This window comes from Triticum aestivum, chromosome 3D (genome assembly GCF_018294505.1).
Source record: "Triticum aestivum cultivar Chinese Spring chromosome 3D, IWGSC CS RefSeq v2.1, whole genome shotgun sequence".
Lineage (NCBI taxonomy): Eukaryota > Viridiplantae > Streptophyta > Magnoliopsida > Poales > Poaceae > Triticum > Triticum aestivum.
In genome coordinates, this window is record NC_057802.1 from 8,834,897 (window position 1) to 8,906,705 (window position 71,809).

At 47.0% G+C, this 71,809-nt stretch overlaps 6 protein-coding genes across 6 annotated transcripts in view; 5 read left to right on the forward strand and 1 right to left on the reverse strand.

Moving 5' to 3' along the window:
• The first annotated feature begins 2,701 nt into the window (after positions 1 to 2,701).
• LOC123073694 (probable glutathione S-transferase GSTU6) lies at positions 2,702 to 3,680 on the forward strand. The gene has a single exon (XM_044496749.1). It carries the CDS (start codon positions 2,725 to 2,727, stop codon positions 3,433 to 3,435), a length of 711 nt encoding a protein of 236 aa, XP_044352684.1. The 5' UTR covers positions 2,702 to 2,724; the 3' UTR covers positions 3,436 to 3,680.
• A 3,161-nt stretch (positions 3,681 to 6,841) lies between these two features.
• LOC123073695 (probable glutathione S-transferase GSTU6) lies at positions 6,842 to 7,963 on the reverse strand. The gene has a single exon (XM_044496750.1). The coding sequence runs from the start codon at positions 7,905 to 7,907 to the stop codon at positions 7,188 to 7,190; it is 720 nt and encodes a 239-aa protein (XP_044352685.1). The 5' UTR covers positions 7,908 to 7,963; the 3' UTR covers positions 6,842 to 7,187.
• A 23,619-nt stretch (positions 7,964 to 31,582) lies between these two features.
• LOC123073697 (xyloglucan galactosyltransferase KATAMARI1 homolog) lies at positions 31,583 to 33,193 on the forward strand. Its single transcript, XM_044496751.1, has one exon. It carries the CDS (start codon positions 31,583 to 31,585, stop codon positions 33,191 to 33,193), a length of 1,611 nt encoding a protein of 536 aa, XP_044352686.1.
• Positions 33,194 to 36,146: 2,953 nt separating this feature from the next.
• Positions 36,147 to 42,423, forward strand: LOC123076023 (xyloglucan galactosyltransferase KATAMARI1 homolog). The gene is made up of 3 exons (XM_044498487.1): positions 36,147 to 37,737; positions 41,610 to 41,924; positions 42,017 to 42,423. Exons 1-3 carry the CDS (start codon positions 36,147 to 36,149, stop codon positions 42,421 to 42,423), a joined length of 2,313 nt encoding a protein of 770 aa, XP_044354422.1.
• A 13,275-nt stretch (positions 42,424 to 55,698) lies between these two features.
• LOC123073698 (xyloglucan galactosyltransferase KATAMARI1 homolog) lies at positions 55,699 to 57,892 on the forward strand. The gene has a single exon (XM_044496752.1). The coding sequence runs from the start codon at positions 55,711 to 55,713 to the stop codon at positions 57,355 to 57,357; it is 1,647 nt and encodes a 548-aa protein (XP_044352687.1). The 5' UTR covers positions 55,699 to 55,710; the 3' UTR covers positions 57,358 to 57,892.
• A 12,988-nt stretch (positions 57,893 to 70,880) lies between these two features.
• LOC123073699 (xyloglucan galactosyltransferase KATAMARI1 homolog) overlaps positions 70,881 to 71,809 on the forward strand; it is a 1,930-nt gene continuing 1,001 nt past the window's right edge. The window contains exon 1 of the mRNA XM_044496753.1: positions 70,881 to 71,809. This exon is cut by the window's right edge and continues 1,001 nt beyond it. Within this exon, the coding sequence (XP_044352688.1) occupies positions 70,921 to 71,809 (889 nt within the window). The 5' untranslated portion in view covers positions 70,881 to 70,920.

Sequence of the window (71,809 nt, forward strand, 5' to 3'; positions counted from 1 at the left end):
GGAAACTGAGTCGAAAAAGACTCTGTAATATTCGCAAAACCGATGGGAAGGAAACAAAAAAATGGTCCAGTCCATATGCGGGCGGGGTGCCCCTTTTTTGGCTTTCCTTTTTCTTTTCAATATAAAAATCATTCACAAATCTCTTTTATTTTGATTTCTTTAATGTTCTGCATTTTAAAAAATATTCAAAATTTTGAAAATGGTCCAAGATTGATTTTTTTTTCTGAATTTCATATTATTCTTATGAATTATTTCTTGAATTACAAGAATGGTTCATATATGTAAAATACTATTTGTGAAGTTAAACCGCATTTATTTTTCAAATTTGGAAAAATGTTCTTACATTATAAAAATAGTACAATTTCTAAAAAACTTCAAATTTTTCAAAAAATGTTCATGAAAAAAATCAAAGTGGAAAAATAAAAACCACGAAAAAGAAAGTCCAGAATAAAGTAAATGACACCGAAATATAAGAAACACATGAAAAAGGGAAAACTTACTCGAAAATCGCTCTATAATATTCGCAAAACCGATGGCAAGGAAACAAAAAAAATGGCCAGCTGATGTAGCAGCGCGACTCTAGCCAGGTGTGTGTTTGCATGGTATTCGAAGCTATGTCTCGCTTACTGTAAGCCTTAGCCGGCTTGCCTCTGGTGCAGTTCTTTTCTCTCTATATGGAATTTTATAATTTTTTAATGTTTTCATCGGTTTTTCTCTGGTTTTCTTCAGGTTTTTTACTTTATTTTTTTTGTTTTCCTTTTTTCTTTCTTTGCTTTTCACTCACTTTCTTCATGTTTTATTTTTATTTTCTTCTGTTATTTTAACATTGTCTATATTTTTCATACACATTGTATATATTTCTTGTATACATCCGAAATATTTTTATGCATGTTTACATTTTTTAAATATATGTAAATATCTTTTTTATGCATGAAAAAAGTTATGGATCCTTCACCACTGGCAACAAAAGTCGATCAAGACAATGACTAGAGCTGCGGGCTCATATCATTCAGTCTCCGAACCACAAGAGTCGAGGAGTCCTACTAACTCGCGCGTAGGGCGTGGCAGTGCTGGGAGGGGGGGACGTGCAACCCAACGCACGCATTGGGCCAGCCCATATGCGGGCGGGGTGCCCCTTTTTTTGTTTTTGTTTTTCTTTTAAACATAACAAAGCATTCAAAAATTTATTGTATTATGATTTCATTATGTTCTGGATTTTAAAAAATTCCCAAGTTTTTGAAAATTGTCCAATATTGCAAAAATATTTTGAATTCCAAAAAATGTTTACAAATTTTGTCTTGAATTACAAGAATGGTTCGTAGATATTAAATACTATTCGTGAATTTTAACCATATTTATTTTTAAAATTTTGAAAAATGTTCTTACATTTTTAAGAAAGTACACATTCTAAATAACTTTAAAATTTTCAAAAAATGTTCATGAGAAAAATCAAAGAGGAAAAATAAAAACCAGGAAAAAGAAGGCCTAGAATTAAGTAAATGACCCGTTAAGAGAAGAAACATATGAAAAAGGGAAAACTGACTCAAAAAAGGCTCTGTAATATTCTGAAAACCGATGGGAAGGAAACAAAAAAAATGGCCAGCTCATGTAGCAGCGCGACTCTAGCCAGGTGTGTGTTTGCATGGTATTCACCACGTTATGAGGGGAATAGGAGCCACAACAAACAAAATGGCCAGTTCGTGTAGGAGCGCAAACTCTAGCCAGGTGTGTGTTTGCATTGTATTTGCCGGATTATGGGGGAATAGGACCCACCACATCTAACATTTTTTGCAGCCCTGCTTCTCTAAACATATCTTCGACTCGCTTTTAGCGAGACAATGGTCCCCCTCGCCTTAGGGAACGCGCTAAGGGCAGCCGGTCCATTAATGTTAGTTCACTAGGTTTGCTCTTTTTTTGTTTTGTTTATAGTTTCAGGCATTCTAAATACATTTACTTCAAAAATCAAGTTACTTAATTTACTCTGAAAAGTAAAAAAATATATGATCACAGTGTAAAAAGTTGTTACTTCCTCCGACCTTTACTTCCTCCGACCTTGTGCTAGATACCACCGTTTGAGCGTTAATTAATATGGAACAAACGGAGTAGCTTAATTTTTGTAACAAAATTATAGCATTAATTTTTTATGTCATTTAAAATTTGTTCACATGTTTCCAAAAATGAACATATCATTTAAAAACTATATTTATAAAATGTCAAAATATTTGTGCTGTTAAACAAAATTTTCACATCATTCAAAAAATGCTCACAAGTTTCAAAAATATGTTCGTGATTTTTTTAATTATTCATATAGTTTAAAAAATGTTTTTACCCTTCAGAAAATATTTCAATGTGTATTTAAGAAATGTTGAATATTTTTTTAAAGTATTCAAAAAGAACTATTTTGAATAATGTTAACGATATATATATAGTTCATTCAAGTGTACATGGACTGATCTATTATAGTTCAGTCTATTACTGAAATCAGATTGTTTGGTCAAACATTGAACGTGCCATGTGTGCGGTGATGCTCTCTAGAGTCTAGACAGCTGGCCCGATGCATCCGTCAGCTAGCGTGGAAGATCACACTGTTTAATCTTCCCCGGGAAGAAGATTCATCCAGAAGCAAACGATGTCAACTACAAGCACCAACGATTTATATATATCCAACTCAAGCACCGCGCCGCACACCACGAAGCACACAGCCAGATACATAGCCTGAGATCCATGGCCGGAGACGGCGGCGAGGTGACGCTGCTGGGCCACTGGGGGAGCCCGTTCGTGACGCGGGTGCGGCTGGCGCTGCGCCTCAAGCGCGTGCGGTACGAGTACGTGGAGGAGGACCTGCGCAGCAAGAGCGACCTCCTCCTGCGCTGCAACCCCGTGCACCGCGCCGTGCCCGTCCTCATCCACGACGGCCGCCCCGTCTGCGAGTCGCAGGTCATCCTCCAGTACATCGACGAGGCCTTCGGGCCTCCCGCCCTGCTCCCCGCCGACCCGCACGAGCGTGCCGTGGCAAGGTTTTGGGCCGCATACTTCGACGGCGAGCTGGGCGCGCCGTGGGACCGGGCGCTCAGGGCCGGGACCGAGGAGGAGCGGGCCGCGTGGATGCAGACGGTCGTGGCCGCGGCGGACGGGCTGGAGCGCGGGCTGGGCGAATGCACCGACGGCGGGCGGAAAGGATGCTTCTTCGGCGGCGAGCGGGTCGGGTACGTCGACGTCGTGGTGGGCGGCGTGGTCTCGTACGTGCACGCTGCCGCGATGGTCTCCGGCGAGAGGGTGTTCCAGGATGAAGGCAGGACGCCGCTGCTGGCGGCGTGGCTGCGGCGCTTCGGCGAGCTCGACGCCGCCAGGGAGCTGCTCCAGGACGTCGACCGGGTCGTGGAGTACGTCAGGTTCATACACGCCAAGAACGCTGCCAAGGCTCCTGCGAATTAACTACGGCTCGATGTATTAGCAGTTTAGCACACGCGCGTCGTCCGCTACCATATATGCCGCTATGGGACTGTCGTGATGTGCCGACTGAAGTGAAAAGAAAGAGCTGAATGTCATGCAGCTCAATGTGTATCAGGGAGTGATGGGTGGCTAGTTCCTTTTGTGAAAATTCATTCCCTTATTAAATACTCCCTCTGTTCATTTTTGTAAGACGTTTTCAGCTGAAATTAAACTATTTTTAGATGTTATCTCAAAATGTCTAAAACGTCTTGTGTACAACGTCTTACAAAAGTAAACGGAGGGAGCCTCAACTACATGGATAGAAGCCGGAGAACATGTACCTCTACGGTCGATGCGGAGATGGGCAATGCCGCCCACCGGTGTAGCCGCCTAAATGCTTTGTCCCTACCCTCGCGTCGCCCGAGCCTGGCGACACGGGGAACCCTAGCCGCCGCCCACTTGTCTACCTTTTGCTCTCGTTCATGCGTCTCCGCCGTCAGAGGGGTCACCGACAAAGTAGTCGTGACACCGGGGAAGGTGGCGGTGGGGCTCGACGCGCTTGCGTTTGTGGTCGTGGCAGCATGGCGTGTGGCAACGCAGTTCTGGTGGCGGTGCACGCTACGTGACGACGGGCGTGGTGGTGGCGAGCCTGATCTGCAGCATCCGGCGTGGCGGTAACTAAGGCTATGCGGATTGGGCCTGATCCGACGCTCGACGATGGTGCCCCGAAGTGCGATTTATGGACGGCAGCTTGAGGCAAAAGTCATGGATGCACATCGGCGGCGGTGGATTTTCTAGCTGGGTTCGCAGTCTGCGTGAGATGTTGGTGGGCACGATCCCATCTGCAGGTACGTGGGTGGCCGAGTCGGCTTGCTGCATCCTGATATGGTGGTTCTTCGCTCGGGCATGCAGGTGACGGTGTGGTCTTGTGTTGCTAAGAGATTGCTGAAATGGGGTCGGGGATCTTAGATCTTCAGATCCGGCGGCAGCGACAAGTTTGTTTCGCTGCCTGATTCTGCCCTCACATACGAGGGCGACGGAGCATGAGGAAGGTGCCGAATTGTCGGAGCATCTCGAATTGGGATTTGATAGTGTTGATGACCTTACTCCTTTGATGTCTATTGCAAAGTGCGACGACGACCTTCGTTATTCGAAGCTGTTGGTGGAGACCGACTCTTACCGCGACTTGACTGCTTGCTTGTGCAAGCATTGTCACCACTTGCATGACACCTCGCGTCCAGACTGTGCTATGCATATAGTTGATGGGATTGCGAAAAGCGGTGGCGATATAACGGGATGACTTTGATTTGGTGGTGCTTCTCAAGCACCAATGTAGAGCTCCGCGGTGAAAACCCAAGGCTTAACCATTATTGGTTATCTGGCAATGGCGATGTGCCGATGTGTCTTACTACCTTGTTAAAGGCATTGCTTGGATTTGCTCGAACTTGTTCTTTAGGGTGAGCCCATGATTTGGTCTTTCGTTGTTGGATCTGCCGGCAACGACAACACTTGATCGTTGTTTCCTTCTTAGAGGTGTGACTGTTGAAGAATCCTTCTCGTTGTATTGGTGATGTCAAAAGATAGTTGGCGCTGGTTGGTGTCATAGTTTTTTTATCATTTTGGATTTTTTTCTTTTTTATTTACTCCATGACAGCATAACTTTGGCCTTGTTCGACTTCGTTAGCTCCCGGTGTGATTTTTGTGTGCACGTTGCTCAATGTGCATCCTAACTATGAAAAGCTTTATTAGTATGCACACAAACCTATTAGTTCGTTACATTTGTATCTCCTTGACGCTCCATTTTAAACTAATAGAATCCATCCTTTATCCAAAAAAAAAAAAATGCCCGAACAAACGGTGGCAGAAGAACACTCTCATAAAATAGTACTCCAGAAAAGGATCGATGAGGAAGGAAGCTGCCTGGTGGCATGGGGCTCCCGATAGGCCAACGACTAGAGTACCGAGGGAGTTGTTGACTCGCTGAGCTACGTGCGTAGCTAGCTACTACCGCGTTGTGGGTGGGTGGCTGCCGCAGCATGCAAGCAAGAAGAAGACATCGGCGGTGACGCTCGCTCGGGTCAAGACGCCGCAACCGCAAGTTCGCACGACGTTCGCCGCTCCGGCCTCCGGCCAAACAGCCAAGTGTTCAATAGTTGATTAACGTTCGCAAACACCACCATCGCTGGCAGCCACGGTTAGCTAGCCTGCTAGCTCTCGACCTTAGCTAGCCACCTACTACTAGGATGCCATTGCCAGTGACAGGTGGGAACGGCGGTGGAGGCAGGGGAGGAGCCGCAGGCGGGGGAGAGAACGGTGGTGGAGGTGGGGGAAGGTACTACGCTGAAGCCATGGCCAGGCTCGAAGGTAGGGGACGAGGCGCAGGCGCAGGCGGGGGAGGGTACTTAGCTGAAGCTATGGCCAAGCTCAAAGGTCCACAGAGGTCAACCTTCATAAGGAACGGAGATACTAGCAGGCCAGAAGTGGGGTGGTTTGATCGGGCCTTGGGAGTTGGGACTGTTGCGAGGCGGACGAGGTCAGGGAGAGACGGCAGGGCCAGTCAAGGGACTGCGTGCGGCGGACGCAGTGGCGTATACGTACGTACCGCCGGCGGAGTCCACCACGCCGTCGAGGTCAGGCGACCAGCCCAGCTCCAGCTCCAGCTCCACCTCCACGCCGCCGAATTCAAACGCAAGGTTTGCTATAGCTCACCATCTGCTGCATCCTAATTACTTTGGGGAATCCGCCGCTTCCTTCTTCATTTTGTTCCTCCTCCTCAGCAACGAGTGGCTGATTATAGTGTGGGCGTAAATTAAATTACAGTTGCATATTTCTTGTTTTGGCTCTTGGTGGTATCCCGCACATAGCTTTCTCTACTAACTGTGTTACTACCTATCTAATCATGGTGCGCGGACATGGTGAACAGTTTCGGCGACAACCCTCATGCCTTCAATGGTCCACCCCCATGGCTTCAACCGGTCCGGCGTGACCCTCCTCCGCAGTAGGCACCTGCAAGGTCTGCACATGCTCTGATTTCTCTATTTGCTTTGAGAATGCTCTATCGGTGCTTTGGGAGTTTCGAAAAAGTCTAACCTTCTATCCCGTCATGCTGCCTGAAATGGGTGAACAGTGGTGCCGGACCCCTGAATCAGGCCTTCAATTTCGTGCGTGGTCAGCGATAAGCAACAAGGCATGAAATGTGAAATGGCGCGGAGAGACAAAATAAATTCGATCAAGTTTTAACTACCCGGCCTCGTGGGATATCAATCTAGTTGGTCTTAGCGGTGTGTGTGGAGTGCGTCTATTCCGTATAATAAGAATATTGTTGTTGTTGTTGTTGTTGTTGTTCACTCTCGTCAACATGTTAACAGGCTTGCAACCCATCTTCACCTGTTGCAGATAACCATACTTGTTTTTCTTTTGAACCGTGCAGTAGGACTACACGTGAATTTATTAAAAAAAGATAATAGTCTACAATGTCATATGACGACCCCTATCTTAGCTTCCGCCATAATATTTTATGAAGAAACCCAACAACACCAGCAAATCGCGCCCAACCCTTCTAGTACTAGATTAACTTCGACAAAGCTTAAGCTCGGCTGGACAAAATCACCTCCAACGAGCTTGATCAAACTATTCATGTAGGTCGAGCTCGACTCCTTTAGGGCTTGAGCTGATCCTAAAGTGAGCTGAAGTTAAATAGTTTTGTTGAGCTCGAACTTTTTTGGGACGGAGGGAATCCACGTAACCATGCCGGTTTAATTCGCAGGAGCCTTGACAGCGGCGTTCTTGGCGTGTATCATCCTGACGTAGTCCACGACCCTGTCGACGTCCGGCAGGAGCGCCTTGGCGGCGTCGAGCTCGCCGAAGCGCTGCAGCCAGGCGGCCAGCAGGGGCGTCCTGCCGGCGTCGCCGAAGAGCCTGTCCCCGGAGATCTCCACGGTGGCGTGCACCAGCGGCACCACGCCGCCGAGCACGACGTCGACGAACCCGACCCGTTCGCCGCCGAAGAAGCAGCCCTTCCTGCCCCCGTCGGTGCACTCGCTAAGCCCCTGCTCCAGCGCGTCCGTGGCCGCCATCACCTGCCTCATCCACCCGACCCTCTCCTCCTCGGTGCCGGCCCTGTACGCCTTCTCCCACGGCGCCCCCAGCACGTCGTCGGCGTAGGCCGCCCAGAACCGGGCGATGGCGCGCTCGTGCGGGTCGGCGGGGAGGAGGGCGGGAGGTCCGAAGGCCTCGTCGATGTACTGGAGGATTATCTGGGACTCGCAGACGGGGCGGCCGTTGTGGATGAGGATGGGCACGGCGCGGTGGACGGGGTTGCAGCGCAGGAGGAGGTCGCTCTTGCTGCGCAGGTCCTCCTCCACGTAAGAGTAGCTCACGCCCTTGAGTTGCAGTGCCAGCCGGACCCGGGTCACGTACGCGCTCCCCCAGTGGCCCAGCAGCGTCACCTCCTCGTCTCCTCCGCCTCCGGCCATCGATCTCCGATGACTCTGCGTCGCGCACACTCTCAGCTGCTAGTAATGTTGGGCCCTTGAGGTGCACGGCGCGGTGGGGTATATATCAGCTGGTATGTATGTGTGACGGGAGTCAGAGTTTGCTTAGGGATGAATCTTCTTCCTCCATGGGAAATGGCTCCGTTTTCTGGAGAAAAATAGTTAAAGAATGTTATCTCCACGCCATCTGATCGAGCTGTCGACCTACACGGCATTATATATCAGCACGCAGGTACACGACGAGTTCAACGTTTGACTATACATGGTTTCTTTATTTTCAGTACGAATTATATATGTTTTTTTGCGGGTAGATTATATATGTGTTTGCCTTGGATACCAAGCCTAGCCACGAGTCTCCCAGCAACGTCGGCCGATTTTTTGTCCCCGAAAGACCGTGTTCTTGTCAACGTTGGCTGATTACTTTAATGGCTGCGTGCATGCATCACAACCTTGACATTGCAGCTCAAATTAAAACTATGGAAGAACCCTTGTTGATATTTACAGATCTATGATTTGATGCCTTTGTTATTTTCATGCGGCTGCATTCAGAAAAGTATAAGATCGTGTCATGGAAGAAGAAAGAGTTTGAAGACATCGAAGGTTTGCTTGTTTCTTTTAGACTTTATTTTATAATCGCTATAGTCAGCTCATGTATCTCTACCATGTATAATACGCTACAATAAATATATCATGATATTAATTGTAAAAAAAGCATAGATACAAGTCAAACTGACCACTTATTATTAAGGGAAAAAACATGGAGATTTTTTGACGTTTTCATGGACTCATAACATAGCATCAAGAGAATACAACTTGCAATGAGTGCATATATGGGGACCTGGAGTTTTGGTTCATATGCTCTCTGATGAACAGTAAAAATAAAAAATAAAAAATATTCAAAACATCTCGATTCTTTTTTATAAATATTGATGCTTCGAAAAGATTATTGTTGGAAGCTTTTTGGAGCATTGATTTACCAAGACCTCCACGAGTGTCATTTCATCACAAAATTTTATACGCTGTTGAAACATTCGTTAGTGTTTATTACAAAAAAGAAATCAGAATTTTTATTTGTTTTACTTTTTTTTCTTCATCAAGAGCATGCGATCAGCTTGGGGTCAGAAGATTATCATTTCTATATAGCTAAAACGGCCATAAAAGGCAGACGCACCACCCTCATTACCTTTGAAAACTTGTTAGGTATGCCGCCAAGCCTGTGACCATATGTATTGGCAATACTTCTTGACGTATAAAAATTTAACGCTATTTGGATGACGCGTAGAAAACACTACCCTAAAAGAAAAGGTGTTTAATTGTCTCGTCATAAGATCAAAGAGAACATGCCAATTGCGGCGACAGGGGTTGTAATTTGTCAGCCAACACCTCAGCAAACGTTTCAAATGAAAATCTCACTCCATCCATTCGCAAATATAAGATGTTATGTAATATTGGTGGCATAATGGATTATCACCAAGGCACGTGTCTTCCTAGAAGTAATTGTTAGTAGTACAATTACTCACCGCAAACCACCCTTGGTTGCGAAATTTTCTTTAACCCTCATCAACCTCTTCTAGAAAGGCGTGTCATTGGTTTTGGTTGTGACTTGGGATAAAGTTTTAGAATGCATGTATTTATTTCAGAACAACTCTTGATACACACCTTAGCATGCATTTATTTTTCACTTCTAGGTTCTGTACCCTGTGCCAACCTTGACCCTTTCCTTTGGTTTGTCAAGGGTCTCGCCAAGAGACCCTTTGTCTTCAATTTTTTTTTAAATATTGTCACAAACATATGCCGACTTTACTCATGTCACAAACTAATGAAGATTGTTAAGTAGGTGGACTAATCACGCATATGGTGGATGGTGGACTGTCTATACTACATTATTTGGTTGGCACTAAGGAAAATGACATGAAAAATGTAATGAACATGAATGATCTGTTGTATGGATTAAAACTCAATATCTATGATTAAAAAATAGTCTAGTTTGGTCAAGCTAAAGAGATGCTAGTTACATGAAAACTAAGGTGTGTACAATTTTGCTATGTTACTGATGGCATGTTGGTTAATTGGTGGGGTGAAAGCAAGAGAAAGGGAAAATGAGGCTTGCCTTTTCTTAGCTAACATATTATCTCTTAAAAAGAAAGAAAGAAAGATAAGACACGTGTCTCCATTGTATGTCTTATCTTATTCGCATGATTTCTAATTCTAGTTTTATTTCCCCATAGATTTTGGATTTCTTAACATTAAATGATAGAGAGAACACTAAGTTATAATCCATTGTATAACCTGTTTTATTTCTTTCTCTAAATGATGTGGAACATATAAGAATTTTTTCCTGATAAATCACTATACAATTGTAGGTGAATACGATTTCTTCACCGAATTTAACCTTCTGAGGACCACCATGCTCATGCCCAGTTACATGACTGCTCTGGTGAGTGTTAGCACTATGACCCCATTGTTTTTCACCCCATTGTCTTTCAGTTTGATACTTAACACTGAAACACAAGAAACCATTAATTGTATTGAATTACCACTAACATCAATTTCGAGGTATCACCGAATAACCATAACCATGATATGACATAAAGCAAGACATGTACTTTGTGAATAATGACTTGTCATCCTCTATAACACTAAGCTCCTTAATTTTAAAGAGCTCACATTCAATTGAGGTCTCCAATTGAAATTGAGTCACCTGATTTTGACCAGGTCAACAATTTTTCAAGGCTCTCTCATTCAATTTTTTTATATTATACACTATGCTTTCTAAATTGTAAGGCCTTAATTGGGTCTTCAAATTAGGATTCGGTCACCCGATTTTGATTGGGTCAATAATTTCTCAATGATCTCTCCTATTCCATTTTTTTAATTCTATATGTTCTCTAGTTTTGAAGCTTTTCATTCAACTAAGATATTCAATTTTGGATTTGGTTTACGATTTTGACCGGGTCAATAATTTTTGAAATCAATCAACTGCAATCGGCCTATAAAAACATATTAACCCCGCGCACGTTCCCACCACCTAGAAAAAAAGCAACCATGTGATATTGTAGCAGTACATGCAGCCACCGAGGCAATTTTTTTTCTATATAAATATATGTTGGGTAGCGATAACACATACCACGCTATGAAAGTCCCATCAAATCACCACATTATAAATAAAAATAAACACACTCCATCATCTCCCTCACCCGCCAAACTAAATATTCCATTCTAAAATATCGACATCCACAATATTGAACAAAAAGGTATGGAAATTCATTTCATGATGAATCTATCATGTCAGTTAGTTATTATGGATTTTGATATATTTCTCTACAAATTCGATCAAACTTAAATAGTTTGAGTCTTCAAAAAAGTTATATACCTTATTTTTTTTAAAAGTGCTTTTTAAAGAAATCCAAGAACACCAACAGCACAGTAAAGCACGCCCAACCCTTCTCGTTTATGGTGAAGCCTGAGAGAGATCCTTGATCAGGTTTCTTCTTGTTTTCACAGTTTTTGTCGCTCCAGATTACTCCATTCAATTATGTCGCTAGCATTATGCAACACAAATATTGGCCATTCGCATAGGGAGTCCCCGGATTAGGCCGGCCTATATGTAGTGAACATGTTGTGTGCGAAGATCATAGAAAAGAAAACCAATTAAAAAAAGAGAGAAAAGGAAAAAAAAAACTTCTAGAAGGTTCATAAAACTGGATTATTTTGTAGATCTAATTGGGCCCATTTGCTCCACGGTAATGCCTCGTAAGCCATTTCCTTATATACTAGTAGTACTATATAGTAATAGAAAGATCGACAAGCCCAAAATATCCCGTGGTGTTTTGAGTACATAAAACAGACACGTACGTAATCCCGTGCCTCGTACCCTGATCGGCCTCCATGGCGGCGCACTTGAGGCCTTGGGCGGATCTCCACGCCGATCTCTTCCTCCCCATCGTGGACCGCCTGCGATCGTTGAAGGACTGCGTCGCCGTCCGCGGCGTCTGCACCGCGTGGCGGTCGGCGCTGCCTCCCGGCCCTCGGTCCCCGTACCTCCTCGTCCTCCACGCCTTCCAACCCTTCGACGGCGGCCTCCCTCGCTTCAACACCCATGCCTACGCCCTATCCCTCCCGATGCAGCGCACGTTCCGCCTCCCCACGCTCGCATGCCACAGCAACGACATCACCTGCTCCGGCAACGGCTACCTCACCATTGCCGATGGTCGTCGTGTTGGGCTGTTAAATCCTGTCACGGGCGAGGACATCGAGCTCCTTCCTCTCCCCAACATGCGGTACCCACACAGAATCGTGCTCAGGCCGAACCCAAGGCCTCATGACTACACCGCCGTGGCCATCTGCGGCCATGGCAACGTCACCAAGGTCGCCTACATGTCGAGCGGGGACACGGAATGGACGATCACCGACATCACAGCGGATGGATCGAAGCTTGTCGATCTGGTCTACAAACACAACGATGTATACTGCCTCGATGAACATGGTGCCGTGCTAGTCCTCCACATCCCCGTCCCCCAAGGCGGCCCGATGAAGGAACACAACGTCTATTCCTTGCTTGCTGAGCGTGTCGCGGGTACCCCCTTCGCCCCGCCTTACGACACCGTGGCCAAGGAAATATCTTTCAAGCGCCTGTTCTTCTGTGAGGGCATCCTATACCAGGTGTGGCAGAACACCAGGCAAACCATCCGGCTGCGGTTTCGGGAAGACGGCGTATTCATCATGTCCTCGGATGAGATACTGGTCCTGAGGTACTACCCAGAGCGATGGCCATGCTGGGATGAGGTGAAGGATCTGGGAGGCTACTCGGTGTTCATCGGCAGGAACAACACCGCGGTGGTGCAAGCTGAGGCTACCCCGGGAGTAAGACCCAACTGTGTCTATTGGATTGATTGCGGGCTGTGTACGTCGTGGGTGTTTGACCTAATTAAGCAACAAAACGTCTACGCATTGCGTTCGTCCTCCTTGTGGTGGAGGATTTGCAAGGTGTTGGTACTTCAATGACAGTGGCTAAGATCACTAAATTACTAGTATTGACAACAACGGAAGAGAAACACCAAATAACTAGATATGAGTTTGGGAGACTATAAAATCAATTATTCTCATGTTCTGCATTTCTATAGTTTTTCTTTCTTTGAAGAATTGAATTTCTAAAGTATTATTTCTTGGTCTTTTAAAGAAACTGAAATTGAGCGCACACATAGGACATAGCCCTTTTCAGCTTTTATGTATTTTACATTTCTTATTATATTTTGTTTATTGTAGTGTAATTAAGTTGTGTTCGGGATTTATGTTTCTTAACAAGCCCCATCTAGGTCGAATCATGAGTGTTGAAAATTCTAGGTATGTTTCTTAACAAGCCCCATCAAGGCATTGCGTTCGTCCTCCTTGTGCGTAGGATTTGCAAGGTGATGGTACTTTAGCGGTGACTAAGATTACTCACTAGTATCGACAACAACGGAAGAGAAACACCAGATAACTAGATACGGGTCTGGCTCAAGACTTCTCATGTTTTTTGCATTTCTAATCTTTCTGAGGGATTGCGTTTCTAAAGTGTTATATCTTCGTCGTCTGAAGAAAATGTAATTCAGTGCACACGCACCCCTTCTCAGATTTATATGTATTTTACATTGATTAATTATATTTAGTTTATTGTAATGTTCTAGTTAAGTTGTTCAGAATTTATGGTTTTTAACCATCAGTGTCCAATCATGAGTGCTAGGATATCTTGGTTATTATACAGTGGGAGGCCCAATTCAGAATCTTATGTACCAGAAAATTCAAAGACAACGGAGCGACTGCTCTGCATGAGTACAGGGTTGCAGCGCAGGTCCTCCTCCCCCATGTACTTGTACTCCACGTCCTTGAGGTGCAGCACCAGCCAAACCCGGTCACGTACGCGATCGTCCAGTGGCCCAACAGCACCACCTCATTGTCTCGTCCTCCTCCGCCTCTGGCTAACGATCTCCGACGATTCTGCAGGGACATGGATTCAGGTTGTGTATATGTCGAGTTATCGATTGACGCTTGTACCATCATTTGCTCAGGAACGAAGCTTATCGCTGGCGATCAGTTTTTTCAGAAGAACTATAGCTAAACAATGTGATCTCTACTCCATCTGATTGACGCGTGGAGACAGCTGTCTACCTAGGCAGCATTATATTAGCGCACACACATACAATCCTCCACTCAAATGACGGGTTTTGACGTTTAACGATATAGTTTTTCTCTCTGAATATGCAGTCCTCAGTATATAATTCCTTGTTGCATCTTGCATGTGCACGCGACTACTCCCTCCGTTTCTAAATATTTGTCTTTCTAATGATTTTAACAAATGACTACATACGGAGCAAAATGAGTGAATCTACACTCTAAAATATGTCTATGTACATCCGTATGTGGTAGTCTATTTGAAATCTAAAAAAAAAACAAATATTTAGAAACGGAGGGAGTAGAAGTTTGGAGCAGCATAGCAGCGCAGGTCAGACCAGCAACGCACGGCAACCAATCTTGCATCCGTTATTCCATTCCAGTGTTGACAGTACAGCCGGGGATGCTCATGTGCGCCCAGCAAAGACGAACCTACCATTTTCTTTACAACTTGCTTTTTTTAAGGATACAATTCTTCATGTTTATAACCTCTTGTTATGAATATTCCGACCTGTATTTTTGCTAGTTACCGTGGTAAAAAAAACTGATGTTTGCATATTTCTTAACCTGTTGAGATCAATATTACCAACTGGACAAATGGGTAAAAAGGGATTTCTGAAGGTTGCTTTCCCGTGTCCCAGCTATTCTTCTGGTTCCTGTTATCTTGTAAATAATTTACCAAATGTGGCCCCGATAGTAAGACCCATGGTTTGCTTACACGCTCTTGAATATCTACAACTAAAATATGTGTGGTTTTGAGATGTTAACGTTGGGCAGGTGCTGAGGAGCTGATGCTAAAGGACGCAGAGGCGCTGCGAGCTGAAGAGCCCATAAATAACCATCACCGTGAGAGTGCAAGTGATGATGCGGATGCTGGAGACCGGGGTGGCATGTCGATGTTTGTGGATGACGCTGATTGTGGATATAACGTAGTCAGCAGGTTAATTAAATACCTCGGAGAAGTCAACGTGGCAAATAGTGCGCTATCAAATTGTGCATCGCCAAATAGTGTGTTATCAAATTTAACGTCTCCCTTCTCCAGATGATATACAAGTTATAGCATTTTGCAAAAGAAAAGTCAAATATATCTCATAAATTAAGGATTTCAGCATTTAAAATTTCCAAAGAAGGCTCATCTCTTATATTGAATCAATTTCTCACAAAGTATGGATACACCGAGACCCTCATCCTCGGATTTGAAGTAAACCATCTAACTTGTATAAGCATCCATGTGCTGTTTCAAAATCAGAGACACGCTAAAAATAGCAAAATTTTACACCAATTTGAAGTTGCAGACAACAAGAATCACATCGAAAACGAGCACGGGGAGACCGACAGGAAGGATAAGGAGGAGGAAGTCAGGGTGATGGGTGTCGGTAGCAGCGTGGATAGCGATTAGGAGCAGCAGGGCGGCGGCAAGTTCAGCATCAACAGCTTCCTCTGGCACTGTGACGAGGAGCAGCACGGCGGCCTTCCTACACTAGGAGAAAGCACGTAATACATAAACTAGTAAAGTGCTTAGTCACGGTTGAAGTACCAACACATTGGCCTTCCTACCCTAGAAGAAAGAACGCAAAGCTTAGTGGTTTTGGTGCTCATGTCAGACACCCACGGACGTAGCCGGCAATCAACCCAGTAGACACAATTGGGTCTTACACCTGGGGTGTCCTCAGCTTTCACGATCATCGCGTTGTTTTTGCAGATGAACAACGAATAGCCTCCGAGATCCTTCACCGTCTCCCAGCATGGCCGTCGCTCAGGGTAGTATCCGAGGACGAGCATCTCATTCGAGGACATCGTGAACACACCGCCTGCCGGCAACTGCAACTTGATGGTGGTTCCGGTGTTCTGCCACACCTGGTATAGGGCGCCCTCACATAAGAAAATGCGCTTGAAATATATTTTCTTGGCCATGATGTCGTAAGGTGGGGCGATGGCGGAGGGACAGTCGGAGCGGGGACCGACCGCTCCGACAACACGCTTAGCCAATATTAAGTGCTTGGTCCGGCCGCCTCAGGGGGAGATGTGGTGTACTTGCACGCCCCCACGTTCGTCGAGGCAGTATATGTCGCCGCGATCGGCATCGTAGAACAGATCGACCAGCTTCGCTCTATCCACGGTGGCGACGTCGGCTATCCTCCAGTCCGTGCCGCCGATCGTCATGTAGGCGACCTGGGTGACGTAGTTATGGTCGCAGATGGCCACGGCAGTGTAGCAACCAGGCCTTGGGTTGGGCCCAAGCATGACTCTGCGTGGCCAGAGGTTGCTGGCAGATCAAGAAGCTCGATCTCCTCGCCGGTGACGGGGTTTAAGGCACCAAGACGACAACCAACGGCAATGGCGAGGTAGCTGTTGCTGCAGCCGATGATGCGGCTGCTGTGGTACGGAAGTGTGGCCAGGCGGAACGTGCGCTGCCTCAGGATGGATAAGGCGTAGACATGGCTGTTGTCGCGAGGGGGGCCGTCGTGGGGCTGGAAGTCGTCGAGGACGAGGAGGGACGGGGATTGCCGGACGGGAGGCAGTGCCGACCGCCATGCTGTGCAGACGGCGCGGACGGAGACGTAGTCTCTTAGCGATGGTACGCGGTCTACGATCCGGAGGAAGTAATCAGCATGGAGATCGGCCCAAGGCCTCAACCACGGCGGCGGCGTCATGGTGGAGGAGGTCGGTCAAGCTTCGAGGCTCCCTCCGTTAGAGACGGGACTACCTGTCTATTTTATATGCTCATCAAAGCTCACGGGATTTGTTGATTGGCTTATCATGCATTACATACCTTAGAGCAAACGAGATTAAAAAAACGTGTGTTTTTTTCTAGGGTAAAAGCAAACGCGAGATGAAATCCAGAAGCCGCGCTCCTCTAAAAAAATCGGTGAACTGGCGTGTTTTCCCCTAGGGTAGGGTTCCCAACATCCTCTGGCGGCGCCAGCGCTAGAGTTCCCCTACGACCGATCGGTTCCAGAATTTGTACGTACATGAGAAGGGAGCGAAGATCATCCAGGAAGATCGCTGGGCCGTGGGTGCTTCTGGTGGTGTCCTAGCATGGCGGAACTCGACCCGAAGATGGCAGATGCGGGGTTGGTAGACGCCCCTATGCCAGCTGTGGCGGAAACTAGCCTGATTGGGGCAACCTTGGCAGAAATCTTCATGGAGAGGAAGAAGAAGAGCTTGAATTATCATGTGAGATTGACGAGCTCATGGATGAGGTTCACTGGCTTGGAATATTTAGGGTTCATACTCAGAAGCCGTTAAGTCATGTAGCCTTGATCAAATCAATGCGCAATGCATGGGCGCCTGCTCAGGGAGTCATGTTCAAACCGATGGGAGAGAACTTGTTCCTTGTCCAGTTTATGTGTGTAGGTGATTGGAACAGGGTTGTTCAGAGATGCTGCGGTGGTGATTGAAGAACATAATGGGTTCATGAACGTGCGGGGGGGTACAAACTGGATAGAATACTAGCGTGGGTCAAGATTATAGGAGTTGCTGATTTTTTTTTTGAGCAAAAGAGGGTTTCTCCTCCGATTTCCATTAGAGAAACCAAGCCGAAGCCAAGGCACAGTCAAGTAGTCTGATACAGGTTCAACAAAATAAAAGACGCATATCAGGAGAGAGCCTAGCCAGCGCTGGCAAACTCACCCTGTGAGACCTACAGACCAGATCAACTACGACGACATCGCAAGAGTTTATTACATTCCATCCAACAGGAAGAGGGCTAAAGACACATAAAAGCAAGAGACAAGATCTGAAGTTGTGCTCCCCGAAGCCTGGCCACATAAGACAAGAATCTAGATAAATCTAATACACATAAAGACAAGAATTTTGAGATGGAGGGAGTAGGACATTGCAATAAAACTAATAACTTAGAAATGCAAAATACACATAAAGCGGGGAGAAGGCACCATCTGGACGCAGATGCTAGGAAATAAACTGAAAGCTTTCAAGAGACCAAGAAATCATACTCTATAAATGCAGAGAACCTGAGAGCAATTGATGTAAAGTCTTCGAGACTGATGTCTCGTTATAAAACGTCATGTCCTTCTGTTATTTGTAGTCGATACTAGTACTAGTTATCTTAGGCAGCACTAAAATACCAACATCTTGCCGTTCCTACCGTGGGAGGAAGAACGCATCGCTTAGAGGTTCTGGTGCTCATGTCAAACACCCACGGCATGCATTGCCTGCAATCGATCCAATAGATGCAATTGGGCCTTACTCCAAGGGCGGCCTCAGCCTTCACCACCGCCGTGTCGTTCTTGACGATGAACACTGAGTAGCCTCCCAAATCCTTCACCACATCCCAGCACAGCCATCGCTCTGGGTAGTACTTGAGAACAAGTATCTCGTCCGTGAACATGGTGAATACACCGCCTGCCGGTAAATGAAACGAGATGTTGTCCCCGATGTTCTGCCAGATCTGGTATAGAGTACCCTCGCACAAGAACAGGCGCTTGAAAGATATTTTCCTGGACACGAAGTCCTAAGGCGGGGTGAGGGTGTCGAAGCAAGCACCGATGACACGCTCAACCAGCAGCAAGGGCTCGACGGTCTGCGTATGGCCGCGTCGGGGGATGCGGTGTGCTTGCACGTCCCCACGTTCATTGAGGCAATATGCGTGGCCGCGTTGAGCATCGTAGACGAGATCGACCAGCTTTGTCGCATCCACGCCGGCGATCTTCCACCCCGTGTCCCTGCTCGTCACGTAGGCGACCTTGGTGGCGTGCTCATAATCGCAGAGGGCCAAGGCGGTGTAGCGACCAGGCCTTGGGTTGGGCCCAAGCACGACTCTACGTGGGTAGGGCCGGTAGCCGTCGTACGGCAGAGGAAGGAGCTCGATCTGCTGGCCGCTGACGGGGTTCAAGAACAAGACCCGGCGACAACCGGTGGAGTCATCGGCGACGGCGAGGTAGCCCTGGCTGGAGCCGGTGACGCAGCTGATGTGGCACCTGAGCTTGGGGAGGTCGAACCTACGCTGCATGGGGATGGACAGGGCGTAGGCACGGGTGTTAAAACAAGGGAAGCCAAGGCGCCGCACCGGTTTTGAAACGGGAGGCTGCAAGTCGTCGAGGAGGAGGTACGGCGACGCGGAAGGTAGCGCGGACCGCCATGCGGCGCATACGCCGCGGACGGAGACGTAGTCCCTCAGCGATCGCAGGTGGTCCACGATGACGAGGAAGAGATCGGCGTGGAGATCCGCCCAAGGCCTCAACGGCGGCGCCATGGAAGTCACGGTTCGAGGCTAACCTCCATTAATCGGAGAAGACGGGATTAGGTACGTGTCTGTTTTTACTTACGGGATCTATTTTGGCTTACCGTGCATTACCCTAGAGGCTGTTTTCTGGGATACCAGGGGCCACGCCAGGTTTTGGGCCAGCCTTAACAAAGCCTGGTCTAGAATGCCTAGCCCGGTCCAAAACAGACGAACAATGATTTTTCTATTTAATTTAATTACTTTTTAGTTTTTAAATATATCATTGTACTTTCAGGTCCGGTGATATGAAATGGAACAGGGGCGTGGCGCTTTTCTTCTAAAAGAAACTTTCAGGTCGGGCTTCAGGTTGATCGGGGAAATTCTCTAGTTTGATCGGGGAAATTCGATGCAAGTAAAAAGAACTGAATATTTTCATTTTTAGAAGAAAAGAACACGATGTTTTTTGAGAGAAGGCAGCTTTATTGATTATGCACGCGTCTGTATTACTTACTCAAAGCCAACAGGATTTATTTCGGCTGCGTGCATAACCCTAGAGTGCACCCTATTGCCTTAAGCGACAGTTAGGCTTTCCTCAACTGGCTGGGGAAGTGGATGTACAAACCCAACACCTGGGTTTAAATCCTTACGGAGGCGAATTTAGTTTTCTATTTATTCTTGAGAACCAGGCTTTCTTGGTACTCATGCATTTATCATTGAGGACTAGGCTCGGTGCGTAACCGAGATTAAAAATCCTAGTACTCATACTTAAAAGGCCGTATGCATCCCTAGTTGGTGCAGAGGCCGGGGAAGTGAAATTCTCCCCAATTTTAAGAGGGATACCGCCTTCTTTATACGTTTCTCTAGCGCTCGCGTCGCTCTCCAGGGGGGCGGCACGAGCGAACCCTAGCCGCCGTCGCCCCGTCCCTCGCATCTGCAGCCCGCGGCCTGGCCGCTGCCGAAGGAGGCCGACGGGCGAAGCCCGACTCGGAGGACAGCAGCGGCAGGGCACTCTTCTCGCGGCGGCGCGTTGCCCTGGACGGCGTGGCGGCGGAAGCCGGCGCGGTGGATCTGGCGGTGAACCTCTCGTCAGCGCAGCGAGGAGGTTCTGCGTGGCTGACCGGGGTCACGCGCGAGGGATTCAGGTCGTCTGGATCGATCTCGCGTTGGCGCCTTTGTCTTCAGCCGGCGCGGTCAGGGCGGCGACCCTGGCATGCGGCGGCTGCCGTTTGCCCCATGGTTGAGTTGGGTGGCGGCGGTTGCTGCGGATCTGGCGTCCCGGCCAGAGCCGTCGTGGTTCGGCTATGGCCGGCCGGCGGTGCGTGATGGGCCCGGGGTGGGGCGGCCGGAGGTCCTCAACCGGCTTTCCGATGACACCATACGTCTACATGGCGAGGGTGTGCTCGGATCCATTCAACGGCGAGATCGTGGTGGCGCTACTTCCGATGAAAATCGCACCGACTTCGGTCATGGCGGACGATGACGGCGTCTCCGACGCCCCCTGTTGAGGCATCGTCGTTGCAAACCGCGTCAACATGATCGGGATGTTCCGAGGGAAACCCTAGATCTGGGTCTACCGGATCGGACGGTGACACCGTCTTCGATGGCGTGCTCCCTCCTGAGGGCATCGTTTTGGAGCAGGAGCTGGCTGGAGGGGACGAGGAGGAGCGGTGTTTCATCTACCGCAAGGCCGACGATGGATCCCAGCGGCGTGGCGCTGCGGAGTTTCGGCGACGGGCGCGTGTAGATGGACTCGCGCAGGAGGACGACGCTGTCTGGCGTCGTGGTGGCGTCGATGGTAGAGAGACTGGCACGGTAGATGCAACAGTACAACTCTAAAGATGGATTGGTGGCAGGTGGCTACGGCGGCCTCATACCCGGCAGGCGTCCTGGTTGAGGAGTGCGCCGGACTGGTGGGTGCCCCATACCTGGCAGGCGTCCTGGTTGGGACCTCAGGTCTTAGATGTTAGGTTTGGCTGCGAGGTCTGCTTGGTATTAGGCCCAGACTATCAGCATCCCTACATCAACTGGATAGGAGTAGTGACAGATGTTGCCTAGACGGTGGCTTTAGTCTTACTGTTGTATGAATTTGTAAGGTCTTATGTGAATAATTAATAAAGTGGCTGCATGCATTATCCAGATGCAGAGGCCGGGGATCCTCCTCCATTCTAAAGTAAAAAAATTTAGGCTTTCCTCGTTGCCGGCGGCCGAGCACTTGCTCGCGCGCTGCTGCCAGCCTCCTTCGTTTTTTTGGAAAATGAGGATATACCCTCGGCCTCTGCATCTGGACGATGCATGCAGTCATGTTATTAATGTTGGGGAACGTAGCAGAAATTCAAAATTTTCTACGCATCACCAAGATCAATCTATGGAGTAATCTATCAACGAGGGGAAGGGGAGTGCATCTACATACCATTGTAGATCGCGATGCGGAAGCGTTGCAAGAACGCGGATGAGGGAGTTGTACTCGTAGCGATTCAGATCGCGGTTGATTCCGATCTGAGCACCGAAGAATGGTGCCTCCGCGTTCAACACACGTGCTGCCCGGTGACGTCTCCCACGCCTTGATCCAGCAAGGAGAGAGGGAGAGGTTGAGGAAGACTCCATCCAGCAGCAGCACGACGGCGTGGTGGTGATGGAGGAGCGTGGCGCCAGGGCTTAGGTTTTGCTGCCCTCCCTTCCCCCCACTATATATAGGGCCAAGGGAGAGGGGGGGGGGGGGGGGCGCAGCCTTGGCCCTTCCTCCAAGGAAGGGTGCGGCCAGGGAGGAGTCCTTCCTCCCCAAGGCACCTCGGAGGTGCCTTCCCCCTTTAGGACTCTCCGTTTATCTTATCTCTTGGCGCATGGGCCTATTGGGGCTGGTGCCCTTGGCCCATATAGGCCAAGGCGCACCCCCTACAGCCCATGTGCCCCCCCGGGGCTGGTGGACCCCCGGACCCCTTTCGGCACTCCCGGTACAATACCGATAAAGTGCGAAACCTTTCCAGCGACCAAAATAAGACTTCCCATATATAAATCTTTACCTCCGGACCATTCCGGAACTCCTCGTGACGTCCGGAATCTCATCCGGGACTCCGAACAACTTTCGGTTACCGCACACTAATATCTCTATAACCCTAGCGTCACCGAACCTTAAGTGTGTAGACCCTACGGGTTCGGGAGACACGCAGACATGACCGAGATGACTCTCCGGTCAATAACCAACAGCGGGATCTGGATACCCATGTTGGCTCCCACATGCTCCTCGATGATCTCATCAGATGAACCACGATATCGAGGATTCAATCAATCCCGTATACAATTCCCTTTGTCTACCGGTATGTTACTTGCCCGAGATTCGATCGTCGGTATCCCTATACCTTGTTCAATCTCGTTACCGGCAAGTCTCTTTACTCGTTCCGTAACTCACATCATCCCGTGATCAACTCCTTGGTCACATTGTGCACATTATGATGATGTCCTACCGAGTGGGCCCAGAGATACCTCTCCGTTTACACGGAGTGACAAATCCCAGTCTCGATTCGTGCCAACCCAACAGACACTTTCGGAGATACCCGTAGTGCACCTTTATAGCCACCCAGTTACGTTGTGACGTTTGGCACACCCAAAGCATTCCTACGGTATCCGGGAGTTGCACAATCTCATGGTCTAAGGAAATGATACTTGACATTAGAAAAGCTCTGAGCAAACGAACTACACGATCTTGTGCTAGGCTTAGGATTGGGTCTTGTCCATCACATCATTCTCCTAATGATGTGATCCCGTTATCAACGACATCCAATGTCCATGGTCAGGAAACCGTAACCATCTATTGATCAACGAGCTAGTCAACTAGAGGCTTACTAGGGACATGGTGTTGTCTATGTATCCACACATGTATCTGAGTTTCCTATCAATACAATTCTAGCATGGATAATAAACGATTATCATGAACAAGGAAATATAATAATAACCTATTTATTATTGCCTCTAGGGCATATTTCCAACAGTCTCCCACTTGCACTAGAGTCAATAATCTAGTCCACATCACCATGTGATTAACACTCATAGGTCACATCACCATGTGACCAACATCCAAAGAGTTTACTAGAGTCGGCAATCTAGTTCACATCACTATGTGATTAACACTCAATGTGTTCTGGTTTGATCATGTTATGCTTGTGAGAGAGGTTATTAGTCAACGGGTCTGAACCTTTCAGAATCGTGTGCTTTACGAATATCTATGTCATCTTGTGGATGCTACCACGCGCTATTTGGAGCCATTTCAAATAATTGCTTTACTATACGAATCCGGTTTACTACTCAGAGTCATCCGGATTAGTGTCAAAGTTCGCATCGACGTAACCCTTTACGACGAACTCCTTTTCACCTCCATAATCGAGAAAATCCTTAGTCCACTAGATACTAAGGATAAGTTCGACCGCTGTCATGTGATCCATTCCCGGATCACTATTGTACCCCTTGACCAACTCATGGCAAGGCACACTTCATGTGCGGTACACAGCATAGCATACTGTAGAGCCTACGTCTGAAGCATAGGGGACGACCTTCGTCCTTTCTCTCTCTTCTGCTGTGGTCAGGTCTTGAGTCTTACTCAATACTCACACCTTGTAACACAGCCAAGAACTCCTTCTTTGCTGATCTATTTTGAACTCTTTCAAAATCATGTCAAGGTGTGCGTTCTTTGAAAGTATCATCGGGCGTCTTGATCTATCTCTATAGATCTTGATGCCCAATATGTAAGCAGCTTTTATCCAGGTCTTCCTTTGAAAAACTCCTTTCAAACAACCCTTTATGCTTTCCAGAAATTTTACATCATTTCGGATCAACAATATGTCATTCACATATACTTATCAGAAATGTTGTAGCGCTCCCACTCACTTTATTGTAAATACAAGTTTCTAACAAACTTTGTATAAACCCAAAAACTTTGATCACTCCATCAAAGCGTATATTCTGACTCCGAGATGCTTGCTCTAGTCCATGGAAGGATCGCTGGAGCTAGCATACCTTTTAGCATCCTTAGGATCGACAAAACCTTTCTGATTGTATCACATACAACCTTTCCTTACGAAAACTGGTAAGGAAACTTGTTTTGACATCCATCTGCCAGATTTCATAAATGCAGCTAATGCTAACATGATTCCGACGGACTTAAGCATCGCTACGGATGAGAAAATCTCATCGTAGTCAACTCCTTGAACTTGTGGAAATACTCTTTGCCACAAGTCGAGCTTCATAGACGGTAACATTACCGTCCACGTCCGTCTTCTTCTTAAAGATCCATTTATCTCGGATTTCATGGCTTCTAACCATTTGTCGGAATATGGGCCCACCATCGCTTCTCCATAGCTCGTAGGTTCAGTATTGTCCAACAACATGATATCTCAGACAGGATCACGTACCACTCTGAAGTAGCACGCATCCTCGTCGTCCTACGAGGTTTGGTAGTGACTTGATCCGAAGTTTCATGATCACTATCATAAGCTTCCACTTCAATTGGTGTAGGTGCCACAGGAACAACTTCCTGTGCCCTGCTACACACTAGTTGAAGTGACGGTTCAATAACCTTATCAAGTCTCCACCATCCTCCCACTCAATTCTTTCGAGAGAAACTTTTCCTCGAGAAAGGACTCGTTTCTAGAAGCAATTACTTTTGCTTCCAGATCTGAAATAGGAGGTATACCCAACTGTTTTGGGTATTCTATGAAGATGCATTTATCCGCTTTGGGTTCGAGCTTATCAGCCTGAAACTTTTTCACATAAGCGTCGCAGCCCCAAACTTTTAAGAAACGACAACTTAGGTTTCTCTAAACGGTGTCGTCTCAACGGAATTGCGTGGTGCCCCTTTTAAAGTGAATGCGGTTGTCTCTAATGCCTAACCCATAAACGATAGTGGTAATTCGATAAGAGACATCATGGTATGCACCATATCCAATAGGGTGCAGTTATGATGTTCGGACACACCATCACACTATGGTGTTCCAGGCGGTATTAATTGTGAAACACTTTCCACAATGTCTTAATTGTGTGCCAAACTCGTAACTCAGATACTCATCTCTATGATCATATCACAGACATTTTATCCTCTTGTCACGACGATCTTCAACTTCACTCTGAAATTACTTGAACCTTTCAATAATTCAGACTTGTGTTTCATCAAGTAAATACACTCAGCATCTACTCAAATCATCTGTGAAGTAAGAACATAACGATATCCACTGCATGCCTCAGCACTCATTGGACTGCATACATCAAAATGTATTACTTCCAATAAGTTGCTCTCTTGTTCCATCTTACTGAAAACGAGGACTTTCAGTCATCTTGCCCATGTGGTATGATTTGCATGTCTCAAGTGATTCAAAATCAAGTGAGTCCAAACGATCCATCTGCATGGAGTTTCTTCATGCATATATACCAATAGACATGGTTCGCATGTCTCAATCTTTTCAAAAACGAGTGAGTCCAAAGATCCATCTACATGGAGCTTCTTCATGCGTTCTATACCAATATGACTCAAATGGCAGTGCCACAAGTATGTGGTACTATCATTACTATCTTTTGGCACGAACATGTGTATCACTGCGATCGAGATTCATTTTAGGTGCAAGACCATTGAAGGTATTATTCAAATAAACAGAGTAACCATTATTCTCCTTAAATGAATAACCGTATTGCGATAAACATAATCCAATCATGTTCGCTCAACGCAAACACCAATCTCGATGGTAGAGGGAGCATGCGATGCTTGATCACATCAACCTTGGAAACACTTCCAACACATATCGTCATCTCACCTTTAGCTAGTCTCCGTTTATTCCGCAGCTTTTATTTCGAGTTACTAACACTTAGCAACCGAACCGGTATCTAATACCCTGGTGCTGCTAGGAGTACTAGTAAAGTACACATTCATATAACGTATATCCAATATACTTCTGTCGACCTTGCCTGCCTTCTCATCTACCAAGTATCTAGGGTAGTACTGCTTCAGTGACCGTTCCCCTCATTACAGAAGCACTTAGTCTCGGGTTTGGGTTCAACCTTGGGATTCTTCACTAGAGCAGCAAATGATTTGTTGTTTCATGAAGTATCCCTTTTGCCCTTGCCCTTCTAGAAACTAGTGGTTTTACTAACCATCAACAATTGATGCTCCTTCTTGATTTCTACTTTCGCGGTGTCAAACATCGCGAGTTGCTCAAGGATCATCATCTATCCTTGATATGTTATAGTTCATCACGAAGCTCTAATAGCTTGGTGGCAGTGATTATGGAGAACCATCACTATCTCATCTGGAAGATTAACTCCCACTCGATTCAAGCGATTGTAGTACTCAGACAATCTGAGCACATGCTCAACGATTGAGCTTTTCTCCCTTAGTTTGCAGGCTTAAGAAACTTGTCAGAGGTCTCATACCTCTTGACGTGGGCACTAGTCCGAAATCCCAATTTCAGTCTTCGGAACATCTCACATGTTCTGCGACGTTTCAAAAACGTCTCTGGTGCCACAATTCTAAACCGTTAGCAATACGCACTGACCTATCCCGTAGTCATCAAAACGTGTATGTCAGATGTTTCGCAACATCTACAGACGACGCTGAGGTTTAGCACACCGAGCGGTGCATTAAGGACATAAGCCTTCTGTGCAGCAATGAGGACAATCCTCAGTTCACGGACCCAGTCCGCATAATTGCTACTACCAACTTTCAACTAAATTTTTTCTCTAGGAACATATCTTAAACAGTAGAACTAAAGCGTATGACATAATTTGCAAAGACCTTTTGACTATGTTCATGATAATTGAGTTCATCTGATTAATGAACTCCCACTCAGATAGACATCCCTCTAGTCATCTAAGTGATACATGATCCGAGTCAAACTAGGCCGTGTCCGATCATCACGTGAGACGGACTAGTCATCATCGGTGAACATCTCCATGTTGATCGCATCTACTATACGACTCATGTTCGACCTTTCGGTCTCTTGTGTTCCGAGGCCATGTCTGTACATGCTAGGCTCGTCAAGTCAACCTAAGTGTTTCGCATGTGTTCCGAGGCCATGTCTGTACATGCTAGGCTCGTCAACACCCGTTGTATTCGAACGTTAGAATCTATCACACCCGATCATCACGTGGTGCTTCGAAACAACGAACCTTCGCAACGGTGCACAGTTAGGGGGAACACGTCTCTTGAAATTTTAGTGAGGGATCATCTTACTTACTACCGTCGTTCTAAGCAAATAAGATGCATAACATGATAAACATCACATGCAATCAAATAGTGACATGATATGGCCAATATCATTTTGCTCCTTTGATCTCCATCTTCGGGGCACCATGATCATCTTTGTCACCGGCATGACACCATGATCTCCATCATCATGATCTCCATCATTGTGTCTTCATGAAGTTGTCACGCCAACGATTACTTCTACTTCTATGGCTAACGCGCTTAGCAATAAAGTAAAGTAATTTACATGGCGTTATTCAATGACACGCAGGTCATACAAAAAATAAAGACAACTCCTATGGCTCCTGCCGGTTGTCATACTCATCGACATGCAAGTCGTGATTCCTATTACAAGAACATGATCAATCTCATACATCACATATATCATTCATCACATCCTTTTGGCCATATCACATCACCTAGCATACCCTGCAAAAACAAGTTAGACGTCTTCTAATTGTTGTTGCATGTTTTACGTGGCTGCTATGGGTTTCTAGCAAGAACGTTTCTTACCTACGCAAAAGCCACAACGTGATATGCCAATTTCTATTTACCCTTCATAAGGACCCTTTTCATCAAATCCGATCCGACTAAAGTGGGAGAGACAGACACCCGCTAGCCACCTTATGCAACTAGTGCATGTCAGTCGGTGGAACCTGTCTCACGTAAGCGTACGTGTAAGGTCGGTCCGGGCCGCTTCATCCCACAATGCCGCCGAAACAAGATAAGACTAGTAGCGGCAAGAAGAATTGACAACATCGACGCCCACAACTACTTTGTGTTCTACTCGTGCATAGAAATTACGCATAGACCTAGCTCATGATGCCACTGTTGGGGAACGTAGCAGAAATTCAAAATTTTCTACGCATCACCAAGATCAATCTATGGAGTAATCTAGCAACGAGGGGAAGGGGAGTGCATCTACATACCATTGTAGATCGCGATGCGGAAGCGTTGCAAGAACGCGGATGAGGGAGTTGTACTCGTAGCGATTCAGATCGCGGTTGATTCCGATCTGAGCACCGAAGAACGGTGCCTCCGCGTTCAACACACGTGCAGCCCGGTGACGTCTCCCACGTCTTGATCCAGCAAGGAGAGAGGGAGAGGTTGAGGAAGACTCCATCCAGCAGCAGCACGACGGCGTGGTGGTGATGGAGGAGCGTGGCGCCAGGGCTTAGGTTTTGCTGCCCTCCCTTCCCCCCACTATATATAGGGCCAAGGGAGAGGGGGGGGGGGGCGCAGCCTTGGCCCTTCCTCCAAGGAAGGGTGCGGCCAGGGAGGAGTCCTTCCTCCCCAAGGCACCTCGGAGGTGCCTTCCCCCTTTAGGACTCTCCGTTTATCTTATCTCTTGGCGCATGGGCCTATTGGGGCTGGTGCCCTTGGCCCATATAGGCCAAGGCGCACCCCCTACAGCCCATGTGCCCCCCCGGGGCTGGTGGACCCCCGGACCCCTTTCGGCACTCCCGGTACAATACCGATAAAGTGCGAAACTTTTCCGGCGACCAAAATAAGACTTCCCATATATAAATCTTTACCTCCGGACCATTCCGGAACTCCTCGTGACGTCCGGGATCTCATCCGGGACTCCGAACAACTTTCGGGTTACCGCATACTAATATCTCTATAACCCTAGCGTCACCGAACCTTAAGTGTGTAGACCCTACGGGTTCGGGAGACACGCAGACATGACCGAGACGACTCTCCGGTCAATAACCAACAGCGGGATCTGGTTACCCATGTTGGCTCCCACATGCTCCTCGATGATCTCATCGGATGAACCACGATATCGAGGATTCAATCAATCCCGTATACAATTCCCTTTGTCTACCGGTATGTTACTTGCCCGAGATTCGATCGTCGGTATCCCTATACCTTGTTCAATCTCGTTACCGGCAAGTCTCTTTACTCGTTCCGTAACTCACATCATCCCGCGACCAACTCCTTGGTCACATTGTGCACATTATGATGATGTCCTATCGAGTGGGCCCAGAGATACCTCTCCGTTTACACGGAGTGACAAATCCCAGTCTCGATTCGTGCCAACCCAACAGACACTTTCGGAGATACCCGTAGTGCACCTTTATAGCCACCCACTTACGTTGTGACGTTTGGCACACCCAAAGCATTCCTACGGTATCCGGGAGTTGCACAATCTCATGGTCTAAGGAAATGATACTTGACATTAGAAAAGCTCTGAGCAAACGAACTACACGATCTTGTGCTAGGCTTAGGATTGGGTCTTGTCCATCACATCATTCTCCTAATGATGTGATCCCGTTATCAACGACATCCAATGTCCATGGTCAGGAAACCGTAACCATCTATTGATCAACGAGCTAGTCAACTAGAGGCTTACTAGGGACATGGTGTTGTCTATGTATCCACACATGTATCTGAGTTTCCTATCAATACAATTCTAGCATGGATAATAAACGATTATCATGAACAAGGAAATATAATAATAACCTATTTATTATTGCCTCTAGGGCATATTTCCAAAATTAATTATTCATAAAGACCTTACAAACTAATACATCAGTAAGTCTGAAGCCACCATCTTGGCAACACCTGTTGCTACTCCTATCCCCGTGATAAAGGGTGCCGAATGTCCGAGCTGAATACCAAACAAAAATCGCACCAAAACCTAACATCTAAAGCCGGATGCCCCAGCCAAGCCACATTGCCGGGACTGGGTCACACACCGGTCTGGCACACCCTTAGAGGCCGCCTCCACCGACTTCCACCCATCCATCTCCAGAGCAGGTACTGACGCACAGACCTTGCCAGGTTTGCCAGGCCAGCCTCCTTCGCTAGCCTACTTTTTCTGTCATTTGCTTGCTTTTTTCACGGTTTTTCTTTTCTTTTGATGTGTTGTTCCGAAAAAAATGTTGCCAATTTTTGAATTGAAAATCTTCATAGATTTATAAAAAAATTGTGAATTTGTAAACATAGACAGTCGCCAACGCTGTAGATTCTCTTAGTTGAGATTGAGGAGATGAGGTTTAGCAATTTGGGAACATGCATGTGTGGTGCCGTTAGTGAAGTCAACTCGAGGAGTACGTAGTACGAGCTTGAACTGAATTGCCTCGATGCCATAATGCAATACTGTTTGGATTTTGTACTGCGTCAACGGCCTTGTACGCACTAATTAATCCTTCTCAGGTGCTCGCGCACACACGCGCGCAGCTGACCTAGTACTTGGTTGCACCGGTTATTAGAGCATCTCCAACAGAGGCGCTAAAAATAGTCCGTGCTGGAAAAAACGTCAATTTAGCGCGCGGAGCATCTCCAACAGACGCTGCAAAAGCCAGCATGCTGTAAAATCTATCCAGCGCGCTGGGAATTTCTGCATCGCACGCGGGATATTTGGTGCGCGGCGTACATCGCGCTGGACAATTTAAAGCGCGAAGACGAACTGCTCCGCTTCCTCTGCTCGTCCCGCCTCGAGCTCGCCGCTGTAGGGGCTGCAGCGCGCCGCGGCCGGCCGCGGCCACTCCTATGCGTTCTCGTCTTTGCTCATCCTAGCACGGGACGGAGCCGACGCTGCCCTTCTACTCGCCGGCTGCAGCTCGCCGCCTCGAGTTCGCTGGCTGGGAGCGCGTGCCGGCCGGGAGCCGCCGTTGCCCTTCTGCTAGCTTGCTCCAACGATTAAGGGAAGCTAGCTAGCTCGCATTTGCGATTCACAGCAAGCTAGCTCGCGTGCGGTGGCCGGCGGAAGATGATTTGCAAGGTCAGCAAGCTAGCTTGCTTCAACCATTGGGGACCCAATTGCGTTTTTGTTTTGATTAGATGGACTTATTTGTAAATGTTTAGGGACCTGCTTGTTGTAGATATATTTATGGCGCTTTATTTTTTAGTGCGTTTGCTGGACTGCTGTGCGCTGTCCTTTGCGCGCTATATTTTTGTGCCTCTGCTGGACTGAATCGGCCACGGCGTGCTAAAATTACTAAAATGGCGTGCTAAAATTATTTTAGCGCGCCGTTTTCTTGGGCTTCTGTTGGAGATGCTCTTATTGCACCGCAGGTTGGAGCAGCTGCCGCGCGCAGTCCTTGTCGATTAGCCTGCAGATCCCCGCTGGAGCCAGCACCAGCACCACCGACGATGAAGCCCTTGTCGCGGAACATCCAGAGAGAACTCGACGCCAAGGCCGTGGCCGACGGGGAGGAAGACGGCAAGCAGCACACCGAGAGAGGCGTCCGGCGGCCGTCCCGGCTGTTCTACGTCGGCCTCCTCTACACCGTCTTGTGGGCCCTGGTATTCTTCCACCACTTCTCCACGAGCGTGCAATCAGGTAATAACGCGGCGGCGGCGTCGCCCACCGTGCTCCAGCTCAAGCCGTCGGCCTTCTTCTCGGCGTCCCGCATCTTCCGCCGGGACCCATGCGCCGGACGGTACGTGTACATGTACGACCTGCCGCCGCGGTTCAACGCCGACCTCGTCCGCGACTGCCGCCGGATCTCGGGCTCCCCCGACGTGTGCAAGGACGTGGCCAACGACGGGTTCGGCCCGCCCATCATGGGCGGAGGCGAGGGCGGGTCGCTGCCGGAGCGGGGCGCCTACGACACCGACCAGTACATGCTGGGCATGATCTTCCACGCCAGGATGCGGCGGCACGAGTGCCTCACGGCCGACCCCGCAGCCGCCTCCGCGGTATACGTCCCGTTCTACGCCGGGCTCGACGCGGCGATGCACCTGGACAACGCAGACCTCGCGGTGCGGGACGCCCTGTCGCGGGACCTGGTAGACTGGCTGGCACAGCGGCCCGAGTGGCACGCCATGGGCGGGCGCGACCACTTCCTGGTCTCCGGGCGGGGCACGTGGGACTTCCTCCGCCGCCCCGACGCCGACGGCTGGGGCAACGCGCTCATGACCTACCCGGCCATCCGCAACGCCACGTTCCTCACCACTGAGGCGAGTCCGTGGCACGGCCACGACTTCGCCGTGCCGTTTCCGTCGCACTTCCACCCTTCGTCAGACGCGGACGTCGCCGGCTGGCAGGACCGCATGCGCCGTGCGCAGCGCGGCCTGCTCTGGTGCTTCGCCGGCGGGCCCCGTGGCGGCGATACGGGAACCGTGCGTGCCCAGATCATCGAGCAGTGCGGCCGGTCGAGCCGGTGCTCCCTGCTGGGCAAATCGGCGGTGACGAAGCCGGGGCACTACGCACCAGGCCATGCCATGCGGCTACTCGAGAGCGCCCAGTTCTGCATGCAGCCGCGTGGCGACGGGTACACGCGCAAGTCCACCTTCGACTCCATGCTGGCCGGCTGCATCCCGGTTTTCTTCCACCCGGTGTCCGCCTACCTACAGTACACCTGGCACCTGCCCAGGGACTACCGGAGCTACTCCGTGTTCATCCCCGCCGGCGACGTCGGCCGGAACGGCAGCATCGAGGAGGTGCTCAGTAAGATACCGTCGGAGAAGGTGGCGCAAATGCGGGAACAGGTCATCAGGCTCATACCCACCGTGATGTACCGGGACCCGGCGGCTAAGGGGGTTACGTTCAAAGACGCGGTGGACGTGGCCCTTGAGCGTGTCATCCACCGTGTGGCGAAGCGCCGGCGTTCCGCGGCCGAGGGACGGGAGCACGTGGACAGCGTCGACGGAGGTGATAGCTGGAAGTACGACTTGCTAGAAGATGGGCAGGAGAAGATAGGTCCGCATGAGTTTGATCAATATCTGTACATGCACCTAGCCGGAGATTTAGTTGGGTAGTTTGTCAAACATAGTTAATGGACCCATATGTACCTTTTGTTTTTTTGGCAACCTCACGAAGCTTTTATTAATTCGTCACAATATTTACATAGACGGAAGGAAGGTCTCCGGGGTGTCCCAACCACACTTGTCGGCCACCCCGGAAAGATAAAGCATGCTTTGCTAAGTTGTGAGCTTTATAATTCGAGCTCCAAAATTCATGGCTAAATTTACAGAAACCAAATTCCGACGAGTGGCATATTATTTCATGTATGGTAGCTCCATAAACAGATGAGTTTTCCTTCTTCAAGTCTTCCACCACCACTTTGCAATTCGAGGCCACATGAATTCGTCGTTCCTCCGGTGGCGGCGAGGTGGGGAGGGTGCGCGGCCGCCGGATCTGGGTTCCCCCATCGTCGGCAGGGAGGGCGACGCGGGGGACGGGGTGGCTACTAAATTGCAAGCCTACTGACACCCCCCCCCCCCCCGCGCGCCCCCGGGTTGGCGGCGGCGGGGCGTCTTGGCTGGATCCAGCCCTCCCCCCCTTCCCCGCAAGCATGCTGCGGCCTGGCGCCTCGGCGTGGCCCAGATCCCGACGACAACTACTCGGCGAAGGCCTTGCTCCTCTCCCGTGGTGGTGCTACTCCGGCTGGGTGGCGCCCCCGCTGGCTCCTTGGTGGCGTCCCCTGTGTGCGCGCGAGGCCGCGACAGCTAGAGCTGCGCTCTCCAGGTCCAACGGCTTGTCATCGTCTTCTGCTAGCGCGGCTCCGGATCTGGCGCTCCGAAGGCCGCGTTTCTCTCCGGCTTCTTCGGTTCACAGGTCCTCGCCGGTGCTGCTCCGGTCCCGACTGAGACACACTTGTCTGAACAATTTGCCATATGTCTAGTCCACATAATATTTTTGCCCTTATATGCTGAATGAACTAGAACTTGTAGGGCATATAAAAAGATGAAAAAATTGCCGTGGCAGATACATGTCAAAATTAGTCATTGTATCTTTATTATAATTCTGATGCTTTGTATAAGTAAATTGCCATTTATTTAAGGTAATTTTGCCATGATACGAGAAACAAAAATTTGCCATGGTACTTGAATTAAACTTGAGATGGTACATAAATTAAGTTTGTCATGATCCATAAAAGTAAGTTTGCCATGTTTGAGAAATAAAAAGAAATATATAAAATAATTATTTAGTAACAATTTCCATGGCACATGAAATAATGTTGCCATGGTATGAGGAAAAGAATTTGCCATGGTCCATGAATTAAATTTGCCATGATATGAAAATTGAAATTGCCATGGTGCATGAAGTAAATTTGCCTGCATTATATATATGGCCATTACAAACAAATATCTAAAACTTTCCATGGTTTTAAAGACACAAATGTTTTCAAAACTTGCCATGTGAATGAATTGAAAGAATGCAATTTTTGAGATGTAAAAATTGCCATGGCACCAACATACATTATGTTAATTGAAAAGGTGAAATTACCAGGATGTAGGCAAAATGTTTCCAAAACTTGTCAAAGTTTTGGAATTTAGTTATCTAAACAACATTTAAAAAAAATTAAATGTAAATTTACCATGGTTCGTAATGGCAAATTGCCATGTTCAAAAATGTGAATTTGCCATGGTCTAAAAAGCCATTTTGGAGGAAATCATTCACTGGTAGCTGCTCGGTTGGCTTGCGAGTAGGGGATTAATCAGCTAATCGGTTAGTTAATCAATTAATCGGTCGATTTATCAATTTATCGGCTACTCGGTGACCCTACGAGTAGAGATTAATTGGAAAGTTGACTGGTTTATTGGACGGATTATTGAACAGGGAAAAAACCACAGCAAATAACCTCTGTACACCCTGTAAATTTACCATGTATCTAAAAAAATTGCCATTGTCCATGAAATTTGCCATGGCAACATATTACATTTTGTTGCCATGGTTTTGAAATAGATTGATTTGTCACTAGAACAAAAAAGATGTCGAGTTACATAATCACAAAAAGAGAAGACTTGTGATGGGAAACATTAAAACATGTAAAAATTAACAAAAATTAACATATTACACCTAAAAATGTTGTATGATCAGTTCATTCATTTTACACAAGATTGCATGTGCTATAAATCAAAATTTTCATTATCTTTTCATGCAACTATTTACAAGATTTCCAAATTCTAAATTTGCCATGGTGAGGTGTGAGTTCCATCGATTCTCATAACAACTAATCCAATAACCAAGCAACCCTAAAAACAATGGCAATTCGCCAGTCATGGGAAAAATCTAGAGAACACGAATTACACCTAAAAAAAATCTGTGATCAGTCCATTCATTTTATACAAGATTGCCATGTGCAATCAAATTTTCGTGAATTTGCCATGCAACTATTTACAAGATTTCTAAATTTGCCATGATTATGTGCGAGTTCCATCGATTCTCATAGAAATTAATCCAATCACCAAGCAACCATGGAAACAATGGCAGATTTGCCATGGTAAAAATCTAGAGAACACAATTATACCTAAAATAGCCATGAGATCAGTCCAAGCATTTTACACAAATTTGCCATGTGCTATAAATCAAAATTTCATAAATTTGCCGTGTAACGGTACAAGATTTCTAAATTTGCCATGATGATGTTTGAAATCATCACTCGTAGCAACACTGCATATAATCCCTGGGGAAAGAAGAATCAATCGCAAACAAACGGAGGGAGCATATATACCACCGAAGCAGCAACAACTCTTGCTTGGACATCTGCATGAGTCGCTCAACAATGGCGAAACCGGTGGAAGATGAAGCCGCCGACCTCTTCAAATTCTCTTCGCAAGCACCACTAGCTTCTCTTGTGGCGTGCAGCTGACCCAGTACTTGGTTGCACTGGTTATTATTGCACTGCAGGTTGGAGCAGCTGCCGCGCGCAGTCCTTGTCGATTAGCTTGCAGATCCCCGCTGGAGCCAGCACCACCACCACCGACGATGAAGCCCTTCTCACGGAACATCCAGAGAGAGCTCGACGCCGCGGCCGTTGCCGACGGCAAGCAGCACACAGGGAGAGGCGCCCGGCGGCCCTCCCGGCTGTTCTACCTCGGCCTCCTCTACACCGTCTTGTGGGCCCTGGTATTCTTTCACCACTTCAACACCAGCGTGCAATCAGGTAATAACGCGGCGGTGGCGTCGCCCACCGTGCTCCAGCTCAACCCGTCGGCAGTCTTCTCGGCGTCCCACATCTTCCGCCGGGACCCGTGCGCCGGACGGTACGTGTACATGTACGACCTGCCGCCAAGGTTCAACGCCGACCTCGTCCGCGAGTGCCGCCGGATCTCGGGCTCCCCCAACGTGTGCAAGGACGTGGCCACCGACGGGTTCGGCCCGCCCATCACGGGCGGAGGCGAGGGCGGGTCGCTGCCGGAGCGGGGCGCCTACGACACCGACCAGTACATGCTGGGCGTCATCTTCCACGCCCGGATGCGGCACCACGAGTGCCTCGCGTCCGAGCCTGCCGCGGCCGCCGCGGTGTACGTCCCTTTCTACACCGGGCTCGACGCGGCGATGCACCTGGACAACGCAGACCTAGCGGTGCGGGACGCCCTGTCGCGGGACCTGGTAGACTGGCTGGCGCGGAGGCCCGAGTGGCGCGCCATGGGCGGGCGCGACCACTTCCTGGTCTCCGGGCGGGGCACGTGGGACTTCCTCCGCCGCCCCGACGCCGACGGCTGGGGCAACGCGCTCATGACCTACCCGGCCATCCGCAACGCCACGTTCCTCACCACTGAGGCGAGTCCGTGGCACGGCCACGACTTCGCCGTGCCGTTTCCGTCGCACTTCCACCCTTCGTCAGACGCGGACGTCGCCGGCTGGCAGGACCGCATGCGCCGTGCGCAGCGCGGCCTGCTCTGGTGCTTCGCCGGCGGGCCCCGTGGCGGCGATACGGGAACCGTGCGTGCCCAGATCATCGAGCAGTGCGGCCGGTCGAGCCGGTGCTCCCTGCTGGGCAAGTCGGCGGTGACGAAGCCGGGGCACTACGCACCAGGCCATGCCATGCGGCTACTCGAGAGCGCCCAGTTCTGCATGCAGCCGCGTGGCGACGGGTACACGCGCAAGTCCACCTTTGGCTCCATGCTGGCCGGCTGCATCCCGGTGTTCTTCCACCCGGTGTCGGCCTACCTCCAGTACACCTGGCACCTGCCTAGAGACTACCGCAGCTACTCCGTGTTCATCCCCGCCGGCGACGTCGGCCGGAATGCTAGTATCGAGGAGGTGCTGAGTAAGATACCGTCGGAGAAGGTGACGCGGATGCGGGAGCAGGTCATCCGGCTCATATCCGACGTGGACCCGGCAGCCAAGGGGGTTACGTTCAAAGATGCGGTGGACGTGGCCCTTGAGCGTGTCATCCACCGGGTGGCGAAGCACCGGCGTGCCGCGGCCGAGGGACGGGAGCTCGTGGACAGCGTCGACGGAGGTGATAGCTGGAAGTACGACTTGCTACAAGATGGGCAGGAGAAGATAGGTCCTCATGAGTTTGATCAATATCTGTACATGCACGTAACCAAAGATATGGAGTATTTTGGTATATATGAAGATATGTACATGCACGTACATGCACGTAACCAAAGACGTTGCTCGTGGACAGCGTCGTCAAACTTAGTTTTTTTAGAAGAATTTTTTAGTCTAAACACACTTCACTTTATTGGTTATTAAACAAGTTCAGAGGGAGTAGATATGGAGTATAAAAAAGCCACACATGGCGTTCTAAATAAAGGGCACAGATAACTCCCTAACGTTCAGTCTGCGAATCACTAGTTGAAGAAGAGCACGAAAAATTGCCATGATCAGAGAAATAAAAAAACTATAACGGTAAAAAATGCAACATATTTTCAATAGCAAAATTTACATGGCAACTTTTAGTTTAACTTGCCATGGCAAACATTTACTCTAGTTTTGCCATCGCAAAAATTAACACTATTCTTCCATGACAAAAAAAAAATTACTTTTATTCACATGGCCAATTTTAGTTTGATTTGCCATGGCCATATTTTTACAATGGAAAAATTTACACTATTCTACCATGGCAAAACTACTTCTATTCACATGGAAAAATTTAGTTTAATTGGCCATGGCTAAATTTACACTATTCTTCCATGTTCCATGGCAAGAATATTTTTATTCGCATGTTGTTAAACGTAAATTTGTCATGGCAAAACTAGTTAAATATTTTCCATGTCGATATAGGGAATTTAGCCATGGAAATAAAATGAAAAATGCCTATGGAAAATAAAGAGTAAAAATTGCTATGGCAATAAAATTTAAAAATTGCCATGGCGATATAGGTGAGTTGCCATGGAAAACAAGTTCAATTTATTGCCATGGTATTTTGCTATATATGAAGACAAAAAAAATGTGGATTCAAAAATTGCCAACGCCTAGAACAAAAAAAAGTGTACCATATATTGTTTGGTGGTAATTGCCATGTTTCATAAAGTAAATGTATCCCATGAATAAGCAAAAATTCCTATGAAAAAAGATGAAAGTGAAATTTGCCATGACAATAGAAGGTAAAAAAATTTGGACATGATACGAAAAAGGATATGGTAATTTCAACAAAAAAGAAGTTGTCATGGCAGTAAAGAAGTAAATTTTGTCATGATACGAAGAAAGCAAATTTGCCATGGTATTTGAATTAAATTTTCCATGGTCCATAAATTAAGTTTTCCATGTCCATAAAAGTAAATTTGCCTTGTTAGAAAAAATAAAAAATAATATAAAAATCCTCCTTTATTAAAAATGCCATGGCCCATGAAGTAGTAATGCCAAGACACGGAAAGAGAGCTTGCCATGGGCCATGAGTTTAATTAGCCATTGTATTAGCAATTGCACACAGACTAGGAAAATCAAAAGCAGAAAAAACAAACTCCATGGCAAATTTTACATTATTCTTCCATGGAAAAAAAAATATTCACATGGCAAAGTTTTGTTTACGTTGCCATGGTAAAATTTACTCTATATTAGCCATGGCAAAATTTACACTATTCTTCCATGGCCAAACTACTTCTATTCACAGGGCAAATTTTTGTTTAATTTTCTATGGAAAAATTTACTCTATTCTTCGATGGAAAAAATACTTTCATTCATAGTATGTTAAAAGTAAATTTGCCATGGCAATATAGGTAATTTGGTCATGGAAAATAAAATGCGAAAGTTCCATCAAAAAAGAGAGTATAAATTTCCATGGCAACAGTAGTTAAATATTTGCCATGTCGATATAGGTAATTTAGCCATGGAAATAAAATGTAAAATTGCCATTGCCAATAAAGAGTAAATTTGCCATGGAAAATAAAGAGTAAAAGTTTCCATGGTAATAAAAGTTAAAAATTTCCATGGCAAATAGAAGACTATATTGCCATGGTCCATACACTAAGTTTGTCGTGATCTATGGACTAGACTTGCCATCGTTACATAGAAAGGGAATTTTTCCATGTTGCGAAAGAAGGAAAATTTGCCATGCTCATGGTGAAGGAAATATGCCCTAGAGGCAATAATAAAGTATTATATATTTCCTTATATCATGATAAATGTTTATTATTCATGCTAGAATTGTATTAACCGGAAACATAATACATGTGTGAATACATAGACAAACAGAGTGTCACTAGATGCCTCTACTTGACTAGCTCGTTAATCAAAGATGGTTATGTTTCCTAGCCATAGACATGAGTTGTCATTTGATTAACGGGATCACCTCATTAGGAGAATGACGTGATTGACTTGACCCATTCCGTTAGCTTAGCACTCGATCGTTTAGTATGTTGCTATTGCTTTCTTCATGACTTATACATGTTCCTATGACTATGAGATTATGCAACTCCCGTTTACCGGAGGAACACTTTGTGTGCTACCAAACGTCACAGCGTAAATGAGTGATTATAAAGGTGCTCTACAGGTGTCTCCAAAGGTACTTGTTGGGTTGGCGTATTTCGAGATTAGGATTTGTCACTCCAATTGTCGGAGAGGTATCTCTGGGCCCACTCGGTAATGCACATCACTATAAGCCTTGCAAGCATTGTGACTAATGAGTTAGTTGCGGGATGATGTGTTACAGAACGAGTAAAGAGACTTGCTGGTAACGAGATTGAACTAGGTATCGAGATACCGACGATCAAATCTCGGGCAAGTAACATACCGGTGACAAAGGGAACAACGTATGTTGTTATGCGGTCTGACCGATAAAGATCTTCGTAGAATATGTGGGAGCCAATATGGGCATCCAGGTCCCGCTATTGGTAATTGACCGGAGACGTGTCTCGGTCATGTCTACATAGTTCTCGAACCCGTAGGGTCCGCACGCTTAACGTTACGATGACAGTTTTATTGAGTTTTGATGTACCGAAGGAGTTCGGAGTCCCGGATGAGATCGGGGATATGACTAGGAGTCTCGAAATGGTCGAGACGTAAAGATCGATATATTGGACGACTATATTCGGACTTCGGAAAGGTTCCGAGTGATTCGGGTATTTTTCGGAGTACCGGAGAGTTACGGGAATTCGTATTGGGCCTTAATGGGCCATACGGGAAAGGAGAGAAAGGCCTCAAAAGGTGGCCGCACCCCTCCCCATGGTCTGGACTAGGGAAGGGGGGCGCACCCTTCCTTCTTTCTCCTTCCCCCTTCCCTTCTCCTACTCCCACAAGGAAAGGAGGAGTCCTACTCCCGGTGGGAGTAGGACTCCCCCCTATGGCGCGCCTCTCCCCTTGGCCGGCTGCCTCTCCCTTGCTCCTTTATATACGGGGGCAGGGGGGCACCCCAGAGACACAATAATTGATCCTTGAGATCTCTTAGCCGTGTGCGGTGCCCCCCTCCACCATATTACACCTCGATAATACCGTTGCGGAGCTTAGGCGAAGCCCTGCGTCGGTGGAACATCATCATCGTCACCACGCCGTCGTGCTGACGAAACTCTCCCTCAACACTCGGCTGGATCGGAGTTCAAGGGGCGTCATCGAGCTGAACGTGTGTAGAACTCGGAGGTGCCGTGCGTTCGGTACTTGATCGGTCGGATCGTGAAGACGTACGACTACATCAACCGCGTTGTGATAACGCTTCCGCTGTCGGTCTACGAGGGTACGTGGACAACACTCTCCCCTCTCGTTGCTATGCATCACCATGATCTTGCGTGTGCGTAGGAATTTTTTTGAAATTACTACGTTCCCCAACACAGGGCAAATTATACGAGCTAAATTGCCATGGCAATTTTGGAGATTGTGAACTTGGCTGAAAATTGCAATCACAACAACAAAAATCATCACTATATAACAGACTAAAAAATGTGTGAAAGTGCCTACCATGGCAAAAGAAAAGAATATATTGCCATGTCAATTTACAGATTGTCAATTAGGGTGGTTAAAGAGAAGACTATATTTACTGATTACCATGTTTCTACACAATAGTGCCTCAAAAGTACCATGTTCCAGTACGAACTAGCAGAAAAAAGCATCTAGAGATTAGTGCAACAACAACTTGGGAAAATGGGAAACAAAGCTTGATCAACCTTGTGTGGGAACTGGGGACATCTAGTGGACGGGTGGACGACCTCGTCGTCGTCGAGCTCATCGGGTATCAGAAAAGGGTTAGTCGGGCATGGCAGGTCCCAGTCCACAGGTACAGGAAAGTCAAGCTCAGAACCTTGCAGACCTGCTCAGGCCAGCCAGCGCAGGGGGAAGTCGACCGTGATTGGGGAGCCGGAGCCAGCTTGGTCGCCGGAGGTGACGTAGACGGGGGCAGCTGAGAGGGCGACGACAAGGTGTGGGAGCAGGTGCAGCTTGGTGGTGGGCTTAGGAAACCCTGGCGAAGTAAGAGCTGGAGCACGACGAGGTCCTCGTGCTCGTCGTGAGCAGGCACGATGTAACAGAAGTCGTCGAGGACCATGATGAGGGAGAGAAGCCGTGGCCGCATGGAAAGACTAACTGCAAGAAAGAGGACAAGTGTGATGCGGCGTGGATTTCCTTGCATGCAACTTCGGAAGCCATGATGACCAAGAAGGATACAAGGAAGGAGAAGTGCCCACAAGACAAAGAAGAGAAAATGAAGGCCTTCATAGAGATACAAAGGAAGAGGCTCGAGATGGAGGCGGTGAAGCAAACGAAGAAGCTCGAGATGGAGGCGGGGAAGAAAAGGAGGATGCTTGAGATCGAGGCTACCAATGCCAAGACCAAAGCAAAAGAAGTGGCGCTCGCTTGCATGGCGAAGGGGTGGAGATCATGAAGGTGGACTGGAACATGGTGTCCCCGAGAAAGAGGCCTTCGTTCGAGAAGATGTGGGACGACATGCTCAAGTTCGATGACGAGTGATCTATGGCGGAGAGCGCCATCTTTTTTGTATGCCGACATGATCACAGCCGAGATGTCGTGGTTGAACTCCCGCCCCTTTTGTGTGCTGGCATCTGTGTTGGGCACTGGCAAGTGTGCAGCATGAACTGCGTGCTTTTTTGGAGGCTGGCATACATGCCAGCCTCTGGCATGGCGCCGACATGAACTCTGGGCGATGGCATGGCCGCTGACGTGATCTATGACCACGGGCCTTTTTAAAATTCATATTGTTTTATGTGCGGACGAGAAATGGGATGATGGGTTGGGCGCACGGCGGACCCAAACACAGAGGGGGCTGACGACCCGACCCAAACGGATAAAAATCAGACAAAGCGCGCATCTGTTTGGGTCGGCGTGTTGGAGTTGCTCTAAAGAAAAAATCACTGGGGTTCTTGGGAGCAACTAAGGAAGGGGTACTCTTTCGGGAGCCCCTGCAAGGGTCACCTGGGGTGGGCTGGGAGTGTGCTAAGTGGCGCGTCTCATCCCAGCGCCACATGCCGTGCTCTGGGCGCTCACTCCGAATTTTATTTATTTTTATTTTTCATACACGCATGCAGCTTTAAAATGATTTTTTTCTCCTTTTTTTGGCTTTTCGGTTTTCGTCCGGTTTTTCTTAGATTTTGGACAAACAAATTCAGTAAAAAAAATCCCGTGAAAAGATGCGCTTTTTTTGTTTTCTTCCGCGAGAGGCACATATTTACTTCTCGTGTAGTCACGGATTTGCTTCCGCGCGAGGCATAGTCGTGCATCTCGAAAACGAGAAAAACATATTTTTTTCTTTCCTTCCACGAGAGGCACAAATTTACTTCTCATGAGGGCACGGATTTGCTTTCGCGAGAGGCACTTGGAAACGGAAAAAAACATTTTTACTTTTTTTTCTTTCCATGAGAGACACATATTTACTTCTCCTGCAGGCACGGATTTGCTTCCGTGAGAGGCACAGTCATGCCTCTCCGGAACAAAAAAATGCATTTTTTTCTGCGAGAGGCACATATTTACTTCTCGTGAATGCAGGGATTTGCTTCCGCGCGAGGCACAGTCATGCCTCTCGGAAAATGAACAAAAACGTGTTTACTTTTTTCCTCCTTTCGCAAGAGGCACAAATTTACTTCTTGTAGAGACATGGATTTGCTTCTGCGAGAGGCATAGTCGTGCCTCTTCAGAAAGGATAAAAAATGTTCTCCTGGTTCGTTTTTTCTAAAGAAAAGCTCGTCAAAACCTATCAACTTGGGATCTAATTTCGTATATCTCGACGCGAGGAATCCAACGGTTCGAGATTTGCGCGCAGGGTTTAAAAGATAAAACTTTTTGAATAAACGGATCTAAAAAAAGGAAAACACCCATATTGCGACAAGTGACGGACATGCAGTGCGCCATTTGTCACAACCTGGGTATGAGAGTGAACTTTGCAAAGAGTGTCCTTTAATAAAAAATTTTTGAGACAGGAGTGTCCTTTAATTAATGATGATTTCGCCTTTTCCCGGGACCTCGTATGCAGCCCTTCAGGCGCGGAAAAGGCTAGCTCAGTTCCTGGGTTGCGGTCCAACAAATCCATCTCAAGTACGTAGCTTCAGGAGGTTTCGTCCACACGAGTGTTTTTTTTTGTCTAAAAAAACAAGGTAGTTTTTTTCACTTTTCTATTTCCTACTAAGATGGCCATCGGTTTCTATATAGTTTAAACGAATATAGTCAAAATATAGCCCATAAAATAATGTTTAAAATAATTCGAGCATTCAATTTCTTTTAAAAATCACGGTATTTTGAACGAAAAAATGCAAATTTTAAAAGAAGTTAATCGATTTGAAAAAAAATCATCAATTTTGAGATAAATTCATGGACATGAAAAAAAAATCACGATTGAAGAGCAAATCACAAATTTGAAAAGCTTCCTTTTTTTTAAAGTTCATCAAACTTTAAACATATTCATTGAATTTGAACACAAATCATCCAACTGAAAAAATGTTCAATTACTTTTGAAAAAGGATCATCAATTTGAAAAGAAGTTCATCAATTTGAAAAAGGTATCAAATTTGAAAAAAAGTTCATAGATTTAAAAAAAAGTTCATCAAATTTGAAAACAAGTTCGTCAAATTTGATAAAAGGTTAATCAATTTTGAAAAAAAAGTTCATCGATTTGAAGAAATTTTGACGAATTTGAAAACATTTCAAATAAAAAAGAAAACAGAAAAGAAGAAGAAAAAATAAAAAAGAAGAAGAAGAAGAAGAAGAAAAGAAGGAAAAGAATACAAGTAACCACTTCAGGTTAGTTTGCGTTGTGGTTATCGCAGTGGGGGTCGTGGAAGCATTGCTATCACCATTGCTGCCTTCCGCTCTCCGGCCACCAGCCTTCGCAGCAAGGGTGCTCCAGGCTGACAGTAACAACCCTTCTCTTTCTCACCTTCCCTTGGGGAGGAGCGTGGAGGCTGCTGAGTTGTTGGGGAGGTGTATCCATGTCAACTAGCTCCGAGGGAGGGAGGATGTGCATGGCGCGTAGATAGGAGAAGCGTCGACATCAACGGCCGAGATGGAAACTGTTAGCTGTAATCTTGATGGCTTTGTATCTACATGTTTATTTCATTTCTTCATGAATTAGCGTCGTTAGCAAATGCATATTAGCAGATGTACGTCACAACTGGAAGGCATGTACTGGGGAGTTGCCGTGGTGCCGCGTGAAGCGGACGTCGTCGTGTGAGAAGCGCGGCGCGGCATGCAGGATTATTAGTCTCCGCGCCCGTCTACAGCTTATATTATACATCCTGGTTTATTTTGTGCATTCACTTCATTTGTAATACGTTAATTAGAGAGCAATCTTGGGTTGCAGCAATCGCACAGGCTAACTAAAGAGCGATTTTTTTTCAGATTCTAAATCTTTGGTTGCTACGCTCCATTGAGCAGCTTTCTTTTGTGTTGATAGGGTGGACCCAAGACTTACTGTCAGTCGCTTCTTCTTTCTCGTGTCTGATCTCTCTTCTTTGTGGCACGCTTTCGGCAGGTCCCCCACTTGTGGCGTCTAACGCATAGAGGATCTAAGGCAGTACGACGGTAGTGTGAGGCGTCTTCGCTACATTTCTCATAGGTTCGCCTGCTGAAAACGGATGATCGAGCACCGGAAAACCTATTACTACGCACCGCCCCTCCGATGATCAACTCATAAATCAGAAAGATACATACCTATAACAATTACACATGTCAAAATTCATAAAAGAATTGGGTCAAGCACAAGTTTTCACCAGCCCTCATCTACTTCTCTCTCGCGAACTTTCCCACAAGTCCCCCACTCGTCGCATGTAGCACGTAGAGCATCTACAGCAGTACCGCGATAGCACAAGACGTGCTAGGTGCAGTGAGCACTCACCTCACGGACTGACACCTTTTCGGCAATGCTTGCAGATTCGCCTACGAGCACCGAAAAACTTATTACTATGCACCGTTCTGATTCGATTTGTCTTGTTTTGCTGAGAGCTGCTCAGACGTTCAAATGATCTAAAAATTGGAGCGAATCTTCCTCCTAAGCATCTTGTACACTCTACATCTTTCTAGTTATGTATACGTAATTATGAAGACACCACTATGAAGATATTTTGTATGCCATATACTATACAGATCTATACCAATATATTTAAGGATACACATATACAAATACACCATTAAAGCACTCTCACCATATAATCCAAGTAAACATGGATTTTTCCGTTTCTTATTTTCTCACATTTAAGTGAGTTCGGTTTAAATATGTTTTAAGATGTATGTTTAAAAAAACAAATTTTATTACAAAAACAATTTGAATTGCCCACAATATGATATCTATGATCGTGATTTTGCAAAATACATACAAATCAGTATTAAAGTTTAGTATAAATAGCTATAACAATCTCACATAATAAAGTTCAGAAAAGAATTGAGTCAGGCACAAGTCTTTTTAATGTTGACTGTAAATAAATTTCAGATTTTAAGGGGCGATGAACTTTTTCACCAGGTCTCATCTACTTCTGCCACACGCGCTTTCCCGCACGTCTCCCACTTGTGCCATCTAGCGCGTAGAGCATCTAGGGCAGTACCGTGGTAGTGTGGGGCGTGCTCGCTACCGATGCAGCGAGCAGTCACCTCACGGACCAGTACCTTTTTGGCACTGCTCATAGATTCGCCTCCTGAACACTGGCGATCGAGCGGCGAGCGGTGCTGGTGAACTTCGCCCATCGTACACCGAGTTCGAGCTATAAAAATAACCACAGACTCTCTTCTCTTTCTCCATCCCCACAACGTGCCTCATTCATTCTCCCTAATTTTCACCTTTTTTCTTCCTCCGCTGACAAAAGATCGAGAGGAGGCCCCCAATGGAGGTCGTGATCTCAGAGTTGATCCTAGTTCTCATAGCTGGGCTACTAGCAGCATTGCTTGGCTTCTCTATGCTTCTGTGTGCAATGATCCTAGATGATCGCCATGACGCTGCTGCCCGAGCGGTGGCTCTCCGAGGCACTGGTGACCCTGCCAATGAAGGGAAATAAGCTTGGTAGTGCTCTATCTGAGCTACGTAGGAGATATTATATTGCTCTCCTTCATTTTTTTTTGGCCTTTCGCTACTGGAGGCAGATATGCTTGGTAGTGTTCTACCCGCGCTACCAAGGAGATATCATATTGCTCTCCTTCATTTATTTTTATTTTTATTCTTTCTTTGGGTGGTCTCATCTTGCCGGTTTCATGGTTTTTCTTCTTTGTGCTTGTTGACCTTGTCATATGTTAAAGTATTATGCAATATAGATCTGTTGTCGTTTTCCTTGGCGGTTATATACTTTTTGGAAAACATGACCGATAGATAGCACACCAAGGTGAACCAATAATTTTTTAATAGTCAGTAAAACGTTTAATTATATACTTTTTGGAGAGCATGACCGATAGATAGCACACCCAGGTGAACCAATAATTGTTTAATAGTCAGTAAATCGTTTGCATATGTGGCGGATTAGAACTTGGTGTTTCACAAATTGTACATAGCTAAAGGTTGCACATGTTTTTTTTCAACGACAAAAAAGTAAAATGAAATCGAACTGCACAGGCAATAAATAAATACAAATCAAATACATAAAAGGAAACACACATGACCTTAGTTAGTAGACCACAGCCAACATACATGACATAGAAGTACAAAGACAGATACTTTTACACATGGGAAACTACAAAATATGACCTGATCTCCTCGATGCAACGACAATGTCTAAGCAATCTTGTTGGACTTGCTTGATGCCGCACCATCATCGATTTTAATTTCGGCAAGCTTCAGATTGTTAACACCCCTTCTCCGTCCGTCGCTTGGATATCTCTAACCATTCAGCGTAATCCTCCAAGATGGCATTAGCAATCGTAGGCTTCACTGGTTCCTCCCACGGCATCAGACGTGTCATGCTGGAATCTACGGCAGCGAAGCACTCCTTGAATGCCGGAGGTTGGTTTTCGTTGTGCACATGAGGAACCATAAGTTGTAAATTGGTCAATAGAAAAGTTTACATGTTAATTTATCAGTAGGTAGGAAGTGCAGTATGTAACCATGCACCTAGAAGATTAACACCTTTCCACATTTTATGTCAGTTTTAACCCAATAAAAAAATTCATAAAATCTATAATAAACCTAGCATAAATCAGTAAGCAATACCAAATTTGAAAGAACTAACCATGTAAGAACGAAACTATAAACGACGAACGATTTCTTCATAGACTATGTTCCTTGTGATTGGCAAATGTTCTCCGTTCTCATCTTCAATTAAGAATTTTAGACCCTTCCGGAACTACACAAAGGATCAAAAGCATACCAACCAGAATTGGAATTAAGGAAATCGCCCATTCAAGAAAAGGAATCAGCATATGTGGAACCAAACAAAATTTAGATGCTTCTAAAACAAAATTTCGTTGGAAAAAATTGTATAGAAAAACTTATTTGAAATCTGCCCAAAAAACTGGACAAATAACAAAAAACTTAAAAAAATGCAGTTGGCCCGGCGCGCGAAGCTGCTGGCCTCGGCCTACCGCAGCCCAGCCGCCCTTGGCTCAGCGCGGCCCAGCTCTGGGGCGGCGCCCGCACTGCTGGGCTCGGCCCAGCGCGCGTGGCTGCCTCCCGCTGCAGCCGGCCTCATTTTCTTTCGGCCCAGCGGCCCACAACGCATTAGGGTTAGGATCCCTACCGTCCATTTCAATCCGACGGTTCGGCGCCGTTTTCGCCAGATCAAAACTCTGATCCGATCGATCCATCAGAAACCCTAACGCCATTCCGCCCCCAGCGCCTCTCTCGCTCGTCCGTTCCTCTCTCGCCCGCCCGCTCGGCTCCGGTGCGCGAGCCACCGCCGGCGCGGCGTGCCAGGACGGAGCGGCGAGCCAGGGCGGCACCGGCGAGGCAGCCCCTTCCCCCTCCCATCTCTGTTTCCGCGCGCGACAGAGAGAGACAGAGAGGCGCTCGTCGTGTCCTCCTTTTTCTTTTCCGCGTGAGAGGGAGGAAGAGGAGCGCGGCAACTCTGCGCCGTGGCCATCCTCCTTGCCGGTCGCGTGTCCTCCCTCTGCTGTGAGCGCGCCGCCGTCGAGGGATTTGACCGCGGTGTTAACCCCCTTCTCCCCCTTTTTTTTCTTGCTTTCTTAACACACACCCCGTCGCCGCTCCTCTCTCTAGCTACCACACCGCCGCGCGTGGACGGACACCACTCAAAATAGGAGCCACACTCCCACTCCTTCACGACGGCCCAGTCCTGGTTCGACGCTCTGTGCCACCGCCTCGCCGCGTCCATCCCGACTGTTATCGCCTAGTGGACTACCGGCTCGTGCCCGATCCCGCGTCCCGTCCGCTCATGCCGACGGGGAGGCGTCCCTCCACTTCCATTCGGCACTCGCCGGTGCCCAGCACCGCTGTTTTTGTGGCCGTGGATAGCGCGGGCGGCAACGTTGCTCACCACATCGCCGCTCGCCTGCAACGCAACACGACTGGGTTGGTCCTGCTGCAGCCATTCTTCGGCGGCGAGGCGCGGACCGCATTGCGGGAGCTAGAGGGCGACATGCTGCAACCGCCAGGTCGAGCAGAGGAGCCGACAGCATGGCCGCGCTCTCCGCCGCTCATGGCCTCCGCAGTCACCGTCCTGCAGTCACCGTCCCGAGGCCTGTACTATGCTTGCGACCCAGACTACTGCGATGGAGACCTACATCGAGAGGGAGGAGGGCCTTTTATGTAGGTAAAAACAGCGGTGGAGGATTTCACGCGAACCTTCCCGCGAACCAACGAGCGAGGCCCAAGCGGCACCGACCAGGGACCGGAGCGACTCTAGATTTCACGATGAAAGCGGCACCGATTACATTAACATAGAGCAGCACCGAACCACCGAAGGAAAGGAAGGATGGCCCACAAGTAACAAAATTTGCTAAACCCACCAAAAGAAACGTGACAGCAGTTCAAAAAATTTGAAACAAACTTGTGAACACACAAGGCCTTTGTACACAACCATTTACCAAAATAATAGCACGTGTCATGTACACAATTCACCATGGGTCACTTTCACACAGGTGGGTTAACCTTAGAGCAAAAACGTTGCCTGCAATAGAGGCTTGGGTATGGGCTGAGTGACTCGTCAAGTGGTTAACACGAGATTATTAGTGTGTTGAGTTCTGGACGTGGGTTAGTCGGTTAGTTAGTGGTGTTAGTGGGGCGAATGTGATGCCCAGGCTGTGCGCGAGTACACTTGTAAACAAAGGGTGGATTTTATTGGTTCAAATTGAAGTATCAAGACGAGACAAACACAACGAGCACGCATTCGGTCTCTGCATAGCTAAGGTCCATACTGTCGACATCAATGCAAAAATTATATGGAGAAACAGTGGCTGAAGCCATAAAAAAAGGACGGAAAGGGTTTAAGTTTAGAAGAACTTTATATGGAGAAACTCTAGGATTATGGAATAGTCTGAAAAGCAGATGTGAAGAAATTGAAGTGAAAGGTGGGAAAGACAAAATTATATGGTCTCTTAATGCTGATGGGAAATTTACAGTAAAATCAATGTATAGAAAGCTGGTGGCTGATGAACTTAGATTCCCACCGAAATTTCTGTGGAAAATCAAGGTGCCGGCCAAGATTAAAGTGTTTCTCTGGTTAGTCATTAAAATAAACATTCTTACTAGGGATTCATTGTTGAAAAGGAGATGGAAAGGGGAAAAGGTGTTTTGTGGGAAAGATGAATTAGTCGATCATCTATTTTTTGAGTGTTCCGCCGCCTCCTTAAGATGGAGTTTAATATAATGTTCATTTGGTCTGAGAAAAACACCATCATCAGTTCAAGATTGTTTTGGGGTATGGTTGGACACTTTTGAGAGGGATGATAAAAAATGGTGTTCGTTGGGGTTCCCACAGTGTGTTGGGCGCTATGGAAAGCCAGGAATGGGGTCATTTTTGAATAGAAAAAATTTTCTGACCCTGTGACATTAATCAAAACTAGTAATAATGTACGTGCAACGCACGTTTTATATTAGGTAGGATATTAGTTGCAAGTTATATTAGGTAAGATATATCTGTTGCACATTGGTATTTGGTAAGATATCAATTACTTTTTTCGCATGAATGGTAGGATATTAATTACATGACAGATTTCATGGGATAACGTTGAGTCAAAACGTGTTTATAACCAATGGCAGTGGTGGGTAATTAGAGCGCTAAACGTGTTTGGTGCTCAACATTGGAGTGATTTGAACCGCTAGATAACATGATTTGACGGCCGAGATGGTTTGGATATGCCTCTTTGGGTCTTTTTATATTGGTATAGATAGATATAGATGATAACACATTGGATGTGTGATTAGTCTATTTTGCGGATAAAGGAGCAACGGAAAAAAAGTACTGGAGTTGGGGGCAAGACTGCTAGAACGGGTAGCAAGTGAAGTGTATGCAACCTCGCAAGGGTGGAGAATAAACGTGGCGCGACTGGAAGCGTAAACTCTTCCTGGAGGGGCGGCTGGCTCACTTGTTCCTATCTGTTTCTTTTGCTGTTTTTGTCTTTTGAGTTATGAGGCCCTTAGCCTGGATGAATGTAATGAACTCGGTCTTTTTGGACTTAGAACTCGCTTTCGCTGATGTAGGTTTATGAATGCTGTCAGTGCTCTGTGGCTATGCCAGCCTGAGCTGGGAATAGCTCCATTGCCGTTTCTCCCTTTTCGGTTTTTGGCTTGTCCTTATAGTTCTGAATGTTGTGGTTTTCATTAATGAAAATTGGAGGGGTGCGAAAGCCCTTCTTTCTTAAAAAAAACCCATCAATGCATATACATAAAAAACACCAGCAAATAGCAAAGTCATATAAAACTAAATTTATGCATAGGCGAGAAAAAAAAATACCCCAAAGCAATCAGATCTATGATCGGCAAACTATAACAATGACCATAGGCACACCAACCATCTTATGACACCAAACGGACAATGAGGTTTTTCGACAACAACGCCTTCAAGAAGCGAGCAACGCTCAAGCATTGCCATCACCGGAGCCAACCATCCAAGGCCAGAATCTATTTTTTCACCCCGAAGAATCAGTCTAAGAATATCTGAGCAATACCTTCAACAAGGTAACGATGTAGAAACATCGTCATTGTCGGGTATACGCAACTCGGGTCAGATTCGATCTAGGCTTTCACCCCGTAGGTCGAGACCGGGCGCTCGAGTAGCACCACCATCGTCGTCATTCAAGTATTTGTCAGCTTGTCGCCATCACTTTTCCATGATTCCAGCAGCTACTTGCGATATGCAACTGCGCAGCCGCACAACCATCCCTTTGCGTCTCACCATGAAGTGGACCACTGAATTTGGAGATCTTTTGGTGGTCATCGCAATCTGTAGCCAGACCACGCTGCAGGCCGAAGTGGTTCTCGGCAAAACCTCCTCCGTGCCGCACAAACCCACCAGAACGCGTCACCCCGCTACCACCCACCACGAGGGCTCTGCCCCGTGGCACATAGCCAGCCCAAGGGAAGGTTTCATGGAGGTGAGAGCGCTAGTGGCGTCCATTATGAGGCTCGCCCGAGTCACCAAAAGCAACGTCGGGCCGACCCGGTTTTTCAGGCGCCTACGCGCACGGCGGCAGCAGCCAAGGTCGGGAGCCATGTAGCCGGGCACCTTCTGCGGACGAGCAGCATAAGAGGATAATGTCGGGATGAGGCCGGGCCAGACTAGTGGTGACACGATGCGAGCTCTGCGAGGGGATTGGGGATTAGGTTTTCTTTCTCAAGAGAAATATAGAGGAGAAAAGATTGGGAGGCAGCTCGACGCCAAACCCATTATCTATGTATTCTTATATAATGTGTGAAATAGCCAAGAGAGAAGAAGTGAGTTGCCAAAGTTAGCTCCAACATTGGTATCAGCTAGGTGACGACGAAGACGACTCTGTGAGACGCTCCAGCGAGTGAAGCCAAGGTGCCGAGCGACTCGGCTGCCACGACGATGCCATCAGCGCGGAAGCTCCCATTCCCGTTGTTAACGAGGATAAACTACACGATGTGGATGATGAGGATGAAGTATCTGTTACAGCCAACGACGCTTGCGCCGTTGACCGCAAGGAGTCGTCCAAGGAGGTCGATGAGGGCAAGGAGGAGAGGGCTGTGGAAAATATTGTAAACAGATCGGGATCCAAGCTTCTCGGAGATTCCAAGATATTGTCCAGTCATTTCCCTTTTGTGCACTCTCTTACTTTTACCGAAGAAAATCTGACAAAGTAGCCTTCCGAGTCCTTGCAATTCCTTCTTACATAGTACTCCCTTCATTTTTATTTACTAAGTATATTAGATTTGATCTAAATCAAGTTTATAATGTTTGGCCAAGTTTATAGAAACAATATAAACTTTTACAATTATATATATATATATATATATGATTATTCAAAATAATATTGATTTTTTAACACAGTACAGACGCAGCCGCTTATACATACGCAAGTACATGCATATCCCTATGTGCACCTCCGAGAGACTAAGCCATCACATCAACTGGAGATTGGCGAAGTCGCTACATAAGATTTTGTAGTCGATGGGAACGTCTCCATGCACTGAATGAGCATCGATGGAAGACCTGAAATAAATACAAAAAAATATGATCACCAATGTCAAGTCTATGACTTAAACACCGATGGATTGTGGGATATAACTGTCCTCCTAATGCTATTGATTTGGTATTGTGGATGTCCTAATATTGTATGAACTTGGCCAAAGTTCATAAAGTTTTATTTGTGACAAATTAATATACATAATAAAGTATAGAAAATCACGTCATTCAAACTAGCTTAGCCTTGAACGTAACCAGGTATTATTGCTTATTTGACAGCTTGTAAGGAAAAAAAACTACTACTAGCACTAATCACGACACAAGGTAGAATATGGCTAGTATTTTCGGTGCGCATGGGAAATGTGGAAGATAGTGTAAACAGACCGGGATCCAAAGCTGCTCGACGGTTCCAAAGCTGATTCAAAGCTCGAGGATGGCATCTCGGCGCACGTAAATTGTAGTTGAGCTTGGAGCATCTCCAACAAACACGCGCGGTTGCGCGGCGCGTTATATATTTTTTTGCAGCGTCCAAATAGCATTTTAGCGCACTGGACTAGTGTTTTGCTATACCAGAAGCGCAAAAACATGGCGCCCAATCCGGCGGCCCCACCTGCAGCAGCCTAGATTTTACAGTGCGCGCGAGCGGGCACACCAAATAAGTAGCACGCAACGCCGCCGTTTTCCCCAGCGCGCTGAACCTACTTTGTTGCGCGCGAAATTTTAGCGCATCTGCTGGAGCGCCAGCTTCGATCGCGCGCGCAATATAGTCATTTCTTCCAGCGCGCAACTAATCTAGCGCGTCTCTTGGAGATGCTCTTACGAGAGCATCTATTTTTCAGGTACCTGAAAAGATCTGAACCTTCATATCTTCATTCAACAGCCCTAAACAGATCGTATATTGTTCATCTTCTTCTTCCTCTCACACGTTTTTTATTCTCCTTCCTCGCCAATGTTCTTCCTTCTCTCCGCGGCTTACTCAGACCTAACACCTGCCTCCACCCCTGCAGCCTGTGATTGTTGCTGCCCCGCTCTCCCCTCGACCTCCCTCCATCACCGTGCCGCCCCGCTACATGATTAACAACTCGGACGATCTCCTACGCTCGCGCACGCACACACCCCACTCTCAAGATAATGGGGTTATGACTTCCCTCTAAGATGAATAATGAGGCTATGACTTTTTCTTGAAGATAAATAGTGGGGTTGGTTCCTCATTCAAGTGCGCTCGAAAAGATGGAAGAAAGAACAAAAAAGTGGAATTTCATGGTACCATGAAATTAGCAAAATCAGGCTGGTCATAGTGTGAAGTATCATATACTAGTATCATGCATATGATACTAGTGTATGATACTACATCCATAGTGCATAGGCCCTGTTTGGTTCATAAGTCCTAGGACTTTTTCTAGTCCCAACTAAAAAGTCTCTAGTCCCTAAAAAGTCCCCCCTGTTTGTTTTCAGGGACTAAAAAGTCCATAGTCCCTCCCTAGAGGTTTTTAAATGACCATGTTACCCTAGTATACAGAAAAATAACAACCAAACAACACCATGGGATGGCGGGGCAATGGGTGCAAGGAGGGGCATTGTTGAAAAAGTCCCAAAAAGACTCTCCTTAAGAGTCTTCTTCATTTAATCCCAAAAAGTAACTTTTAGTCCCTAGTAGTCCGTCAAAAAGTCTCTAAGAGTGACTAGAAAAAGTCTGTGGAAACACACACCCCCATAGTATCATAGATTAGTATCATATGCGATCTCTTTTATTGCCATGCATGACATATAGTAACATAACATTAATTATGTTACGGTATCCAGCTATGTTACTATAACCATCTTTTTTTTAATTGTCTGCCACATAAGCATATTTACGAGTTGGCCAGCCTGCATACACGGCCTCGTAATACACGCACGCGGTATCCAAAGCTGCTCGAAGCACAAGACTTCGCCACCATGCATACATGCATGCATGCACATGTGTGTGTCAGTACCATTAATGAGGTCAACTTGACGACGAATACGAGTAACCTCGATTCGATGCCCTAATGGAAAAGGATTATAGTACGTATTAAACAAGGGTTTTTGTACTAGCGCCCGGGTCGCACGGTTTCCATCGACACAGTGAGTAACGCTGAGCTAAGGTTGGAGCAGCTAGCCGAATGCCGCACAGCACAAGCACGGCAGCAACACCTATGAAGCCCTTCTCCCGGAGCCTCCAGAGGGACCTGGACGCCGCAGTCGACGACGATGACGGCAAGCAGCACTTCGCCGACGACGGCGATGGCAAGCAGAACACCGAGAGAGGCCTCCGGCGGCCGTCCCGGCTCTTCTACCTCGCGCTCCTCTACACCGTCTTCTGGGCCCTGGTATTCTACCACCACTTCTCCACCAGCTCGCAACAATCCGGCAAAGCGGCGGTGGCAGCACCCACCGTGCTCCAGCTCAAGCCGTCGGCGTTCTTCTCGCAGTCTCGCTTCTTCCGCCTGGACCCGTGCGGCGGCCGGTACGTGTACATGTACGACCTGCCGCCGCGGTTCAACGCCGACCTCGTCCGCCAGTGCGGCCGGGTCCCAATCTCCTCCCACGTGTGCAAGGACGTGTCCCACGACGGGTTCGGCCCGCCCATCCCGGGCGGCGGCGAGGGCGGGTCGCTGCCGGAGCGGGGCGCCTACGACACCGACCAGTTCATGCTGAGCATCATCTTCCACGCCCGGATGCGGCGGTACGAGTGCCTCACGGCCGACCCCGCCGCCGCCGACGTGGTGTACATCCCGTTCTACGCCGGCCTGGACGCGGCGATGCACCTGAGCAACCAAGACCTCGCGGTGCGGGACGCCCTGTCTCGGGACCTGATGGACTGGCTGGCGCGGCGGCCAGAGTGGCGCGCCATGGGCGGGCGCGACCACTTGCTCGTCTCCGGGCGGGGTACATGGGACTTCCTCCGCAGCCCGGACTCAACCGGCTGGGGTAACACGCTCATGACCTACGACCTGGCCATCCGCAACGCCACGTTCCTCAGCACTGAGGCTAGCCCGCGGCACGGCAACGACTTCGCTCTGCCGTTCCCGTCGCACTTCCATCCCACTTCCGACGCCCAAGTCACCGGCTGGCAGGACCGCATGCGCCGGCGGGACCGCGCGTGGCTCTGGTGCTTCGCCGGCTGGCCCCGTGCCCAGGGCATCGGTATGGGGCCTGAGCGCGCCGAGATCATGGAGCAGTGCGGCAACTCCAGCCGCTGCTCTATGCTTGGCAAGTTGAACCACTACGTGCCCATGCGGCTGCTCGGGAGCGCCGAGTTCTGCATGCAGCCGCGCGGCGACGGCTACACGCGCAAGTCCACCTTCGACGCCATCCTCGCCGGCTGCATCCCGGTCTTCTTCCACCCGGTGTCCGCCTACCTCCAGTACACCTGGCACCTGCCCAGGGACTACCGGAGCTACTCCGTTTTCATCCCTCACGGCGACGTCGTCGCCCGGAACGTCAGCATCGAGGAGGTACTGCGTAAGATACCGTCAGGGAGGGTGGCGCAGATGCGGGAGCGGGTCATCCAGCTTATACCTACCGTGATGTACCGGCACCCGGCGGCCAAGGAGGTTACGTTCAAAGACGCGTTCGACGTCGCTCTTGAGCGTGTCCTCCACCGGGTGGCCAAGCGCCGGCGTGCCGCGGCCGACGGACGGGAGTACGTGGACAGCGTCGACGGACGTGATAGCTGGAAGTACGACCTGATGCTAGAAGATGGGCAGAACAAGATAGGTCCGCACGAGTTTGATCAATATGTTCACATGAACGCAACCAAAGATTAACTTGCCTAGTTAATTGGGGAAGTAAAAATTATCCGCTGCCCAACACTCGCATGCGGCGCGATCAAACCGTCGTATGATGTTCTTCCTCATCACCTGCTCCCTTGCAGCAGCGAGAGAGGATTTTCTACCATGCATTCATCATTTTTTTTATTAAGAGCATCTTCAACGGACGCGCAAAAACTGCTCCGCACGCTAAAAACCGTTCTTTTTGGCGCGGAGACGCTCCAGCAAATGCTGTAAAACAATGCATGTTTTCAAAACTTGCCATGCGAATGAACTGAAAGGATGCAATTTTCGGGACATAAAAATTGCCATGGCACCACCATACATATGTCAAAGCTTTGGAATTTAGTTGTCTAAAAAACATGTCAATTTTTTTAAAATGTAAATTTACCATGGTCCATAAAGTGAAATTGCCATGTGCCATAAAAGTGAATTTTCCTTGGTCTAAAAAACCATTATGGAGGAAATCATTAACTGGTAGGTGCTCGGTTGGCTCGCGAGTAGGGAATTAATAGGCTAATCGACAAGTTAATCGGTCAGTTAATCAATTAATCGGCCAATTTTTCAATTATCGGCTACTCAGTGACCCTACGAGTAGGGATTAATCGGAAAGTTAGCTAGTTAATCGGACGAATTCTTGAACATGAAAAAAACCACGACAAATAACCTCTCTACACCACGGAAATTTACCATGTATCTATAAAAAGATAATTTGCCATTGTCCATGAAATTTTCAATGGCAACATATTATATTTTGCTGCCATGGTTCAAAAATTATTTGATTTGCCACCAGAACAAAACAAGATGTTGAGTTACATAATCACAAAAACAGAAGACTTGCCATGGCAAATGTTGAGACATGGCAACTATTCATAAACGATAAACCATTAACAAAAATTAACGAATTACACCTAAAAATGTTGTCTGATCAGTCCATTCATTTTACACAAGATTGTCATGTGCTATAAATCAAATTTTCATGAATTTTTTGTGCACCTATTTACAAGATATCTAAATTTTCCATGATGATGTGTGAGTTCCATCGATTCTCGTAGCAACTAATCCAATCACCAAGCAACCCTAAAAACAATGGCAAATTTGCGATGGAAAAAATCTAGAGAACACAATTATACCTAAAGTTTCAATGAGACCAGTCCATCCAGTTTACACAAAACTAGCAGGGTGACCCGCGCATTTGCGCGGCTAGATTTATTAAGTATTCTCATATTTGTCATTTCAGATTCAGGCACGGTCTCTACTACAAAGCTTTAGTCCCTATTATTTGATAAATATGCACTTTGTACATAACCAAATCATTGTACTACTAAGAGATTTGTGATGGATAAAATTGTACTTCTTACTTATATAAGATATAAATGTCTGCACCTTGGTTACATGTATTATTAGACAAAGTCATCTATGTACAGAGAGACATAGTTCTAGACTTTTTTCTTTGTGTTCGTGACATGCACGTTTCCTCAGCTGAGCCGGTGTTCATAGTAACCCGGCAGGGGATTTTCACCCTCTGAAGATGTATCTTGGCAATAAAAAGTCTGGTTCCAGTCCTTACGATGATTGGGCGGCTTGGCATATGGGAAGGTGGCTTCTTTCCGCTTCTGAAGTGGAACTCCGTCTAGCTCCAAGTTGGGTCCGTCTGTGAATTCAGTTTGCCGGTTCAACTAATAGAATTCCCTGAACAGTTCAACAGTGGGCTCTTGTTGAAGATAAGCTAGCAGGGTGACTGACGCATTTGCGCGGCTAGATTTATTAAGTATTCTCATATTTGTCATTTCAGATGCAGACACAGTCTCTACTACAAAGCTTTTGTCACTATTATTTGATAAATATGCACTTTGTACATAACCAAATAATTGTACTACTAAGAGATTTGTGATGGATAAAATTGTACTTCTTACTTATATAAGATATAAATGTCTGCACCTTGGTTACATGTATTATTAGACAAAGTCATCTATGTACAGAGAGACATAGTTCTAGACTTTTTTCTTTGTGTTCGTGACATGCACGTTTCCTCGGCTTACACACTATTATATACGTCGCCTTTGATTTTTAGCATATCTGGTCCATAACTCTAACCATCATTTGCTATATGAATGTTTGTAGAAAATTATAAATTGATAAAACTATAGAAATAATACATGACAAATTGAATTATATTATTTTTGGTTGACTAATATTTTTGTATATACTATAATTGCCTATGTTGGTAAAGTTTGAGTGCACCCATTCTTCTCAATATATAGTTCTATAATTCAATATTGATATCTAACAGGACACAAAGACACAAAGACACATTATTATAATACTTACTAAATATTCTCATGGTAATTTAGAACAAAGAACATAATCTAAACATGTATTTTTCTTTCTCAACAGCCTTATCACATGTGCAATATTACATTTACAATATATTCGTTCCATGTAATGCCGTACATATGAAATATGTGCTATCGCCCGCACATCTAACATAATGCTTTTATCTGGGCACACTCATAAAAAAAAGTTAAAACTCGATAAGTCTCCACAAATATTTTTATATTTTGTGATGATGTCCATGCATGTTATTAGCGTCAAGTTGTATTATTTCGCACAGTAAGCAGATTATCACATACTTGACTTATTTGTGCTCCCAACTGTTATATTTGCTGGCATAAGACTATGTTACATTATTTTCATGATTCTCTAACTCATAGACATCGCACAATAGCAATGGTGGTTCATTATTCTTACCTTCTACTCCTCTTCATCATCGCTATTTCCCCCCATATCCAAAATGTTGTTTAAGCTAGCTAAAATGTGCATCACGACGAACATGATCAAACTGCGGTGGAAAAACATGTGAGTAATAGCACACACTACAAGAAATATGTCAACTTGTGACCTTCTATCAGTGACCCTGGAAGAAATGGTCATAAATCTACGACCATTTCAGACCAACTAGTCATAAACTGCTCGGGGGGACTCCAAACCCAAACCATAATGACCATTTTGGTCAAAAAGGTCGTAATTTCCTTACGCAAAATGGTCATAAAGCAGACAGCACTGGTCCGCTGCCTTATTTCTAGCTGATCACGACAAATATAGATGGTCATAGCCTTGTAAATTGTGGTGCATTGCTATGACTGGGCGCCACCTCATTAGTTTTGCCTATGTGTCATGTCCATGTGTCAATATTTGCCCTAGGTTGTGAAGCGGCCTACATTTCTGTCATTCCCAAAATTCCTAAAAAATACTCATAAATTCTTTGGATCATATATTCATCAAATATGTCCAAACCCTTCCGTCCCTAGTTCAAAAATCATTCAACAATATTCATTTTCCTATTCTGTTCAGAAAAACACTTTGTGAAGGAAGTGTTATTTATATTTTCTTGATTGCCCTCAAATTTTTTTAGACACTCTTTCCTATCCAAATCATTACCTCATGAAAAAATTCAGCTCCATTTTCCTTGTAAATCTTCCTCAGCAAATTTCCAAAGTTTCCGTTCAGCTAGAAGCTTTGTGAGGGACGTACTAGCTAGGAATATCCGAATGAGTTGAATTTTTTCACATATTCTATATTCACAAATAATAGCTCTCCACAAAATTTGAGCCCCATCTAATAATCCATGTGAGCTCACCATCAAATATTTTTCTAGTAATATTTTAAGTTTGTGAAACAACTACATTTTATATTGCTTTATAATTGCTGAAAATTTACCAGGACATGACCCTGACCATAGAACCTCCCTCCACAAGATTTATCTCATTTAATTTAGCCAATTTCCCTCAATATGTTTCCCAATTTTCTGTTCAGTGGAGAGCATTGTGAAGCAAGTACCATTTTTATTTATCCAAATGGTATGTAATTTTTACAGTGCCTTCATATGCCCTAATTATAATCCTCCTCCAAATTGCAGCTCAATCCAATCATCTATGTGAGCCTAGCTTCAATTTCTATTTTTATTGGCACATTGCAAAGCAAGTGCTATCTATACCCCTCCTATTATCCTCAAACTTTTTGGGCAAACTTCCATATCCAAATCATTGCCACATGCCAATATTCAGCTCCATTTGCCTAGTAAATATTCCTCAACAAATTTCCAAAATTTCTATCCAGAGAGAAGCTTTGTGAAGGAAGTACTAGCTAGGACTATCCAAATGATCTGAGATTTTTCCAAATCTTCCATATGCTCAAATGATCACTCTCCACAAAATTTGAGCTCTATCCATCAATCCATGTGAGCTCATCATCTTTTATTCCGGTCATTTTTTTAGTTTGTGAAGCAACTATATTTTATATTCCTTAATTATTGCTGAAAATTTACCAGGGTATGTTCCTACCTATATAACTTACCTCCACCAAATTTTAACTCATTTCATTTATCTAATTTCTCTCAATAGTTTTCCAAAGTTTCTGTCCAGAGAAGAGCATTGTGAAGTAAGTGCCACTTTGGCATGTCCAAATGGTATCCAATTTTATAGTGCTTCACTATGCCCAAACGACCATCCTCCACCAAATTTCAGCTCAATCCATTCAATCATTTGAGCCCAGCTTCAACATCCATATTTCTGCCCAGTGTGGTACTTTGCAAAGCAAGTGCCACGTAGGCTCCTCCATTTGAGCTGAAAATTTGCCAAGACAGTATCCTTAGTAAATGATCATCCTGAGCCAAAACTCAGGCCCATTGGCCATGTGCGTTTCCCCCACCGCTAATCAAACACTTGGCTGCCAATTCATGTTTGAGCATATATAGTTCAGTCTCCTCGTGAGATTCTTCTATTGTATTCTTCTTCCTAACACCTACCAAGGGAGTGTCCAACCCACCAGACATGCCTGCCTAGAACGCATGGCAACACCACGGTCACGCGGTCACCACGCGACTGGCATGCCAATTTACGCGCTCTAGAGTTGGGCCCCTCGGCCACCGTCGAAACCTCGACGTCTCATCACCACACCATGTATTTCTGATTAAATAGATACTTATGTACCTAGAAATGATTTTTGGAAAAAATAAAGAGCAAACTATAAGGCAGCTACAGTTCAAATTTGACCCGCTTCCTCCTAAATCGACGAAAATTTGTCTTTTTCACAAGAGGTGGACCAAAGCTTTTGACACCCAACCGAAGTTTTGGCCACTCTTTTTTTTATTTCCTCACATGGGACAATAGTCTAGTAATGATGATCATCACACTTCTATTTACTTACAACTCAAGAATTACAACTCGATACTTAGAACAAAATATGACTATATGAATGCCTCCGGTGGTGTACCGGGATGTGCAATGACTCAAGAGTGACATGTATGAAAGAATTATGAAAGGTGACTTTGCCACAAATACGATGTCGACTACATGATCACGCAAAGCATTATGACAATGATGAATCGTGCCATAATAAAACGGAACGGTGGAAAGTTGCATGGCAATATATCTCGGAATGGCTATGGAAATGCCATAATAGGTAGGTATGGTGGCTGTTTTGAGCAAGATATATGGTGGGTGTATGGTGTTGGGAATCGTAGCATAATTTTTAAAATTTTCCTATGCTCACCAAGATGCATCTATGGAGTATACCAGCAACGAGGGGAAAGGAGTGCATCTACATACCCTTGTAGATTGCGAGCGGAAGCGTTCCAATGAACGTGGATGACGGAGTCGTACTCGCCGTGATCCAAATCACCGATGACCGAGTGCCGAACGGACGGCACCTCCGCGTTCAACACACGTACGGTGCAGCGACGTCTCCTCCTTCTTGATCCAGCAAGGGGGAAGGAGAGGTTGATGGAGATCCAGTAGCACGACGGCGTGGTGGTGGATGTAGCGGGTCTCCGCAGGGCTTCGCAAGCTTCTGCGAGAGAGAGAGAGAGGTGTTGCAGGGGAGGAGGGAGGCGCCCAAGGCTGTTGTGTGCTGCCCTCCCTCCCTCCCTTTATATAGGCCCCCTGGGGGGGCGCCGGCCCCAAGAGATGGGATCTCAAGGGGGGGCGGCGGCCACAAAGGGGGGAAGGGGTGCCTTGCCCCCCAAGGCAAGGGGGAACTCCCCCCTAGGGTTCCCAACCCTAGGCGCATGGGGGGAGGCCCAAGGGGGGCGCCCCAGCCCACTAAGGGCTGGTTCCCTTCTACTTTCAGCCCACGGGGCCCTCCGGGATAGGTGGCCCCACCCGGTGGACCCCCGGGACCCTTCCGGTGGTCCCGGTACAATACCGGTAACCCCCGAAACTTTCCCGGTGGCCGAAACTGGACTTCCTATATATAATTCTTCACCTCCGGACCATTCCGGAACCTCTTGTGACGTCCGGGATCTCATCTGGGACTCCGAACAACTTTCGGGTTTCCGCATACATATATCTCTACAACCCTAGCGTCACCGGACCTTAAGTGTGTAGACCCTACGGGTTCGGGAGACATGCAGACATGACCGAGACGCCTCTCCGGTCAATAACCAACAGCGGGATCTGGATACCCATGTTGGCTCCCACATGTTCCACGATGATCTCATCGGATGAACCACGGTGTCGAGGATTCAATCAATCCGTATGCAATTCCCTTTATCAATCGGTATGTTACTTGCCTGAGATTCGATCGTCGGTATCCCAATACCTTGTTCAATCTCGTTACCGGCAAGTCTCTTTACTCGTACCGCAATGCATGATCCCGTGACTAACGCCTTAGTCACATTGAGCTCATTATGATGATGCATTACCGAGTGGGCCCAGAGATACCTCTCCGTCACACGGAGTGACAAATCCCAGTCTCGATCCGTGCCAACCCAACAGACACTTTCGGAGATACTCGTAGTGCACCTTTATAGTCACCCAGTTACGTTGTGACGTTTGGCACACCCAAAGCACTCCTACGGTATCCGGGAGTTGCACGATCTCATGGTCTAAGGAAAAGATACTTGACATTGGAAAAGCTCTAGCAAACGAAACTACACGATCTTTTATGCTATGCTTAAGATTGGGTCTTGTCCATCACATCATTCTCCTAATGATGTGATCCCGTTATCAATGACATCCAATGTCCATAGTCAGGAAACCATGACTATCTGTTGATCAACGAGCTAGTCAACTAGAGGCTTACTAGGGACACGTTGTGGTCTATGTATTCACACATGTATTACGATTTCCGGACAATACAATTATAGCATGAATAATAGACGATTATCATGAACAAAGAAATATAATAATAACCTTTTATTATTGCCTCTAGGGCATATTTCCAACATATGGTACCGGCAAAAGTTGCGCAGTACTAGAGAGGCTAGCAATGGTGGAAGGGTGAGAGTGCGTATAATCCATGGACTCAACATTAGTCATAAAGAACTCACATACTTATTGCAAAAATCTATTAGTCATCAAAACAAAGTACTACATGCATGCTCCTAGGGGGATAGATTGGTAGGAAAAGACCATCGCTCGTCCCCGACCGCCACTCATAAGGAAGACAATCAATAAATACATCATGCTCCAACTTCGTTACATAAAGGTTCACCATGCATCCATGCTACGGGAATCACAAACCTCAACACAAGTATTTCTCCAATTCAAAATTACTCACTAGCATGACTCTAATATCACTATCTTTATATCTCAAAACAATCATAAGGAATCAAACTTCTCATAGTATTCAATGCACTTTATATGAAAGTTTTTATTATATCCCTCTTGGATGCCTATCATATTAGGACTAAATTTATAACCAAAGCAAATTACCATGTTGTTTAAAAAGACTAAAAACAATATAAGTGAAGCATGAGAGCTCAATAATTTCTATGAAATAAAACCACCGCCGTGCTCTAAAAAGATATAAGTGAAGCACTTAGGGCAATATTGCCTAGCTCAAAAGATATAAGTGAAGCACATAGAGTATTCTAATAAATCATGATTCATGCGTGTCCCTCTCAAAAGGTGTATACAGCAATGATGATTGTGGCAAACAAAAAAGCAAAGACTCTAATCATACAAGACGCTCCAAGCAAAATACATATCATGTGGTGAATAAAAATATAGCCTCAAGTAAAGTTACCGATAGACGAAGACGAAAGAGAGGATGCCTTTCGAGGCATCCCAAAGCTTAGGCTCTTGGTTGTCCTTGAATAGTACCTTGGGGTGCCTTGGGCATCCCCAAGCTTAGGCTATTGCCACTCCTTATTCCATAGTCCATCAAATCCTTACCCAAAACTTGAAAACTTCACAACACAAAACTCAACAAAAAATCTCATAAGCTCCGTTAGTATAAGAAAATAAATCACCACTTTTGGTACTATTGTGAACTCATTATTTATTTATATTGGTGCAATATCTACTGTATTGCAACTTTTCCATGGTTCATACCCGCCAACTTTTCCATGGTTCATACCCGCCAATGTCTATGGTTAGGAAACTTAACCATCTTTGATTAACGAACTAGTCAAGTAGAGGCATACTAGGGACACTATCTTTTGTCTATGTATTCACGCATGTACTAAGTTTCCGGTTAATACAATTCTAGCATGAATAATAAACATTTATCATGAAATAAGAAAATAAATAATAACTTTATTATTGCCTCTTGGGGGGACAGCCCAAGAAGTTCTCACACATTGAGATGAAGGCAGCAAGATATGATATTGCATTTGGGGGAAGATGATGGATTTGTGTGCCAAAAAAAATTCAAGAACCGCCGGAAGAATGGATGGGGGGCAAAGAAAAACCTCTCTCCATGTGAGTGAGGAGAAGGACCTGCTCCTCAGGGCACGGCGCAGGCTCGATCTCCCCCTTCGGCAGCCTCCAAGACCCGGGAACTAGCAGGCCATCGGCGGTGAGCCCCTCGAAGTCCTCCTCCATGACCGTCAAGGGCAGCCAGTCGCCCTGGATCCAGCCCGGTGGCAGAGTGGGCTGGGAGCTTGACCCCTTCTTCCCCTTGGCCGCCTTCTTGGCGTGCTCCAGCTTCGCCATCTTGTCCTTCACCATCTCCGCGGAGGTCCTCAGAGCCGAGCGGGGCGGCGCGGCGCAGGGGCGGAAGAGGCGGAGAGATGAAGTGGAGAGGGGAAAAGACGATAGCACTGTTGCACGCTTCGGCTTCGTCGTCCTTTATACCCACACGTCCGAGTGACTGGCCTGTGGGCCAGCGCGATCTCAGCGCATCCTGCAACTAACGCCAGCCTGATACATGGCGAAAAAGGTGGAGCAAAGATCGAGAAGTTCCTCCCCACTTGCCCCACTTACCGCGCTACAGCCGGCCCGCGCCCTTCTCCAAATTTTCGAATCCCATGATATCCGGATCCAGCAAATCAATCGATTGCGTCAGAGATATCCATATTCACTCGGGTCGACGTTCTACTACATGTTTAACTCCAACATTCAAGAAGCCAGAATCGACCAAGGCGACTGACGGAGGATTAAGCAGCTCGCATACCTTCAGACTCTTGAAAAACGTCTCCGAGGCATTGAGTCGGGTTGAAATTAGCTCCAATCCATCCTCACTCGAACCTCGATCCATTCGGGGGCTAATGACGATGACATGTACCTAGGTTAGGGTCATAGTCCTGACCTACATGCCCTACCCAAGGACACGATACAAAGACTCCAAGGCCTACTAAGTTAGAAAGGAGGTACCGACTGGAATGACTGCAATGTGCAAGTCACTCGACAGTGGATCCACTCGGTTAACTCCACCCCCCACTCGACCGTCGTCATTCACTCGGAACATCTAATTTCACTCAGAGAATAGAAGACCTAGAGCCACCCCAGGATGGCAACGGTCAGGCGATCACTCCCTCGCTATAAAGATCATTCATTATGGGCGTTTCCAGTAACGTTCTCATCTTTACTTTCTCCTTGAACCCTTGCGTAACTGAGGGCAACGAGGGGCCAGCGGACTCTATATAAGCCGCCCCTCTCCTTCATCACAAGGGTTCACACCCCCTGTAACTCAACCACTCCAAAGAAACAAAGCTCCCGCAGCACCGAGACATAGTTTTACCTCCTCCGAGAGGGGCCTGAACTCGTAAATCCGAGTGTACAATCTCGCCGTAGCTAGGCTCTGCCCTCTCCTACGTACCCCTACTTCTACTGTCAGATCCGTTCCCATGACAGCCACCATTTTTCCATGATCCCAACAGCTACATGAGATGTGCCACTACGCAGCCACATAGCCATCCCTCTGTGCCAGGCCATCGTCATAGTTTGCATCTCACAACCGAATCTGGAGATCTTTCGCTGGTCAACGGAATCTGTAGCCAGACCACGGCCGCAGGCCGAAGTGGTTCCTGGCAAAGCCTCCTCCACGCCGCACAAACCCACCAGAACGCGTCGCCACGCTACAACCCGCCGCGAGGGCTCTATCACGTGGCACATAGGAAGCGGCAAGGGAAGGATTCATGGAGGTGAGAGCGCTAGTGTTGTTTGTCTTGAGGCTCCGCCTAAGTCACCAAAAGCGACGCCGGGCCGACCAGGTTTTTCATGCGCCTACGCGCACGGCAGCAACAACCAAGGTCGGGAGCCACGTATTCAGGCACCTCAGGCGGACGAGCAGCACAGGAGGAGGATGTCGGGACGAGGCTGGGCCAGACTGGTGGCGACATGATGCAAGCTCTGCGAGGGCAGTGGGGGTGGTGGGACAGTTCATGGCTGCGCACGAGAGGACCTGCTGCGGCCGACCAACACGAGAGGCTTTGCTCTGGTGGCCCCGCCCGGCGGTGGCGAGGGAGAGGCAAGGCCGAGAGACGCTAGAGAAGCAGCGGTGGCGCCACCACCCGTGTCGCCCTCGGTGACGACGTGGAGGCTAGGTTTCCTTTGTCAAGGGAAATATAGAGGAGAAAAGATTGGGTTGTGTGAGGCAGCTCGACGCTAAACCCATTATCTTTGTATTCTTGTATTGTGTGAATATCCAAGAGAGAAGAAGTGAGTTGAGAGAGTTAGCTCCAATATTTAGTATCAGCTAGGTGATGATAATGACGACGCCGTGTGACGCTCCAACGAGTGCAACCAAAGTGCCGAGCGACTCGGCGGCCATGGCGGTGGCCACGACGATGGTAGCGGCCGGGAAGCTCCCATTCCCACAGTTAACCAGCACAAACTACACGGTGTGGATGATGAGGATGAAGTATCTCTTATGAGCCAACGACGCATGCGCCGTTGACCGCAAGGACTTGTCGAAGGAGATCGACGAGGGCAAGGGGGAGATGACTATGGAAAATATTGTAAACAGATCAGAATCCATGGTTATAATGATGAAAAATATTCAATGATGATTCTAATGCTATTGAATTTTTTTAACGCAATACAGACGCAGACGCTCATACATTCGCAAATAAAATCATCCTTATGAACATAGGCACACCCTACCCCGATGAGCACCTCCGAGAGACTGAGCCGGCACATCATCTTGAGATTGACGAGATCGTCACGGACACTTTTGTAGTCGACGGGAACGTCTACACCCACTGAACGCACATCACCGGAAGGCCTGAAATAAATACAGAAAAAGTATGATCATCAATGTCAAGTCGGGACTTGAACACTGGTGGGTGAGGGATACAACTGTCCTCCTAATGCTATTGATTTGGTATTGTCGATGTCCTTGGCCAAAGTTCATAAAGTTTGATTGGTGACAAAGTTAATAAACAGAATAAATATAGCAAATAAAGAGAGTATTTGACAGCTTGTAAGCAAAAAAAAAAAACTACTAAGCACTAATCACGACACAAGGTAGAATGTGGCTAGAATTTCCGGTGCGCCTGGGAAATGTGCAAGATAGTGTAAACAGGCCGGGATCCAAAGCTGCTCGATGGTTCCAAAGCTGCTCGACGGTTCCAAAGCTGATCCAAAGCTCGACGATGGCATCTCGGCACAGGTAAATTAGTAGTAATAATTAAACTTATGGGAGCGTCTATTTTTCAGGGGAGAATTTCCCGACAGAAACCAATATTCAATGAAAACTTAGTGAAAACCATACTTTAAAGTTAAAGAAACTGAAAAAATACGGAATGTTAAGTGGGTGATGTTTATTTGCCATGCAAAATTTCAAGTAGAAACACATTATGAAATGTGAGCTATAAAAAAGACAAAATGTCACTATTCAACGCTGATTTTCTCTTTTTCATAGCTCACATCTCGTAATGTGTTTCAAATTAAAATTTTGCATGGAAATAAAACATCATCCTCTTAACATTCTGTAATTTTTCAGATTTTTTCAGAACTTTAAAACATCTTTTTCTCCTGGTTTCGTCGATTTCCATCGAATATTTTTCCCATATGATATTCTCCCATTTTTCAGGTACCAGCCGGAAAATCCGGACTGCCACATCTTCATCCAACAGCCTGAAACAGATCGTGTACTTTTCATCTTCTTATGCCTCCCCACGGCCTACTCACACCTAACTGCCTACCTACACCCCTGTGGCCGGCAAATGTTGTCGCCCCGCTCTCCTCTCGACCTCCCTTCATCGCCGTGCTGGCAGCCGCCCCGCTCCAAGATGAACAACTCCGACGATCCCCCACGCGCGTGCCCACACACACCCCACCCTAAAGATGATGGGTTGTGGCTTCCCTCTAAGATGAATAATGAGCCATGACTTTCCATTAAGATAGATAGTGAGGTTTGTTCTTCATCCAAGTGTGCTTGAAAAGATGGGAGGGAGAACAAAAAAGTGAAATTTCTAGGTACCAGGATATTAGCAAAACTGTGAACTTATTAGTACATGGCCTTGTAATACAAGGAAATGCAACTGGTGCAGCAGCTAACCGAGTGGCTTTAGGCTACTCATAGTGGGAAGTATCATATACTAGTATCATGCATATGATACTAGTTTATAATACTACCTTCATAATGCATAGTATCAGAGAGTAGTATCATAAATTATCTTATTTATTGTCATTCATGACACAAAGTACTCCCTCCGTTCCACAATGTAGTGCCTATAGATTTTTTCGAAAGTCAAACATTACAAATTTTGACCATATTTATGGAGAAAAGTAGGTACATCTAGAATACCAAATGCACATCATTGGATACATCATAAGTTATATTTTCAGAATGTACATTTGGTCAAAGTTGACAAAGTTTGACTTTCAGAAAAATCTATAGACACTACATTGTGGAATGGAGGGAGTAGCATACCATTTAATATGATACGGTATCTACCTATGTTACTCTAACCCTCTCTTTCTTCTTTAATTCTCTACCACATCAGCATGTTTGCTATTCCCAAATGCATGATACTAGCTAAGATACCACCATTAGAAGCCTGTGTACAAGCTCGTAACCAAGGGCGAGATCTTGCTGGCGAAGGTAACGAAATTATCGTTGCAAATGGGGTCCTGAACTAGCCACGCGGGATCCAAAGCTGCTCGAAGCACAAGACTTTGCCACCGTGCATACATCCATGCATGCACATGCGTGTGTCTGCAGCACCATTAATGAAGTCAACTCATCGACGAATACGAGTAACCTCGATCGATGCCCTAATGGAAAAAGATTACCATATTAAACAAGGGTTTTGTACTAGCGCCCTGCCGTCTGCCGATACACAGTGAGTGACGCTGAGCTAACGTTGGAGCAGCTAGCCCTAGCCGAATGCCACACCGCACATGCACGGCAGCAACACCGATGAAGCCCTTCTCGCGTAGCCTCCAGTGGGACCTGGACGCCGCAGTCGACGACGATGACGGCAAGCAGCACTTCGCCGACGACGGCGATGGCAAGCAGAACACCGAGAGAGGCCTCCGGCGGCCGTCCCGGCTCTTCTACCTCGCGCTCCTCTACACCGTCTTCTGGGCCCTGGTATTCTACCACCACTTCTCCACGAGCGTGCAACAATCAGGCGGCGCGGCGGTGGCAGCGCCCACCGCGCTCCAGCTCAAGCCGTCGGCGTTCTTCTCGGCGTCTCGCTTCTTCCGCCGGGACCCGTGCACCGGCCGGTACGTGTACATGTACGACCTGCCGCCGCGGTTCAACGCCGACCTCGTCCGCCAGTGCGGCCGGGTCTCGGCCTCCTCCGACGTGTGTAAGGACGTGTCCCACGACGGGTTCGGCCCGCCCATCACGGGCGGCGGCGAGGAAGGGTCGCTGCCGGAGCGGGGCGCCTACGACACCGACCAGTTCATGCTGAGCATCATCTTCCACGTCCGGATGCGGCGGTACGAGTGCCTCACGGCCGACCCCGCCGCCGCCGCCGTGGTGTACATCCCGTTTTACGCCGGCCTGGACGCGGCGATGCACCTGGGTAACAAAGATCTGGCGGTGCGGGACGCCCTGTCTCGGGACCTGATGGACTGGCTGGCGCGGCGGCCAGAGTGGCGCGCCATGGGCGGACGCGACCACTTCCTCGTCTCCGGGCGGGGAACATGGGACTTCCTCCGCAGTCCGGACTCAACCGGCTGGGGTAACACGCTCATGACCTACGACCTGGCCATCCGCAACGCCACGTTCCTCAACACCGAGGCCAGCGCGCGGCACGGCAACG

Bases quoted from the DNA above. Each gene is read 5' to 3' on its own strand.
- LOC123076023 (XM_044498487.1), top strand. From the start codon at position 36,147: ATGAAGCCCTTCTCACGGAACATCCAGAGAGAGCTCGACGCCGCGGCC. The intron at 37,738-41,609 runs GTATATATGAAG...TCTACACAATAG, and splicing joins CAAAGATATGGAGTATTTTG to TGCCTCAAAAGTACCATGTT. The intron at 41,925-42,016 runs GTGACGTAGACG...TGGCGAAGTAAG, and splicing joins AGCCAGCTTGGTCGCCGGAG to AGCTGGAGCACGACGAGGTC.
- LOC123073695 (XM_044496750.1), bottom strand. From the start codon at position 7,907: ATGGCCGGAGGCGGAGGAGACGAGGAGGTGACGCTGCTGGGCCACTGG.
- LOC123073694 (XM_044496749.1), top strand. From the start codon at position 2,725: ATGGCCGGAGACGGCGGCGAGGTGACGCTGCTGGGCCACTGGGGGAGC.
- LOC123073697 (XM_044496751.1), top strand. From the start codon at position 31,583: ATGAAGCCCTTGTCGCGGAACATCCAGAGAGAACTCGACGCCAAGGCC.
- LOC123073698 (XM_044496752.1), top strand. From the start codon at position 55,711: ATGCCGCACAGCACAAGCACGGCAGCAACACCTATGAAGCCCTTCTCC.